This window comes from Myxocyprinus asiaticus, chromosome 39, assembly GCF_019703515.2.
Source record: "Myxocyprinus asiaticus isolate MX2 ecotype Aquarium Trade chromosome 39, UBuf_Myxa_2, whole genome shotgun sequence".
NCBI classification, from domain to species: domain Eukaryota; kingdom Metazoa; phylum Chordata; class Actinopteri; order Cypriniformes; family Catostomidae; genus Myxocyprinus; species Myxocyprinus asiaticus.
Window position 1 is genome coordinate 37,026,537 of NC_059382.1, and position 72,089 is coordinate 37,098,625.

At 38.7% G+C, this 72,089-nt stretch overlaps 1 protein-coding gene across 1 annotated transcript; it reads left to right on the forward strand.

The window, feature by feature from the left end:
- The first annotated feature begins 6,872 nt into the window (after positions 1-6,872).
- On the forward strand, positions 6,873-51,777 carry LOC127429510 (gap junction delta-2 protein). The gene is made up of 2 exons (XM_051678557.1): positions 6,873-7,799; positions 48,687-51,777. The coding sequence occupies exons 1-2, from the start codon at positions 7,729-7,731 to the stop codon at positions 49,528-49,530; spliced, it is 915 nt and encodes a 304-aa protein (XP_051534517.1). The 5' UTR covers positions 6,873-7,728; the 3' UTR covers positions 49,531-51,777.
- The last annotated feature ends 20,312 nt before the right edge of the window (positions 51,778-72,089 follow it).

Consider the following 72,089-nt stretch of genomic DNA (forward strand, 5'->3'; position numbering starts at 1 on the left):
ACAATGCAAATTTTGACTAGAAGGATAAAAATAACGGTGAACTTTATCTACAGGCCATTAGATCTAGATTTCTGCCCGTTCTAAATCAGACACAGAAATAAAGTGGTGTGACAAAAATTGGGGGGGGGGGGGGGTTTATAGCGTAACGACAGAGCCAACTTTAAAAGTCTCGTGAGTCCTACTAACTTTATGTTTGATCTTGCTTACCGTTTGATCTCGCTCATCCATGGGGGTGACTTGAAAGAACCGTGTTCAGGTGCCTGGCTGTTATAATTTACCAAAACGGGTGTGCTGGTGACAAATACTTTATATCCTGTTTGATAGTGTTGCTGAACTCTGCTAGCCAGTTCTGCCTTTTCTCCTGGTTCATGAAGCAACCAATTTGCATAACCCTTTGTGTAGCTTCAACTGTACTACAATTAAGGTGTTTGATCAAGTTGCTATCTAGGGCAGCCACTGTTTCTTCCCACCTTGAAATTTACTTCATGTGTATGTTGTACATGTATGTTATGCCAGTTTGTATAAACCTATAAACCTATGACCCTTTATGTAAAAGTGGGAGGTAAATATCCTGTGAGGTAGCCCCTCTGCGGTACAGGAGGTAAAATTGTGGAGTTTATCGGGGCATTGCACTGACTTTTCTTTTGTTTGTTTGGATAGTGTTAATTTTTCTTTTTGCAGTGAATTTTTTTTCTTTTTGTATGATTATTCACATGAATTGTGTTGCGGTTTGGATTTGATTATTGAACTAATGTGAATTTGTTTTGAAGCTGTCTTTGCCTCTGATATCAATTTAGAATATATCTCCCTATTTGACCCTGAACTAGCTCAGGGAGGTTAACAGCAATACCACTTGGTGGATCATTGGAGTGTCGAATGGTGTTTTATTATTATGTCAAATAAAATGTTTACTATTTTTGTACTCTGGCTTTAAGTCCATTCATCTGAGCTGCCTGTGTGGGATACATTTTAGATTTGGGCTCTCCTACCAATAAAACAGGTGTGGCGTAGTTGTACACGTTTGATGTGTTAAGTTTGTGGTAAACGAAAATATATATATATGACACCTAAAGGTAAATTGTATCTGACACAGGTCACAGTAGTGTGATAATATCACATTTGTTGGAATTAATTATATACTGTAAAAAGCTGTAGGCCCATGAATAACTGGAAAAATGGATGTGAGTTTGGGAACCAAACACTCTTTAAAAACTGTGAATTTATATCCAGAAGTAATGAAAGCCACATAATGTAAAAGGGTTGGCACTCCTCGGAACATGTAATATTTTATTTCTATTGCTTGTGATTTTCACATTAATGAGGAAAAACCAGTGTTGCTGATGTGACAGTTATAAAAGTGCCACTTTCTGTACATGATGAGAGGAAAACCAACCAAAACACTCTAAACCGACTTTGACCTCTGTGACATCCAAATGGTATCCATTAAGGCTGCTTGACTGATTGAATTAAGAATGAAATCATGAGTCTCGGAATGCTATGCGAAGGTTGGTCACTTAAAGGTGAGCTCCGCTTAAACTTTGCTATAATTATCCTTTTAAGCAATTTTAACCAGTGAGAACTGTTTTTTTTTTTTTTTTTTAATGTTAAACTGTGCTGGGATGGCAGGATGTCAAAAAATGTGAAATTGTCGGCCTGTGGGGACATTAAAAAGCACTTACGTTCTCAGGCGTTGGATGCCTCACAGGATCAAGTTGTCAGAGGTTCAGCCGATAGTGACAGCAGTGAGCTTCATGACATAGGTTGGGATATCTCGAACATTTATGCAGCGCTGACGAACATCTCGACCGAAATGGAGGGCCTCGCAGAAATACGCCGAACGATCACATCTATGGAGGCGAAACTTTCCACCCTGATCACGAGAATTGACAATATTGAAAAATTAATTTCTGGAGACCGCCGAAAGAGAGCTACAGGCTAACCTGCCTGCTTCCAAGGCTGATGTGGAATGGATGTGGGAAAAACTAGAGGATATGGAAAATCGGAGCAGGCATAATAATGTTTGTTTCGTTGGAATCCCAGAGGGAAAGGAAGGTCAGGATATGGTGAAGTTTTTGGACGGGCTTATTCCGAATTTGATCGATACAGTGGGCCACCGGCTTGAGATAGAGCAAGCGCACAGAATTTACGGTCAGCTTTCCGGGGCGGGTGACAGACCCCGATCTATCCTGGCAATATTCTTGCAGTCGGCTGACAGAGACTTTGTTCTACAAGCAGCGAGGAATAAAGACAAGTTGTGCTGAGAGGACCACAACATCATGGTTTTCCAGACTTTGCTAGATCGACTCATACGAAGCGGAATGGATTCAAAGAGTGTAAAAAATTGCTATACCAACAGAAGTTAAGCTTTGCACTGCTAGACGGCAAGGATGGGCGTACGATTTTTACATACCTACGACAAGCTATGACCTTCATTAAATCAATGGAGTGAGTGGGTAACTTTGCCTGCACTCGATCAACAATACAGACTACACATTGTGCATTTTACTGATGCAGCCTGAGAACTTGCTGTAGAACTTATTTGCTCTTGTTGTGGATTCAATGTTATTGTTTACTGGGGCCTATTTTATTTTTCATTTTATTGAACATATTTATGTACAATTTAATGGCACGGTTTATGTTAAGAAAAAAGGGGGAAAAACAAACAAACAAAAAAATTATACATATACATACAGTATATGTAAAAATCACCTGACTTGAGCAATCTGGTTGCAATAGTGTCGCGGAAAGTCTCTTGAGTGTGCATGGACTGTCGGATTTACGAGCAATGGACACCAATTAGGACTGTTATGCGTGAGGTTGAAGTGCATTTTCTTCTGTTCTGTGGGTTATTAAGGATGTTATGGTTAAATCAATGTTGGATAGTGGTCTATATAATTTAGACTTGGGTACAGTTTATCGTTACATGTCAATTTGTCAGACTTTATCACCATGTGGAATATTAATGGGCTGGGGCACCCTATAAAAAGAAGGAAGGCTGTAAATTTTCTTAAGCATAAAAACTTTGATTTAGTGTTCCTTCAAGAAACGCACCTTTCTTCACAGGAAGCTGAAAAACTTTGCAGGACATGGGGTGGGCATGTGTTTTGTAGTGCTGGTTCGAGCAAGAGCTGGGGAGTCATCACACTGATAAGTAAGCATTTACAATTTAAATGTCTCAAACAGATTAAAGATAATTTAGGAAGAATCATTATTGTTTTGGCTGAAATACAGGGGCAAAATCTGATTTTGGCTAATGTTTATGCACCCAACGCTGATGATCAGAACTTTTTTATAGATCTTGAGGGTAAGCTACAAGCTGCTGGGATCCTTCATGATATGGTTTTGGGAGGAGACTTCAATCTTTTAATGGATCTGGTCCTTGATCATAGTGATGCAAAGGTGTGTACACCTGTCACGATTACCCTGGTGACCACTAGGGGTCACCATGTATGTTTATTGTTTCCCTGCCTGTCTTGTGTGTTGATTATGGGTTTTGTAGTTCTTGTCATTGTCTTTTCTTTCCTTGGTTCTTGTGATTATTAGTACCAGGTGTTCCTTGTTTCCTCGTTTGCCCCTTGTGTATTTAATCCCTTGGTTTTCCTGTGTTCTTTGTCAGTTGTTAACCTTCATGGATGTAACAGTTTGTTCTGTTTTCATCTTTTAGTTTCCTGTATTTATTTTTCTGAGTTTCTATTAAATAAATCTGCATTTAGATCCTTTTTCTCTCGACTCCTTCCTGTAAACTTTACAACACCCTTTAAAGCAGCATTGACTACAGAAAATATGTAAAAATGTCTTACAGACATTTGGAGACATCAGAACCCATCTGGGAGGGACTACACCTTTTTAATCAGTTCATAAGATTCACTTATTCCATCTGCCACTGACTGCTCAATTCAGAACATTTTAGCTTCAGATCATGCAGAAGGTAGAATTTTGGTTATTCTGGGCTAGACAGACATATTTGGAGTCGGGAGCAAGGCAGGGAGAATTCTTGCCAGATACATAAAACACAGGGAGTTTTTTTTTCACCATTCCAGACAATATATTTACTTCTCCTACAGATGTTAATAAAGCCTTTAAAGAATTCTATTTCGATCTTTATAGTTCCATGTCCACATCTTCCGATAAGGATATTAACAACTTTGTAGAACCATTAGAACTTCCTAAATTGACGAATTATCAAAAAGACTTTCTTGACTCAGATATTACTTTGGAGGAACTTGTTGAGGTTATTAAAGCCTTGCCAACAACAGGTAAGGCACTGGGGCCAGATGGTTTTGCCACAGAATTTTTTAGATCTTATGTCACAGAACTGGTTCCACTTACGTTAGAAGTTTACACAGAGTCATTTAAGAAAGGTGAACTACTGCCAACCATGGCGCAAGCCCTGATCAGTCTCATTCTTAAAAAAGATAAAGACCCAAATTAATGTAAAAGTTATCATCCAATTTCCCTGATCCAGTTAGATGTAAAATATATTGTCTAACAATCTGGCTTATTGATTAAGCAGAGTAATTACATCGATTATACATATAGATCAAGTGGGGTTTATACATGGTCGTAGTTCTTCTGATAATATTAGACGTTTTATAAATATTATGCGGACAGTAGCGAATGATCAGATCCTGATCGCTGCAATCTCATTTGAAGCCGAGAAGGTGTTTGATAGGGTGGAATGGGACTATCTTTTTTAAGATTTGGGAAATTTACGGGTTTGGGAACACTTTTATTGGGTGGATTAAGTTACTTTATAAACAACTGGCAATGGCAGTGCAAACTAATAGATTAATTTCACATTATTTTTCTCTTGGTAGGGGAACCCTGCAAGGCTGTCCTCTCTCCCCTTCATTGTTCTGTCTTGCCCTGGAACCATTAGAGATAAGAAAAAAGGCAGATTTTCCTGGCATTGTAGCAGGAGGTGTGGTGCATATAATTCTACTCTTTGCAGATGATATATTATTATTTGTCTCCGACCCTAAAAGATCTATGACTAACCTCCATAGAATTATTAATTCTTTCTCCAAACTTTCATGATATAGGGTGAATTTGTCTAAACCGTAAGCTCTTGCTCTTACAGCATATTGCCCTGCCATGGCTTTCCAACCTGGCGCCTTTCAATGGTCCAAGCAAGGCATTAGGTATTTAGGCATTCTATTTCCAGCAAATTTGAGAGATTTAGTTAGAGTTAATTTTGACCCATTAATGAAAAGATTCTCGTGTGATGTGGATAGGTGGGCTTCACTACATTTGTCTATGGCAGGGAAGGTCAATGTTATAAAAATGAATTGTATACCCAAATTCATTTATCTACTACAGTCTCTCCCTCTAGAAGTTCCTCTTTCTTATTTTAAACAATTTAAACGAATATCTAAGTCTTTTATTTGGAATGGTAAATGACCTCGGTTGCATTTCAGTAAGTTACATAGACCAATTGACAAAAGAGGCTTAGGCCTCCTTTTTTTAGTCCCACTTTTGCTGGAAAGAATGGATTGAGGTGTTGCTACACTTGGTGACCTTTATGAAAACAGAGCTTTGAGAAAATTTGAAAATATAACCCAGCAATTTGGAATTTCTAGGTCTTAATTTTTCAGGTATTTACAGTTGCGCCATCTACTTTGTACTATTTTTGGTGGTAGTGCATAGCCCCCTGTAGCTGCAGACACCCTCTGTATGGTGCTCACAAACTTTGGAAAGGGTCATTAAGCATCAGTGTATTATTTCTTGTTGATTCAGAGTCTTGGTGACAGGGACTTTACTATTCTTATGAGGTTATGGTAAAGAGATATGAATTTGGTATTGGAGGATGGGGCGTGGGAAAGGATTTTATAAAATATTAAAACTATGTCTAGGGATGCAAGGGTACTTCTTATTCAGTTTAAGATTTTGCATTGTTTCTACTAGACACCCTCTAGATTTAGACTTGGTCAAAAAGACACACCTACCTGCTGGCAATGTCATGGAGACATGGCCCATGATCTGTGGTTCTGTGCTAAGATTCAAGAATTCTGGGTAAGAGTCCAGAATTTTATCTGTGAGGTTTTAGATACTCAAAATTAATTCTTCTTTTCTATGTATATTGGGTGATGGGTTGGTTATTAAAGTAGGTGACAAATGTACAAAAAACTAGTGTAATGATCGGCAGACAGATAATTCTTAGAGGATGGAAGTCAATAGGCACTCCCTCCCTCCCTCCCTCCCAGCATTTGAAAAGATGTCATATAAACAGCTTGGCAAAATAGACATGTATGGTAAGAAATGGGACAGGTATTTGGCCTTTCTGGAGGGCTTTCAGTGAGGACCATGTGGAGAGAAACAGAATTGTGATGGTAATTATAAATTCTATTATTTGTGGAATTTTTTCTTTTCTCTATGTTTGTTGATTTTTATATTTTATATGTTCTTAAATATTTTCTTTTGTTTGTTTTCTTATATGTGTGCATGGTGTAATTTAGGCTCTGACCACAGGGATATTTGTTGAGGGACAGGGTGGGGTTAGGGAGGGGGATATTCTGTTAATTCCATATTTCACATAGAATCAAAAATGTTAATAGCAAGGAATGAAATCATGATGTGGCCTTGCATGATTACTAACCACAAAAGTATAATTTTTTGTTCATTTCCTTTGATTAGGGGGTGAAATATGACATGGGTATGTTCTTGGCTTCGTGAGATTCATCTTTTTGCAGCAACTCGTGTGTATATCTATTATGGCACACTTGTATGTGTGTGTGTGTGTGTGTGTGTGAGAGAGAGAGAGAGAGAGAGAGAGAGCGAGAGAGTGGGAGGAAGTGAGGGAGGGAGATGGGGCAAAGCTACACTCACCAAGAGTGACAGAGAGAGTGTGAGGCGAGGAGAGAAGAGGAGGGAGTGCAGAAAACGAGAGTACAGAGAGATAGCCGCTCATAGTGACAGGAGGGTCAGAGAGAGGCAATGCAAGAAAGAGCTGGGGAAGAGAGTGGAACTGAGAGTGGAAAAAAATTTAGGAATGACACTAAAGCTGGGATGGTGATGGAGAAATCAGGGCTGCAAAGACCGCTGTCTGCTTGCCAAGGCTAGATAGAAACATCAGGAAGCAACAGTAAGGGAAACAAGCAGAGAGTAAGGGTGAAAATTGTGTGATTTGTGCAGATGATGTCAAGTGGTGCTGGCTTAGATCAGTATGTAGATTGTGTTTATGTGTGTGTGAGTGAAGCTGATAGTCTACACTACGAGTACTGCCAGGAAAACGCGCCTAGTGTATTATGAGAGATCAAGAAGACGGTTTTGTGTGTGTATGTGTGTGTGTGCAGGGCAGAGTGTTTTTTTTTAATGGTGAACAAAAGGGCTAGGTGTTGTGTGTCTGTGAGTCTGTGTGTATTTAGATGCTAAACCAATAAAAGATATCACTTTTGTATGCCAGAGCCATCCAGAGACAAGACACAAGTAAAGATCTCCAATTTTGCACCATTAACCTAGTTGCTCCCACCTAGTAACTGCCACCTGAGAACTTCAGACCCAACAAAGAAAAGCACAAATAAATTTAGACTAAAGCAGATGAGGAGGAACCATGGGTGCACGTGTCTTCTTGAGCCACCAAAGGGACTACTTCTAGGAGCGGAGCATCTCTGTTGCTGTTGACTACCTCAAAGAGAGGTCGTGCGGACTGTTGGGTATCTTCAGAGGTCGACGTGAAGGATTCTTGGGTGTCCGAGTACAGTGAACCCTGCATGCATTCAGCACCCAACCATGGGAGAGTGGACCATTCTAGAGCGCCTCCTAGAGGCTGCTGTGCAGCAGCACTCTACAATGATCGGAAGGTAAGGAATGCAAAATCAATGTGATGTTCTAGACAATTTTGTGATCTGTGCAATTTTTTTATGTAAGCTTCATATTGGGGTCCTGATCACCCTGTCTGGGTTTATTTTGCAATAACAACCAACCAACTTTACATTATCCTGCTTATTACACAGCTACTTACCAAATAAATAAATAAGTGGACATAAAGTATTGATTTGCATTGAAATTCTGTAATTATGTGAGAAGAAAGAAATCGCTGAACATCTGAATTCCACCTTTGGTTTGCGTCAGAGTTCTGTTGTTGTTTTTTTTTTTTTTTGTGTGTGAAAAAGACCATCTGACTGCTCAATATCCAGCTTATTATTACAAAACTTCTTGCCAAATAAATAAATAATGGACATGAAACATTGATTTGAGTTGAAATTATTTTATTATCTTACTTGTAGAGATTGCACAGTGATCCGAGAAATAGGAAAGTTGACTCGCAATACCTGGATGACTGTCTGATTTGTCTTAATCCCTAGATGTCTGGTTGTTACTCAGAAATATCAGATGCTAGATGACGCCATTGACCAATCAGAATCGAGTGTTCCAGAGACCCGTGTAATAAGTACATGCAAGGGTGTGCATAGTTTTTTTTTTCGTGTGCTGTTCTGTCAAGCACTCAGCCTTTCAAAGTATACTCTTTTGACCATGAGCCCATTCAAACATATTCGACACTAGGGTTCTCCACGGGCATTAAGTTGAAGCCTGAACACGGTCCGTACCCGAGACCGTTTGTAATCAGACTTTAAGGGTGCTTACACACTAGCACTTTTGGTGCGCACCCGAGTTCGAATGACGTCAAAGTTCGGTTCGTTTGGGTGGTGTGAACGCTGTTTTCCGAACTCTGTGAAAGGTGGTCTGGGGTATGGTTCATGTGAACTCCGGTGCGGTTTGCTGCTAATATGAACGCAAATGTACCAAATCGTGGAAGTGAACTGCTATTGATAACGCATAATTTGTGTCTTTGCAAGCTCCTGATCGCAATTATTATGGTTTAAAACATTTCTCATAGCAGCGTGTGTCCAAATAAATCACCTTTAGAGAGCAGCTCACATTCTTCACATCTCTTACAATGCATCCGTTGGCTCGTGGCAGACAAACGCTAATATTCTTCATATCATTGCACATTCATTGCATTCGTGGCAGACAAACATATTTGTCATTTTGTGCATTTAAAGTTTTGGTGGTAAATACAATGAGATGAATACTTCAATAACACAGCAAAGCTGATGTCTTCTTGAGTTGTTGCCTAGTTACAGTGGTAAACAGCTGCCACTTGTCCTCACGTTGATGACGTAATCGGACCGTGGTTCGGACCCAAAAAATATGATGTGAACAGAGACCAATGGGGGCAGTGGGGAGGAAACAAACTTTGGTTCGGTCCAAGTAATTGAACAAAGTTTTAAAGCACCATAAATCAGGAGATCCATATCTAGGCTCCAGAATATCATAGAGACTTGAGGGTGCACTGTTTTGACTTGACTAGCAACAACTAAAACACCAGAACAGAGTTTTTCACAGGTAAGCACCACTCACATTTTCTTAATTTTGCAATTCCATTTGGTGCTGTTAGTGTCACAGAAATTACACAATTATCCATGAACATAACTCTGAAACTTTGGGGCAGAAATATGTCCATGGAATATTCCTAATAGTGCCATTCATGTTTGAGTTTAACCATAAAACAAAAGCAACAGTTTAAATCTACTCTAGGTATCTTATACTGTATATGAATACAGTATATATATATATATATATATATATATATATATATATATATATATATATATATATATATATGTAACTGCAAACTGAAATACAGAAAACTGCATGTATTGTGTGGATAAGGATAAGGTATTTTCATCTCCCAGTATTATAGTATGGTGTTATCTGCTCATAATGGTGGCTTATGGTGGAGAGAAAGTGACCTCGAGCTTTGAGCTTTGAGTTAATCCTGCACACAGCTTGAGCTCCTATTGGCTGATCTCAAGCTTCAGCAGTTCCAATGTTTGAACCACTGAAGCTCGTGAGACCTCAAGTGACATCAAATGCTCATGTGATACTATTTTCTTTTCTCGTTTAGCCCCTCTCATTCTCCTCTCCTCTTCTAATTTGGACAAAAACGTGCTTCCGGATTTAGCTCAAGCAACATTGCATCTTTTTAAAGACATTTTTCAATGCTTGTTTGTGCTACTTGGGGTTTTAGCTCATATGAGCTGCACATCTGACATTAGACTTTAGCTGTGCTGTGCTTTGTGTGCATTGCCTTGTACTTAAAACTCTGATGAAATTTTCTGAAAAATACACTAATTTGTCTCAGCCTGTCATCTGAATTTATGTTTAAGGCAGTCACTGTCAAGCAGGGTGCATGAAGGCAGTCAGCCAGCAGACAAGGAGTGTGAAATTGAGAATAAACATCCAAACAGCCCTCCACTGAGCAACATGAGGTTGAGTTTCAGTTAGGGATGCACCGATGCATCAGCCCCCGATATTAATGACCAAATTAAAACCATCGGTATATCGGTTATAAGCATGAAAATGCAGATGAAAAATCAATGGTTTATTTATAATTAATTATCAACACACTTTGTTAAAACTCTGTCAATTCAAATGCACAATCCAGAAATAATGATAGCCATGTAGAAGTGTTGGCACTCCTAAAAACATGTAATATTATTATTTTTTTCTTTCTTGTTCTCACATTAATGAGGACAAACCGGCTTTACAGACGTGACAGTTGTGAAAGTGGAAATGATCTATACATGATGAGGGAAACCATCCTAAATGCTTTGACTCACTTTGACTTCTGAGACATTGGTATGGTATCCATTAAGGCTGCACGACTGATTGAGTTAAGATTAAAAATCGCAACCATTAAAATGTAGTCTGGATGTAGTCTGCATTTTGCGCTTCAGTCAGTGCTTTAGTCAGTGCTGTGTGAGCAGCCGGCGCCCTCTACCAGCCTGGACATTACACCTGATAGAATTTAAAAGGTCGTTTTGTTCCTTTGATTATACATTTTTATTTTTCCATGATGTGGTTGATATTTTTGTGGAATTACCCAGCATATGTAAAATATGAATTTGTAATGTTCTATCAAATACAATACATACTGAGCAGTTGTCTTTCTGTACTCTCGTTTTCTGCGCTCCCTCCTCTTCTCTCCTTGCCTCACGCTCTCTCTGTCACTCTTGGTGAGTGTAGCTTTGCCCCATCTCCCTCCATCTCTTCCTCCCTCTCTCTCTCTCTCTCTCTCTCTCTCTCTAAAAATACACTTGGCTCAAAAATTCAAACTGGTCTCATAGAACCCATTACTATACCTACATTTTTGCAAAATTATTTTTACGTGTTTCGTTGTATCGCAGCAGCTTCCTGGTGAAATGAACACTAAAGGTGCTACAATAACAATCACTTTTATTCCCTTTAATACAAGTTACAATATCAATATCGTGAGTAAAATGGCAGATGATCAGTTCACAATATATAGAAAACTGCTAAATACTTCTTAGCCAATGTAGGTATTATTTTTTATCTAAACAAAGTCTATCTAGAAAATAATCTAGATATCAATTTCTAGAAATTATCGAGTTTGTCTGGTGGTGGGGGGGGGGGGTACTCTTTAAAACCTGCAGACTTTGACCCCTAAAACAATGGTATGGTATCCATGAAGGCTGCACGATTTAATTAAGATACACAATATGGCCTTGAGCGATTACTAAACAGCAAAAGGCTGTGTTTTATAATCTGATCATCTGCATTCGCCACTTCAATCAGCACTGTGTGAGCATGTGGCACCCTCTAGTGGTACACACTAAGCAGTGCAGCAATGTGAAATGATTTATCATTACCGTTCAACTTGCAATGTTTGTCAAAATGATCACTTCCCAAATGTTGGCTATGGATTAGGGCTGGGTGATTAATCAAATTTTATTTTCAATTATGACTCACACACGTTTCCTGCAGCTAGATTATAATGTGATGGCTCACAACATAGTGAATCATAATATATGTGTCACGTTCATTGTGTGTATCTTATCATGAAGAAAATCAGGGATACGCAGCTCTATTAGGAAGAGAAAGTTTGTTTTTTGTGAGTTATTTTGTTGATGGATCGAAGTGAACATAAAGGTGAGAGAGTGTAGTCTTAGCCCATTATACACTGGAACAAAATACCTTTTTGATTAGTCTTTTTTGGCTTGTTTTCCAAAATAATATCTAAAACTCCTTTAGCGTACACATTTACTTAAGTAGTTACACTGCAGAAGAAAAAATTGTTATCGGAGAATGTTGAATGCAATATTTAATCAGGGCTCAACATTAACGCTTGTCTGGGACAAGTGAATTTTTGAAGGGGCAAGTGAAAGAGAATTTTACTTAAGCAGACTGATTAAAATGTCAATAACGCAAAAATAACTGGCTATATTTGTGATTGCCTAGGCCTGTGTCACTTATTAGAAATATCATATTCTTATTCTGCTGTTGAAAGTAATCCAGAGCACATCATTTTATAATTCACTAGTGATCTAGTAACAGCTGCACCCTGGTTGATTGACAGGAGGCGTATGTGTGTGTGCTGAACATGCTCGTGCTAATGCGCACCTGAACTGTCAAATACATTTAAAAATTCCGCCAAAATCCCTGTCTTGGTGAGGTACCTATGTAACCACAGAGTGATGTCTAAAGTAAATGTAAACAGTGGAGAAAAAAGCGGATTTGTATTAAAATGTCAGACTTGTAAGCATAAATGTAAGCTAATAGACCTGCTGCTGTCTAGTGTGTCATTATAATAATTAAACAACCATAACAAGAAAATGAGAAAACACTCACTGCTCTTGACTGGGTAACTTTAGTAGCTTTAAAAAGTATTAATGGATCATAATCATACAGTAAAGACCAGTAGTAGTTTTATGTTGCATTTCATTCTGAATGTTTACATGAATACTTGAAACTGCTGTTAAAAACTTTTAAAGCTCTTAAAAAAGCACTGAATTTTCTTAATTTGTTTTTTTTGTTCTATTATTTTTAATCTACTTCTATTCATTGCTTTTTTATTGTTATTTTATTACTGACTGTTTACTAGTCTTGAATAATTACTTAATAACTTGAAACCATTCTTCCATAATTAACATATTATTTAGTGTTATTATTTGTTGTGTTTTTGAAGCTGGTATTGAGAATCGTCAAATTTCACTACCGACTACTGAAATTTTGGTATTGTGATAATGTATAGCCTTGGTAGATCTTGCTGCAATAACATGATGAAAAAATAGATCTGATTCCATAGAAGTGTGAGCACCCCTGCTGTAAATGATGGCAATGAAGGCTTTCCTTTATTTGACCACCATACATAATTGTAACAGGTAAAGGTGGGCAAGGAGGAGGCGGGAACCGGCTGAACAGTCAACATAAAGTTTAATGAGAAACTCAACATAAAACAAACATCTCCTTCTCTCGAACTGGCTTTTCTGGCCCCCCTTTATCTCACTCTCCCGCTGATCATCTGATTCAGCGCCGGCCATACACCCTCACGGCCCGGCCACGCCCTCCTCCTCGTCACAATCCTCCCCCGCCCGATTCAGGCCGGGGCACCACCGGACTGACTTATTCCCCCCCATCTCTGGAGGGAGATGCTGCCCTTCCGATCGTTCTGTCAGCCAGTGGTCCACCCCGTCTCCTGGCAACCTGTGGGAGAGATGAGGGGAGAGGGAAAGGGCGAGTGGGAGACACAGAGAGAGAGAGAGAGAGAGAGAGAGAGAGAGAGAGGAGAGAGAGAGAGAGAGAAAATCTTGCTCGCCGGTTCCCTGACATGCTGTCGCCCGCTCATCAACCACTCCTCTACCCTTGGCGGACGACAGCTCACTCCTCCCCCGCAGACGGCAGCGAGCCCTCCGACCTTGGTGGACAGAACCACTCCTCCCCTTCTTTGCGGACGGCAGTGGTTCCTCCGACTCTCGGCGGCCGGCAGCGACCCCTCCGTCCCCAGGCAGACAGCCGCGGCTGCTCCCCTGGTGGATGGCAGTGGCGAGAACTCCGCGACAGCGCATCCCTCCTCCTTCCTGGGTTTCGGCACCACTGTAACAGGTAAAGGTGGGCAAGGAGGAGGCGGGAACTGGCTGAACAGTCAACATAAAGTTTAATGAGAAACTCAACATTAAACAAGCATAAACCAACACACGCATATACAGCGCGGCCACGTGCATCTCTCTCTCTCTCAAACTGCAGTATCTGGCCCCCCTTTATCTCGCTCTCCTGCTGATCATCTGATTCAGTGCCGCCCGACCTGGCCACACCCTCCTCATCACAATAACATAAAATAATTGTCATTTGACAATAGCCTCCTCCCCTACCCAGTGCAGTTTACATTTCAAGTTCAAGGAAATCCACTGTTAAAAAGACAAGATTTTTTTTTTTAAGTTTATTAAATGCATGATGTTTCCAAAGTCAACAAGTAATCGTGTAAAATAATCGTGATCACAATATTGACCAAAATAATCGTGATTATGATTTTTGCCATAACAGAGCAGCCCTACTATAGATGCAGTACTATAATTAGCAATCAATCTGAATCATCGTGGTAAAAGGAGGAGCAGAGGATGTTTGATTCTCCCATTTATAACCTATCCAAATGATTTGATATGAAGTGCCCATAACTATCACATAACTAAAGCTTTGTTATGGGTATTATAAGAAAACAAAGGAGACCATTCATCAACATGCACAGAAAGCCGAGGCCAGTTCTGATTAAGCCGGTGTATATATGCATAATGGACAAAGCAGTCTTTCCTTATTTAGTCTTTGGTAGATTGATAACATATCCAACTATAGCATTTGCTTATATTTTTATGTAAATTCTTTGATTTAAAAAATTAAAATTAAAAATTGTGTTATTAATCAATAAAATTGTCCAGCCAAACACTTGTAGTATAATGCATGACTTGTAAAGCAATAGATTTTAACATTTGAATTACATAAACACATAAACTTCATTTACAAGCTTGTTCAGACACAATCAAATCCCACAGTAGTTCAACAGATGGAGCATTGCACTTGCAATGCAAAAGAACCGGGGTGCAAGACATGAAGAGCATGCATCGTCGTGTGAGCTGAATGTGTCATAGAAGCACCACAAAATGACAGGGTTGCTTCAGTGTTTGTGTTTTTCATCCCATATCAGTTTTTACTATTGGTTAGGTTTAGGTTTAAGGTTTAGGGTAGGGAGGAAGGTTTTGTTGATCTGTTTGGGAGAACATTTAATACTTTAATACTCTTTAGTGCCACACAGTGGACATTTCACCTCAGAACTGCCATAATACGTGTAAGGAACCGTGTAATATGTAAAAATGTTGCCACAGTTACTTCATTTTTATGAGATCAGGCTGCAAAAAAGCTTTCAGTCTCATGATATTTACTGTTATACCACCCAATCCTAAAACCTATGATGTAATGGATGACTATAGGATGACTTATCTCATTCAGCAAAGTGTGGCATATATTAATAGGCTGAAATGACTTATTCTGCTGAACTCGCAGTTAATTGCTGTGCTAGGACCCAAGATATGCCTTGATTCCATGGCAAAATATGCTTGAATCTTTCTCCATTCCATTCACGAGACTGAGTCTCGGCAGAGTGGCATTTGCTATGTAATTCTGTCATTGTCAAGCCTGGCACAGATTTGGCTGGCCAGCAACAGAGCAACACTTCTGTGGAGGTGCCATCGGGCTGAAAATGAATGATTGCCGGATCATATCTCATTCATTATTCACTGCCCCCACACTCACACTTCACTGAGCACAGGCTGCTTAGCAGCCAATGGTGAATTACTCTGCATTTGACAGGATATGCCTAAGTCTCAAGGGACTGCTTTATTCATTATGTTTGGCATTAGTGAGCTGTGTGGGTAGTTTATTTTTCTCTAATGTGATCTGTTATGAGGAGGTTAATGAATTTGTGTCATTATCAAAGGGGGTGTAGAAGAATTTTCTTGACATTTCACCTGAGCATTTCAAGAAAAACTCTGTAAAATTTTTGCCTGCTGGATAACAATTACATTTTAGGAGGCACTCAATCTAGAGACTAAAATATCATAGAGACTTGGGCCATTAAGCAACCACTTAGCGACCACTGAGAACATTCTAGCGACCGCATAGCAACATCTTGGCAACGAGTTTTGCACAGGCAAGCACCACTCACATTTTTCAGAGAATGTAAAATGTTTGTTTGAACAGAGTTTTTAATCATGATTGATTGATTGACTGATGTGGGCAGTTTTTTTTTTATCATGGATATTTGATTGATGTTTAATGCTCTAATAATGCTTTAATAATAAGCCTTCATGTTCTTTTGTTAATTTAAGTTAATGTGCCTTCCAGTACTTTGGAACTGGTTTATAGCATGATTAACAGATAATTGACTTGGTTGTACTTTGAGGTTTATGAGAGGCAAAAATATCTGTTAACACTTTACAGTAACGTTCCCTTTGTTAAGAGTTTATAAAGGGGGTTATTAATGCATTACAAATCACTTTTACGCAATTATACCAACATGAATAAAAGGGTGACTGCAATACATGCCATTTTACATCACATATTATAAATGCTTAATAAGACATATTTAAGTGGGGCCTGGGTATCTCAGCGAGTATTGACGCTGACTACCACCCCTGGAGTCATGAGTTTGAATCCAGGGTGTGCTGAGTGACTCCAGCCAGGTCTCTTAAGCAACCAAATTGGCCCAGTTGCTAGGGAGGGTAGAGTCTCATGGGGTAACCTCCTCGTAGTCGTGATTAGTGGTTCTCGCTCTCAGTGGGGCGTGTGGTAAGTTGTGCGTGGATCGCGGAGAGTAGCATGAGCCTCCACATGCTGTGAGTCTACGCGGTGTCATGCACAACAAGCCACGTGATAAGATGCGCGGATTGACGGTCTCAGAAGTGGAGGCAACTGAGACTTGTCCTCCGCCATCTAGATTGAGGTAAGAAGTGGGAATTGGGCATTCCAAAATTTGGGAGAAAGGGGGATAAAAAAAAAAAGACATATTATATTTTACATAGACACATTAGTAAACTTAAAAAATTTACTGTAATGTAAGATGGACACATATGAAGCATTTATGAATTGAAACGTGAACATTTGAAATGTGAACATAAAGTTCAGTATAGTTTAAAGTATGTCTGAGTTTGCTGGGAGGATTCACAGAGTAAGAATTTCATTGTACTGTGTAACACTGTTTCTTGAACATATGACAATAAACTCTTAACTTAACTTAACTTTAGTGGCCATCAGGCTTACATGATAAATGCTGTGAATGAGCATGAAGATCTGAAAAGAGTTTTTAGAGGAATTAAGGTATCTAGAACTAGATAAATTGGGACATAACTCACAGTAGTACCATTCTTTTGACATCAGCATGAAAATGAAAGTGCAACACAAGTGAGTTTAGACATTACAGTAATGAGTATTAACACAAAGCGGTCTGTAGCAAAATGACATAATCCCTCCTTTTAATCTCTCTATAATAGTCTATTTTTGCTGCATGGTGGCACAAATCATGAACACTTAATCAAAACTTTTATGTTTTTGATTAATATAAGTATAAACAAGTGTATTTATTTAGCATTTATAACATGTAAGGTAAAATGCTCACTATTTAGCAAGTATTGCAAGAAAGTGGCTATTTTTATTCATGTTGTTATAACTGTATATATATGATTTATTATGCATTTGTTAATGACATATTAGTCATTGATGAACCCAACATTTTTGCAACAATTAATTTTGTAGTCTTAACTATTTTTATAGTCTAATTGTAATTTTGTAGTTCAGCTACAGCTGTGATAAATTAGTAAGTTAATCACATGCTACTAATACAAAGTACCTAATTTGAAACTTATTAAGGGGGCACTGTCTTTTTAAATGAATCTGAAATATAACAGATGATAAAATTTAGGAAAAATAATAACAGGAAACAATGAGGGTTTTTGAATGAACAATTTAAAATAGGGTGACCGGATTAGACATAAATGTAGGGATGTCAATTTTCAGACATTTTCATAATCGATCGTTGTGGAAATTAACGATCAATTAATCGATTAATCGTTAATGTTAATATTGCAAAACACACATGGAGGACTCCAAATAATAATGCGCATGTAGCCTATTGTTTAAATATAATTTAAATTAATACACTTAAGAAATGCATGTATTGGCATTTTCCTCTTAAAACATTCTTAGTTCAGTGTATTTAAATATATTTAGGCTTTGTTTAGGTCGAATTTGACAATTGTTTAATTACTGTTAATGAAATACTGTTAGTTGTAACTTCTATCTTTAGATATTTAAGATATACAGTATAATTTGTATACATATTTGAGTTCATTAAAACTTCAAGTCAAATCATAATATGCTGGGTAAACAGACTAAACAATATAGGCTTCCACTTCTCTGGTGATAGTGTGATGTCTGCTGAATGTACCTTTGTGCTTTCCTGGCGATCGCTGACGTAACTGTAGGTTGGGATTAAACAAGGAGTTCAACAGTGCTTGTAGTCATGTTGTACTTTAACACACTATCATGGTGTATGCAGAAAATATTAAAGAGTCCATATTATGCTCATTTACAGGTTCATAATTTTATTTTGGGGGTCTACTAGTACAGGTTTACATGCTTTAATGTTCAAAAACACATTGTACATTACTGCAGCACCTCTTTTCACCCTCTGTCTGAAACGCTCTGTTGTAGCTCCTGTCTCTTTAAAGTCCCCCTTTCCGAAAAGCCCAGTCTGCTCTGATTGGTAAGCTGGCCCAGTCTGTTGTGATTGGTCAACCGCATTGAGCGTGTGTCGGAAATGTAACGCCTCTTACCATGCATAATAGGGCCTCTTTAATGTTCATTTATTGTATAGAGAAACACTCCAATATTGTTTACATTGGGCCTACTTCATTTCTCTGATCTGTGGGTCAGCTCTTCTTCTGAACTAGATAATGACATGCAGAGTGCAAGCGTCCTCTAGCGGCGGGTGACTGCATAGACGGCCTTATCAGCGTCTGCTGTGATGATTACTGCGCATTTGTCCTGAAATTAATTAATCGACGATTGATAAGCTTAATCGATCAGCTTACTAACGACAATTAATCGATTTTTGATTAATCATTAACATCCCTACCTAAATAGATAATGAAATGATAGAACACATAGAATAGATAATACACCCTGATTTCTATAAACAATCCAAAAACATCAGCAGCATTTAACTAAATATTCCTCTATAAAAAAATTACTAAAAGACAGCACAGAACAGCGCAGGGACTCAGGATTCAGGTAAACAACAAAAACATGTAGTTAAGTTAGAAGCATTGCTACTAGTTGTAGTTCCTCCATAACACTGCTGCAGATAGCTGCATATACTTTGGAGGGTATTTATAGCTGCACAGGCTTATGTGTGATTCTCGATGTGTGTCTTTGTGTACTGTAGTGAGTGACACCTTGATCACAGTGGATTTGATTTTCCATCTATTTGTTTGTTTTTAAGCCTGACATTTGACTGTTCAATCATTCATTCCCATCATGTAATTTGGATACATATTTAAATATGCATTTACATATTCATGACAGCTCACACACTTGTGCGTGACTCGCACTGTGACTTCCTGAACCACAAGCTGTTGGCTGTTGTCTGTCCCCTCTCTCTACCCTCCATAAAAAAAAAAAATGTCATCCCTTCTTCCCTGTATGGAGGTCTTAGCCCTTGGATTATATAGGTTCTGCATTGGACTGTGTGCAGTGTAATAACATGAAGCCTCAGCGGAGATGTGTTATGACACACATTTCCAAATCATCAATCCGTTTGCCACTCAACATCAACACAGATTTCATCCAGATTATAGAGCAGAAATACAGTATATATATATATTGTAAACACAATAGTTTTCAATCTCTATTACAGCAAGATTAGTGGTGTAAAAAAATCATTGATTCAGAAACACTTTTCACCCTGTTTCTCACACAATGCTATCTTACAACATGTAAACACTTACTAGTACATGACTTGTTGTTGATTTAGAACTCAATAGCGCATTAACCTCAATTACATCAACTGTTTGGAAGAACATTTAACTTGTTTTTAGTGCCACACAGTGGACATTTCACATCAGAACTGCTGTGATACATGTAACCACGTAATATAATTTTGCAAAAATGTTACCACGTAATTTTCATGAGATCAGGCTGATGTGAATGCAGGTTAGATGCAAGCTTCGGTGGATGGGAAGATAAACAGTCACTTAAATAGTCACAAAACCTTTTGTATGGCTTCATAAGACTTGGAATATAGCACATGTCGTATAGACCATTTCAAGAATATTCATCGGTTTAAGGAAGTGATGTCTTTATTCCTTGAAAATGTTCTACTAGTTGTCAAACTCATTCAAAACATCAGCGGGAGGTGCTTCTTTCATAATGACTTTAACACGATTACTGTTAATAATGTTAACACGATTGTCATAAAATTCCATTACTAAAATGTGGACCATGTTGTTTGGTGGCTGGATGCTTTCTGGATGCCTGGAACTAATGGAAATTAAAGTGTTTAGATCTCCAAAAATGCAAACCACAAATGGACGCATGAACCGCAACAGTGAAGTGAGATGGCTGGATACGTGCAGTACTAACAACTGTAGCACACAATACATCTTATCTCTGGTAGGTGAATTAAATTTATACCAACTAATTGTATGTTTGCGAAGTAGAGCTCTAAATGTGACTATAGATCGCTCCCATTATAATGAATGAAGCTGCGCAAGTCATTTACTTTTACATTAAGTCATTTAGCAAACACTTTTATCCAAAACGACTTACAAATTAGGAACACACACACACACAAAAGAAATCCTTACCTTGTCCGCAGGTCTTGCAGACAGCTTCATAGAATGGCTTCATTGATTATAAGAGGAGTGATCCAATATTCCCGATCTCTCCACTGGGGAAATAATTGTGAGCATCTGAACTATAATACTTTCAAGGACATTTCAAGGACTGTTCTTTGGTGATGTCAAGTGACATCATTGTTCCATGAACATTTCCTGCTTGTCAAAACAGAGAATATTTAGTAGAGATGGGCCATTTCTATTAAAATGAATGAGAGAAATTGAAACGGCAAACGGTCAACAGATGTAGAAAAGTAGTCCCGTCTTACAGGTAAAACAGCCAATCACCTTTTAGATACAGAAATCGCCTGTCAATCAACTAAAAAACGCACATGTGCATTAGCTATACAAGACGGTAAAATGTAATTTTTTAGTGTAATCTGAGTTAAAGATTCACAATCTATTATTCCAGTTGTGATGGAACGACACGCCCCTCCCATTGATCATCGTCGCCAGTGGTGACTTTTCCCTGTTTTCCCTGTTACCCTGCAAGTTAGATGCGACGCAGGGGATTGGAGCACACATCGCGGCCGACGGGCCAGGATGCCGGGTGGCTATTCCCCTCAAGTGCCAAGGCCAGGGAAGCCGGGCTGCTCGAGTTAAGCGCATTGTGACTGCCGGGACCCCACCCATTACAACCTGGACCTTCCCCTGTCTTTACTACTCTTCCTTCACATAGCCCTTTCCACTGCGAAGGCCCCAGATTCACCTTTGATTTGGACATTTTAAATGAATGCCTCTCCGAGGCCTAATGCCACAACCACTGTATCTATCCATCTCTTGCTCACCCCGCCACACAGTGTTGTCAGATTTTACTGCTTATTTGAAATATGTTATTTTATCGTAATCTTGACCAACCGTTTTGGAGATTTCGGTCTTTCCCCATTTAAGTAGATAGGAGCTGCACTTTCATGACACTTGTTTACATAAAATAGCTGCCCAAACTGCACAAGAGTGTTCGAAAGACGGCTGCCGAGTGGACTGACTTCCCTTGAAAAAGAGACTTTGTTCAAAAGGATCCGGAAATACGTTTGGACCTTTCTAATTCCTTTGTTTTTGTTTACATTCTTGAAATGATCTGTAAGCCCACTTTTTTGTCTTTTTTCGGAGCTTGACAGCCCTTGGTCACTATAAGCTGTCGTTGTATGGAAAGAGCAGCATGATGATTCTTCTACTTTTGTGTTCAGCTGAAAAAAATAACAGAATACGGATTTGAAATGACATTAGGGTGAGAAAATAATGACAGAATTTTTGTTTTTGGTTGATCTTTTCCTTTAAAGAGCCAATATTATGCTCATTTACAGGTTCATAATTTTATTTTGGGGGATCTACTAGAATAGGTTTACATGCTTTAATATTCAAAAAACACATACTGTATATTGCTGCAGCACCTCTTTTCACTCTCTGTCTGAAACGCTCTGTTGTAGCTCCTGTCTCTTTAAAGTCCCCCTTTCTGAAAATCCCAGTGTGCTCTGATTGGTCAGCTGGCCCAATCTTTGTGATTGGTCAATCGCTTAGTGCGTGTGTCGGAAATGAAACACCCCTTACCATAACCGAGTTTTAGCTCTCGAGGATTCCTGAGCAGCACATTCCTGAGGCGGGCATTATGCAAATATGTTACATAGTGACTTAGCTATGTCACGGAAGTAATGGCTGGACTGCAAACCAGATGTTTCAGGCAGTTCAGGAGCAGTGACTCTCATAATTAAATTTTTTTTCTTCTCCAAAACAGCTTTGCCACAATTATTGGCACCCCTACAAATTCTTATGAGTAAAATATATGAGACGAATATTCCCATTCATATTTTACATTTTTTAGGACACCTGGGTGAGTAGGAACATGAAATTGTTCAGCCATGACTTCCTTCACATGGGTATAAATATGAGGTAACACACAGACCAAATTCCCTTAGTCATCCACCACAATGGGTAAGACCAAAGAATATAGTTATGATGTGCGGCAAAATGTTGTTGAGCTTCACAAAATGGGAAGTGGCTATAAGAATATAGCTAAAGCACTGAAAATGCATATTTCCACCATCAGGGCAATAATTAAGAAGTTCCAGTCAACTGGAGATGTTACGAATTGGCCTAGAAAAGGACGTGTGATGGTTCAAGTGGCCAAAAATTCTCCAAGGATCACAGCTGGATAATTGCAGAATTTAGTTGGGTCTTGGGGTCAGAAAGTCTCCAAAACTACAATCAGACATCACCTACATCACAACAAGTTGTTTAGGAGGGTTTCAAGAAAAAAGCCTCTGCTCTCATCCAACAACAAACTCAAGCATCTTCAGTTTGCCAGACACTACAGGAACTTCAAATGTGACTGGGTTCTATGGTCTGATAAAACAAAAATAGAGCTTTTTGGCAGTAAACACCAGAAATGAGTTTGGCGCACACAGAGAGGTAGCCATATGGAAAAGTACCCCATGCCCACGGTTAAATATGGTGGTGGATTTTTAAAGTTGTGGGGCTGTTTTTATACCAGAGGTTCTGGACATCTTGTTCAGATACATGACATCATGGACTCTATCAAATACCAACAGATAAAAATCAAAATCTGACAGCCTCTGCCAGAAAGCTTACAATGGGCCTTGGATGGATCTTCCAGCAGGAGAATGATACAAAACAAACATCGAAATTTACATAAAAAATGGTTCACTGACCACAAAATCAAGGTTCTGCCATGGCTATCCCAGTCCCCTGACCTGAACCCCATAGAAAACATGTGGAGTGAACTGAAGAGGAGATTCCACCAGTGTGGACCTCAAAATCTGAAGGATCTGGAGAGATTCTGTATTGAGGAATGGTCTCAGATCCCTTGCCATGTGTTCTCCAACCTCATTAGGCATTATAGGAGAAGACTTAGAGCTGTCATCTTGGCAAAGGGAGGTTGCACAAAGTATTGAATAAAAGGGTGAAAATAATTGTGCCACACATATATTTGACAAAAATATTTGTTTTTTGTTTGTTGTGTTTGCAATTGTTTGATGTCCATTAGAGGATAGATTTTTGTGAATATTTTGAATGAAAAAGCTAAAGGATAAACAAAGACTTATTTTTCACAGCCTTCTTTGCTCATATTTATCAAGGGTGCCAATATTTTTGGCCACAACTGTATGTCTAGCTTGCTCCTAAAGACCAAACATCTGCTGTATGGAGAAAACCTGTAAATGGAACTCTACAGACCACTAACAATCACATATTTTCATGTCCCTATCATCATACTGTATATGTCTAAATATAGGCTACTGGATGAAATATTAAACTCAGAATTTTTTAAAAACGGAAATCATATTACTTAGTTTTCCTCAATCACAATTTAACAATGAAGTAAATATACAGATGAATTTGAAATACAGCTGAAGTCAGAAGTTTACATACACCTTAGCCAAATTCATTTAAATTCAGTATTTCACAATTCCTGACTAATCGTGGTAAACATTCCCTGTCTTAGGTCAGTTAGGATCACTACTTTATTTTAAGAATGTGAAATGTCAGAATAATAGTAGAGAGAATTATTTCTTTCAGCTTTTATTTCTTTCATCACATTCCCAGTGGGTCAGAATTTTACATACACTTTGTTAGTATTTGGTAGCACTGCCTTTAAATTGTTTAAATTTGGTCAAACGTTTTGGGTAGCCTTCCACAAGCTTCTCAAAATAAGTTGCTGGAATTTTGGCCCATTCCTCAAGACAGAACTGGTGTAACTGAGTCAGGTTTGTAGGCCTCTTTGCTCGCAAAGTTCTCAGTTCTGCCCACAAATTTTCTATCGGATTGAGGTCAGGGCTTTATGACGGCCACTCCAATACCTTGACTTTGTTGTCCTTAAGCCATTTTGCCACAACTTTGGAGGTATGCTTGGGGTCATTGTCCATTTGGAAGACCCATTTGTGACCGAGCTTTAACTTCCTGGCTGATATCTCGAGATGTTGCTTCAATATATCCACATAATTTTCCTTCCTTATAATGCCATCTATTTTGTGAAGTGCACCAGTCCCACCTGCAGCAAAGCACCCCCACAACATGATGCAGCCACCCCCATGCTTCACGGTTGGGATGGTGTTCTTCGGCTTGCAAGCCTCACCCTTTTTCCTCCAAACATAACAATGGTCATTATGGCCAAACAGTTAAATTTTTGTTTCATCAGACCAGAGGACATTTCTCCAAAAAGTAAGATCTTTGTCCCCATGTGCACTTGCAAACTAGTTTTAGAGCAGTGGCTTCCTTCTTGCTGAGCAGCCTTTCAGGTTATGTCGATATAGGACCCGTTTTACTGTGGATATAGATACTTGTCTACCTGTTTCCTCCAGCATCTTCACAAGGTCCTTTGCTGTTGTTCTGGGATTGATTTTCACTTTTCGCACCAAACTACATTCATCTCTAGGAGACAGAATGCATCTCCTTCCTGAGCGGCATGATGGCTGCGTGGTCCCATGACGTTTGTACTTGTGTACTATTGTTTGTACAGATGAATGTGGTACCTTCAGGCATTTGGAAATTGCTCCTAAGAATGAACCAGACTTGTGGAAGTCTACAACTTTTTTTCAAAGGGCTTGGCTGATTTCTTTTGATTTTCCCATGATGTCAAGCAAAGAGGCACTGAGTTTCAAGGTAGGCCTTAAAATACATCCACAGGTACACCTCCAGTTCAGTACACCTCCTATCAGAAGCTAACTGGCTAATTGTCTGAAGGCTTGACATCATTTTCTGTAATTTTCCAAGCTGCTTAAAGGCACAGTTAACTTAGTGTATGTAAACTTCTGACCCATTGGAATTGTGATATAGTCAATTAAATATGAAACAATCTGTCTGTAAACAATTGTTGGAAAATTACACGTCATGCACAAAGTAGATGTCCTAAAAGACTTGCCAAAACTATAGTTTGCTAATATTAAATCTGTGGAGTGTTTAAAAAATTAGTTTTAAAACTTCAACCTAAGTGTATGTAAACTTCAACTGTAGTTTTACTACTTTGGTTTTGCCATGTCCCCGGGTGCTATGCAACTTCTAATATGAAAAACTGGCAATTTATGATTTTTTTTAATTTTATTTATTTATTTATTTTTGTATTGTTTTTAATAAAAATGTTCCAAATAAAACACATTTTCTTGGGAATATTGTTTTAATCGGTAATATTTACTTAATAATTATATTTTAAAACAACTAAAGTTTTTTTTATTTGCCTGGTAATTTTATAAATGAATTTCATCCCATTTGTGTATGTAAATTACTTTTCAATAAAAAAAGCCAGTGCTGTAGAAACAATTATAATCTGGGGTGAGGGTATATGTCCCCCTTACCTCTAGAAATATTTTTATTCTGTTTATTTTCTATTTATTGTTTACATTCTGTTTATATTTCTAGGAAATTATACATAATATTGTAAGAGTTTCATCTGTTGTGTGACGTTTGAAATGACCCCTCAATGTTTAAAAAAAATCTGTAAATGATGGAAATATTTTTGTATGCAACATCTTCACAATCTGCTGAACCCCCATGGTTCGTGAACCCTAGTTTGGGAACCCCTAGAGTGAATAAAACTCAAAATGTATTTTTTGGGTCAAAGTTACTCAAAATGATGGAACAGGTCACATATTCATTTTGTAAAATTTACAGTGTTCAAAAGGTACTGCAAAACAGGAATTACCCACAAAATGAAAACAAACATTACACACACACACACACACACACACACACACACAGACAGACAGCCGTCATCCACCATGAGTCATTCACAGAAGCATTCACAAACACGCACACGCACAGCCATAGTGAGCATGCCAATAGTATGTCACCATTTACTAACATATCACTTTAGGGAGCCAAGCAGTCTTTCTGTGACAAGTTAGCTTCCTGTTGTGCTATGCGTTATTTAACACATTCATATTTAAGACATTCACATATATGGCAAACATGTAGGAGGACTGGCACGTGTTGTTTTTGCATAGCAGCAATCCCAAACACCCATCATACCACAAATGACTTCCTTTCAGACATACATTAAAAGTATTCACATAAATGTGAATCTCAAGAAAATGTGTTGTTATATATTGCATCGGTAAAATAAAGCCTATTTCTGGACGTTTATTTATTTATTATTATTTTATTTATTTTTTGCATTGTGACATTAATTAAAGACAATTAACACACATTTCCCCCTTTAAATCGTCCTTACCTTAATGCATCCAGACATTTTATTTCTTTTAAAACTTAAAAACACCATGTGGATGAGAGTCATAAACATAGCAAAATCAATATGTATTTGAATGAAAACTAATTAGTGTGGATGTGGCCTTAATTAAAAATGGCTCTCAATATGAAACTTTATAAAATGGATAGTTCTTACTCTACATTCTGACTGGATGAGCTGCAATTGAAATTACCGTAAATGCACACACATTCTATATTAATGTGCAAAGGTTCCATTGTAGCTTGACAACAACCAGCAATTAGGATGAACTATATTACTTAGTGGAAGAATTGTTTATTCTGATAATTATCAATAATTTATTTAACCCTTTATTGAATATTGGTCTCTTTTATCATAATGCTGTTGCTGTCGTGCCTAAGAACACCCCTTACCTTTGACGAAGTCACTGTAATGTACAGCCTTTCATGGCTTTATTTGAACAACAATTAATTGTCTTCGCTCTCATCTTTTAATATATCTGTATTTAAATGCTTGGTATCTGAGTTAGGGTTGTTTTATGGTTTCTGTTGATGTGAGGTTTGATAGTTTAGATTAAGTAATGCGGTAAACATTGTGTGGGAAAGGATCTTAACAACAGGTAGAAGGATCAATCGGCTATGGAATTGAGTTTTCCATTCACATTGTAAACAATTGATCAAGCATCGGTTCCTTTCATGTGGCCAATACTGAGAGCCCTCTGTCCACCCGAACCTTCCCTACTGTTATCAAGATCAGTATTTGAATCCTGCTTCTGAAAAATCTCTGATGGGTGACGGTCTGGGGTGCATTTCCCAGAAGCATCGTTAGCCAACATAATTCAATGATTTGGTGTTTTCTGAAACCAGTTCCAATGAACATTTGCAAACAGCATTGCAAAGTTGTGTGGTTGGAAGTACAACTCTCCACCTGAGGTTAGAAGCATAGTTCCTTGTTAGACTGCAGTGTCGATGTATGTTAGATTGCAGTATATCTTTCATTCCATATACTGTACATCCAGGGTTGCGGAGTAACGGAACACATGTAACGGGATTATGTATTTAAAAATACAAAATATTAGTAACTGTATTCCACTACAGTGACTATTTAAATAGTTGGTGATCAGAATACAGTTACATTCAAAAAGTATTTTGATTACTGAATAGATTACTTTGCATTTTATTGTCATTTGTTTCATTTAATATTTTGTCTATTCAGTTGGAAAACATATACATCCATATAAATGATGCGATTCAAAGAGCCTTTGAACAGCGGTGAAACACTATCTTAAGATGTGTTACATTCACACGAGCAGACAGAGAAGTAAGTCTAAAGTATGTTTGGAGCAGCAGAAATAAAAATAAACATTGTATAAATTGTCATGTGAATATTTAGCTTTATGCTAAGCAAAAATGCTATTTCTAGTTCCCCCAAAAATGAAAATTCTCTCATCATAAACTCACCCTCATGATATCCCAGGTGTGTATGACTTTCTTTCTTCATCAGAACACATTTGAAGAAAAATAGAAAAATATCTCAGCTCAGTAGGTCTTTAAAATGCAAGTGAATGGTGATCAAACTTTTGAAGCTCCAAAAATCACAGACAGTCAGCATAAACGTATCCATACGACTCCAGCGGTTAAATTAATGTCTTCTAAAGCGATACGATCGCTTTTGGTGTGAACAATATCAATATTTAACTACTTTTTTAACTCTAAATCATTAATCATTAAAACATTTTCATTTTTGGGTGCACTATCCCTTTAAGCAGCTTTATAGCAATAAACGGCTTTCTGGAGTCCACGTAAATAAGATATTATAATCTGACAGCCATCCAATCTTCACAGAAGTTTTACTCCACCCCCTGGATAACGTAATTAAACAACAGCTCTATATACTGTTGAACCATGTGGTTCAAAAAATGGATGTGCGGCATAGTTCCCATGATTTTTGGGAAACAGTCACGACTAGCTAGTTAATTTCTCCAATGATGTATCATACTTTGGTGGTTAAGAAGTGAGTTACGCCGTTGTACGGGAAAGAAAGCCACTTGAACTTGGACTTGCAACTTGTAAACTTGTGCGAAACAATATACAAACCACTAAGGTGCGCGTGTGTGATATTGAAAGGTGCTATATAGATAAAATTATTATTACCTGCAAATCAAATGTTAGCATTGTATAGCATTGTTTATCCTCCACAATTTGGTTGCTAGGAGATTTTGATTCATTCTACATCATGTTCTGAGCATTGGGTAATGGAACGCCTTAATGCTTGGAAGTGTAATATGAAGTATGAAAATCCCGACTTTGAATGGCATTTGAGTAGTCAAGGCAGGATGTGACATCACAATGTGAGATGAGTGCATAAGATGGCTTTAACTTGTGTGTAATTCCACTCAGTGACACAAAGTAACCAATACATCATAACTGTGGTGTAATCCTGAAGGAATGCTATGTTTTAACCATTAGAATTAAAACAATAAAAAGACAGAAAGAGAAAGACAATGCAAACCTTAATGGCAGGTTATGCAATGTACTCTAACTCTAGCACCACCAAAGATGCACATTTAGACTAAAAGATCCACTAACGCACCACACAAATACACATAAATAGCAAAAAGACCCTTAAAAGCTTTATGACAGTGCTCAAGTAAAGTAAAATCACAAATTTAGGATAAAAACAACCAAAAACACTCTAGCACAGTGCTCGCTTCCTGTTGCTGACTTGGGGCTGTTTGTCAGTGTGTTCATGTGTGTGTCAGGTTGAATTTTGGAAGTTAGTGAGGGTAAACGGATGGTCATCCTGGCACAGAACCATGCGTGGGGCCCTTCCTCTCCTCTTTTACCCCTCTGTCCTTCTGCTAAGGGCAGAGTTAGAGGCCAGCACTCTGCTGGGTTTGTAGAAGGGAAAGGAAAACATGGGGTACACTTCTCAAAAAGCACTGTGGTGATAGCATGATACAGTGATGGTATAAATAGTGAACATATATGCATTTATACACAACTTGTGCTGTCAAAGTTTATGAAAACAAAGTAATTTTCTTATATTCTTGTTCATGTTTTGCTGACCGACACAATGGAGGTCTTTGACTCTATATCGACACCTATCGGTGTGGATGCAGTATCATGCAAATATTTGGTTACCAACATCATTGTAGAAATACCTTATTAGTAGGCATATTTGTAGATGTGTGATTGATTCATTAATTTCTAAAATTAAGTTCAAAAAATCATTTTCACACAATAAATATTGAAATGGTTTGTTTATTTCACTCTTTGTTTAGATTATATTAGTTATAAAAATGTAATAATTTGTATTTTTATAATGGATTTTCATAGTTTAATATTGAAAGTCTGGGTCATGTTGTTATTTGAAAAGAACCAAAAATAAAATGATGAAGGCACGATAAAAAGTTTCAAACTCTGTTTAAATGTGACCTCCAAGGTACTTAATGAAAACATTGAAATATGTTGGTTTTAGGGTGGTTTCACATAGTACGTTTAAGTGAACCAAACCCAGTTCGGTGAAAGTAAAGCAGAAAGGGAACCAGCAGCAAATGACCTCAGTGCTTTTGGTGTTCACAATGTAAGTGGACTTAAAATAGGACCCAGTTTCTTTTTTGGTCCTCTTCTCATTAATGTAGTCTCAGACCCCTTGTTGTTCACACCACAGCTCCTTAAGAACTCAGACCCCATTGCAACTAGGGCTGTCACGATTATGAAATTTGGCTGACAATAATTTTTCATAAATAATTGCGATTATTATGATAAACAATTGTCATACAAATTGTCATACTTCTTCAGGTGTATGTATGCTTATGACAGATAGGCCTATACCTTAAGTAGTAATTTATTTATATTTAACTTGAAATCATATAATAAAATGGGGCTATATGATTACTTTTAAGGCAATTTTCGGGAAACAGTCATGACTAGCTAGTTAATTTCTCCAATGATGCATCATACTTTGGTGGTTAAGAAGTGAGTTACGCCATTGTAAGGAAACCTCACCCCTGATGAAAGAAAGCCACTTGCCACAAAGCCACCCTGATGAAAGAAAGCTAGAGTGTTTTTGGTTGTTTTTATCCTAAATTTGTGATTTTACTTTACTTGAGCACTGTCATAAAGCTTTTAAGGGTCTTTTTGCTATTTATGTGTATTTGTGTGCTGCGTTAGTGGATCTTTTGTCTAAATGTGCATCTTTGGTGGTGCCAGATTTAGAGTACATTGCATAACCTGCCATTAAGGTTTGCATTGTCTTTCTCTTTCTGTCTTTTTATTGTTTTAATTCTAATGGTTAAAACATAGCATTCCTTCAGGATTACACCACAGTTATGATGTATTTGTTACTTTGTTTGTGTCACTGAGTGGAATTAAAAAATTTACAAATTGCTAAGGTGTGCATGTGTGATATTGAAAGGCGCTATATAGATAACAAATTATTATTACCTGCAAATCAAATGTTAGGATTGTATAGCATTGTTTATCCTCCACAATTTGGTTGCTAGAAAATTTTGATTCCTTCTACATCATGTTCTGAGCACTGGGTAATGGAACGCCTTAATGCTTGGAAGTGTCATATGAAGTATGAAAATCCCGACTTTGAATGGTATTTGAGAAGTCAAGGCAGGATGTGACATCAAAATGAAACATGAGTGCATAAGATGGCTTTAACTTGTGTGTAATTCCACTCAGTGACACAAACAAAGTATCCAGTACATTAGAACTGTGGTGTAATCCAGAAGGTATGAGTTGTTTAGACCATTAGAATTAAAACAATAAAAAGACAGAAAGAGAAAGACAATGCAAACCTTAATGGCAGGTTATGCAATGTACTCTAACTCTAGCACCACCAAAGATGCACATTTAGACTAAAAGATCCACTAACGCACCACACATATACACATAAATAGCAACAAAGACCCTTAAAAGCTTTATGATAGTGCTCAAGTAAAGTAAAAACACAAATTTTGTACAAGATAAAATAAATAAATAATAATAAAAAAAACACTCTAGCACAGTGGTCACTTCCTGTTGCTGACTTGGGGCTGTGTATCAGTGTGTTAATGTGTATGTCAGGTTGAATTTTGGAAGTCAGTGAGGGTAAACGGATGGTCATCCTGGCACAGAACCATGCGTGGGGCCCTTCTTCTCCTCTTTTACCCCTCTGTCCTTCTGCTAAGAGCAGAGATAGAGGCCAGCATTCTGCTGGGTTTGTAGAAGGGAAAGGAAAACATGGGGTGCACTTCTCAAAAAGCACTGTGGTGATAGCATGATACAGTGATGGTATCAAATAGTGAACATATATGCATTTATACACAATGTGCTGTCAAAGTTTATGAAAACAAAGTAATTTTCTTATATTCTTGTTCATGTTTTGCTGACCGATACAATGGAGGTCTTTGACTCTATATCGACACCTATCGGTGTGGATGCTGTATCATGCAAGTATTTGGTTACCAACATCATTGTAGAAATACCTTATTAGTAGGCATATTTGTAGATGTGTGATTGATTCATTAATTTCTCAATCAGAAGTGTCCAAAAACAGAAGTATTACCTAGATTAAGTGATCGTATTCGGCTGGCCATGTGACCTATGAGAATAGAAGAATAAAACAGCTTTTCTGAAGGACTGATATGGTTGGAGTTTTGTACATAATGTACATCGTTACATATTTTACATAAATATTATTAATTTAACCTAGGAAAAGTTTACCCAAAATGAAAAATATGTCATGATTTATTCACCCTCATGTCATTCAAAACCTGTATGATTGTCTCTCTTATGTGGAACACAATAGGAGATGTTTTAATAAATATCTCAATCCATCTTTTTAACACAATTGCAGTGGATAGTGCCACACTGTTAAAGCTCAAAAAGGACCCCAAAGTATCTGAAAAGAAGTCCATGCAGCTACATAAGATGAAGTTTTGTCAAACGTTTGTTGTCTTGGTTAACAAGATAAAACCTTATTAGGGGCTAAATTGTTTGGTGTGGTGGAAATGACAGCACAACTGTGGGACAGCTGTCAGTTTTGAAAATTGGATAGTAATCATTTTCACACAATAAATATTGAAATGGTTTGTTTATTTCACTCTTTGTTTAGATTATAATAGTTATAAAAATGTAATAATTTGTATTTTTATAATGGATTTTCATAGTTTAATATTGAAAGTCTGGGTCATGTTGTTATTTGAAAAGTACCAAAAATAAAATGATGAAGGCACGATAAAAAGTTTCAAACTCTGTTTGGTGTATGAGCCAAGAACATTTGCCATTGCACAAATAAAATTAAAGTGAAACTATAAAAATCCTTGCTTGCATTTTCATGGGAGTTTGGCATGAACCTCCGTAGACGGTACACCAATTCGAGCACTTTAAAGCGGTTCATAGTTTAATATTGAAAGTGTTGCTCTGCTCTGAATACGGCCGGTCCGTTCATTTTAGGTGCTCAAATAATACAAGAACGGATTATGAGACACAAAAACACGTCATGGTAATCATGGTATATCTATATTCGCTTAAAATTCCCTTATGTGGACAGTAAATTGTGACTGGATTATGAAGTATGTAATGCAGCTATGTATGGCAAGCCACGAGGTACTTATGTCATAAAACACAAAGCGGACTGGTACCTCTCGCTTTTTCACTCCTGAGGTGGTCTGAGTACACAGCAGCTCATTTGTTTTTGCAGTATTGACCGCTACCACGTTGTGTTATATTCTTACTCTGTCTTTTTTTTATGCTCCATTCGACTCTGTTTGTCAACTTCTAACATAAATATCACGATCGTTCTCCCTTCAAAGTGCCCTTCGGAGTGCAATTTATTCCATTCGGAACACAGGGGCAATCATGCAACAGCGAACTCATTCTAATCAACCGATACTCTAATTACAACTTCTTTTCAAACCAACGCAGACATTTTAATGCCGCGCAGCACTCGCTCTGACCATTACACGGCACACTGCAGTTATACACAGCCTCTGTGCGAACATACACAAGCCGAATTCAGCTTCGCAAGAGGCGGATCATGCGGCACGTTCAACTCATTCATAATCATACCGCAAACTCGTCTCGCCTCTCAGCATTCGAGCTCGCCTTGCCATGCAGCCCCGATAACATGAAGCAAGCGCTGCTACAAACTTCCACTCATCTCTAACTATAACATCACTTTCCCTCCTCCCGTCAGGACAGATGCTTTATGCAGGTAAAATCAATCTATCATTTTATTTTAATAGACAGTCTTCTCTACTTTTGCCCAAATCATTGGATTACAAACTTTTAATTACAAGCTTGACCATACAACTTAATCGCTGCATGATTTTAAAAGCATTCAACAATCTGTCATAATTTTACGCTCTACCCAAGTTTAAAGTAACCGGTTTAAATCGATGCCGAATGATTCAGCTTGCGCCTTGCTTTATACTCCAATATTTCAGTTTTTCTGTAGAATTTATTAAAAGTCATCAATATAAACAATTTGTTTTATTCACCACACTACTGCAAACGGTGCTCTTATAGTATCTATTCAATCCAACTCTCAGGCACAAACTCCTACGATTTCATACGTCCTCGTCAAATGAGATGAGTTACCCCGTGCCAATAATATAGAGTTATGAAATGACTTGCATTACATTGGAAAACAATCTACAAAGCTCCAAACCATACACTTAAGTTAATAGACATCAGACTATGGTATTCATCTGGGCACTCAGTTTCAGGTGCCTTCTAATTTCATGACAAACCAACTTTAAATGATTTTGTTTGGATGCACACACAAGCATGTTTCCTGACATTTAATCTAGCAAACTATTATGTTCAGACATCCGCAGACACTACGTTTACCAAGTTACCATGTTTTCTATTGGCTCAACACATCCCTAAGCAGCATAAATGTGCTGTCCAGGTGCCGCAACTGCGGCGTCTTTCGGGCTGTGCAACTAAACCTCCCACTACACCACAAACAGTGCAATGTGTCATCTTTAGGGCCATACGACAAACTCCCACTACACAGCAAACAGCGCAAATGTGCTGTCCAAGCACCGCAACTGTACACGTGCCACAACCGAAGCACGTCTTTCAGACCATGCGTCTCAGCCTCCATGGCTCCGTAACCCATATTATGCCACTCATATCAAATGAACCATCACCCACCTAGCAACTGACAACTATCTGACTATTTCAGGTCTTCCCTAAACATTTCACCATAAGCCTGCCTCTCCATCAATCAATTTCATTAGAACACAGCCTACCATACGTACCGCAGAGTGAGTTCTTGTTTATTTGCAGCGTAAACTTTTCACATGAAAACATGGGCTCTTCCTGTTCAACTCCATGTGAGTCCATGCTTGAGGATTCATCCCATTCATCCTACCATCGAATGCTGTACAGGCCCATGCCTGTGGATCATCATAAACATTCTCACACAAATCGTATTCTCTCCTATTGAACGCATGCGGTCCTGTGCCTGAGGATTCAGCCCATTCATATCACAAATGCCCATGCAAGCACGTATCCTGACATTGCCTCACATATGTTCCAGACACCTTAGTTTTTCCATGCAACCTATTCTCTCAGCCAACATCCATCTCTCTACCCCTTCCTATCCATGGGCCTCTAGAGTGGATTCCCATGTGAGGCTGCCTCTGCTGCAGAACCCTGCTCCAGACCCATTCCCCTCTTCACTTTGTCCCCCTCCCTTCTACCATTTGAATCTCTCCTACTCTGGAACCATTCCCTGCACGAGGCTGCCTCCACAAACGAACTTCGTCCCGAATCCCTCCTCAAGATAATTTCCATCCCTCTCTCCCCCTCTATCTACAGGCTACAGGAGCGGATTCCCACGTGAGGGTGCCTCCGCTGGAGAACTCTGCCCCAAACCCATTCCCTCCCCAGATTTACCCCTCTTCCTTCTATCATCCTAATCTCCCTCACTCTGGAGCCATTCCTTGCGCGAGGCTGCCTCAGCAAGTGAATCCGGTTCCGAATCCTTTTTCAGCCAATCCAGACTTTTCAGCTCGCCTTCCCAACTTCACTCTACAAACAGCTATGCCTCTCGCCATTCCCTTAAACGCTACAGTCTCAGAACCTCCGCCAGTCTCCAACCACCTCCGCTCTCAAATCCTTGCAGAGATTCAGAGTTTTGGCCCCAGAAGCGAACCCAACAACAACCCCAGTCCCTCCCTGTTCAGAACTGAAATTTCTATAAACCACCCTCTCAAACTCCTCCACCAAGCTTCCTTAGACTCCATCCTTCATGCCGTTTCCCCTCAAACTCTTTAAACTTACTGGACGGCATGGAAATGCTTTAAAAAATTTCACCATATCTACAACCTACCATTCCCAGTTTTTTGCTTGCTTATACCTGTCAACCAGGCAGGCCCCATGCTGCTGGGGTCTCTCTGGCCAGTCCGGGCCCCCCCCCCGTCTCAAAATGCTGGATGGGCCGGCACTATGCTCAAGGGCCCTCCCATTCGAATTGCAGCAGGGGGTTCTCCCATTCGAAAGTGTGTGAGCTAACTCATGTTTATTTGTATCGTGGGCTCCCCATTTGAAATGCTAGGAGGACTCCCCTGTCTGAAGGGGGAGCCAGGTCAGTCTCGAGTGGCTAGGATTCACACCTCCCTTACACGGGCACGTTAGGGCGTAAAGATCCCTCCTGCGCACAACAGCTCTCCATGAGCTAATTTCTCTGTGGCCGATACCGCCACTGTCCCTTCAGTGTTTCAGCTTGCATGCCTTCTCCTATCCTACATCTCTCAGTTTCCTATCCCCCGACATGGACACTAGCGCAAGGCTGCCTCCGCTAGCGGCCCAGCTTTTTTCTATATTCTTTGGCAAACCTGCCCATCACTCACAGGATGGGCAAGCGATCCCTTTACTGAACAATTTTTGGAAATTCCAAGGGATAACATTTATGTCAAAAATACTTCTGGAACCAAGACTTCTAAAATTAAAAAAGAAAAGTGGAGCAAAATAGAATATCAGTTAGTTAGGTCATTGATTAATGCAGTAATTAAAGTGTGAGCTATGCATGTACAAAAAAAAAAATAATTCTCAGACCTCAGTCACACTTGATAGTCCACGGCTCAGCTGAAAATGCCACGAGCTAAAACTGCAATGGAATCCAGCATGAGCATTCAGCTTTCATTGATTCACACACCACAAGATTTTTATCTGCTTTCCCCCCATTTGGTTTTTCTTCCTTATATCCTAAAGCAGTAGGAAGACAAACAACTGTATAAAACTGAACTGTTTATTGCCTGGAGAAATTTTGTTTTCAAAACAACAACTTCCCTCTTTTCTCTCAGCTCTTTTGTGTTTTCTTGATCAGAGTTGTCAGCATGCCTGTGTAATTGCTGCTATCAAAGGCAGTGAAATTGTGCACTGCTAGAAAATAGAAAAATAGAGGCTGAATAGACAGTGGTGTCTCAATATAGCAGGTTCTTATCTCATAACTGAGAACAAACACAAAAATCTCTCCCTCTCTCTCCTTTCCCATGTTCTCTCCAGTTTTCTACCCCACTTTGTTGTCATGGTAACTGGCAGAGGGAGGTAAAGTGATGCTGCGAGGGGGGGTCTTGAGGAGCCCATATCTTCTCTCCCTCCTGGAGTGAACATCTTCATGCCTCCATACACCTAACACACACACAAACACACACTTTCAGTCAGTGTCATTAAAGGCTAGTGTTAGACACACTTGATGTCAAGAGGCATGTCCTGGCTTCATGTAGGCTACTGATGCAACAGAGATTTTTATACTGTATAATCAGAGATCATGGTCACAGAAATAAGACTCATTGTATTACCATGTTGATAGTGTTACAGAATTTCACACATTTCATGGTATACTGCCATGGTTTGCAAACATTTGGACAATGCCCACACTGCTGGGGCTAGCGTTTGGGGATCATTTAGATACGAGACACATGCTTTCCTGTGTCCATAAGATCAGTAAAAAAAAGCTGTTTTAAGCACTCAATGATGATTGAAGGTCAGATATGCACTTTCAATATAGATAATGTGTAATTTGCCATGTTTACATTGTGCATTCGCTAATACTAACGATAACACACTATACATGCAGTTGTCATAATATGCACCAGTTACCATCTGTTATTGTATTTTATGATGAATTTTGTGAAAACGTTTTTTTATCCTTTTTTTTTTTTCCTTTTTTTTTTTTAAGGAATCGATAGAGATGGTGGGTGTTTAAATGGGTGGCAACTCTACACTCATGTTGCCTCAACTGAGTGAAGAAATTAACTGGAAAAAGATGTTGGCATCAAAGTAGGCAGAGCACTGGGTCACACCCGCTGATTATGTAGACCAATGGCAGTAAGGTGTTTAACAGCCGACATGAAGTTTTCCTGAAAGTTTGCAAAACCACCGTAATGAACTCAAAAATACGTTTTGGCCAGATTTTGATTGAAATAACGTCACACCCATTCTTTCTTTGATTTCTCTAGAAGTGTATTGGCCCATTAAGTGTTAAACTTCTGAGCATAGCTTGTCCTGCACCACTTGTACTACAGACATGAATGAAACCTCAAATCGTTTGGTTGGTCTAGGAGAGGTGTACTACATTTAAGGCTCTTTTGACCTTAGTCAGTGAGTACGTTTACATGGGCAGTTATAATCGAACTACCGCAGGTTTTGCATTGTCAAGTTACAGTCTTCATCTCTCTGTCAAAGTATACGACACTATGCACAATCAGTGAAGAAAGGATGGCAGCTGAGGAAGTGACATAGATGTTTTCAAGTTGACCTTTTGCCTCATAGTAGCACGTCGAAAAAGTCAGCAACAGCAGACCCACACAACAGTCACAACAACAACATGGAAAACTTTACAGCCACATGCATTTCTTACATCCTTTACGTGTTGATTTTGGTGCAGATCAGACAAATGCTATCGGTTGTGCTTACAGTGATTTCCGGGGGCAGAAGACGGCACAATTTGCTCCTGGATTGTTCAAACTATACAAGCTCTGCTTTGCTTCACTTTCATCCTTGTAATCTCTGTGTAAAGCATAATAATAATGTTTAGACTGAGGACAGTTTTTGTGAGTAAATAGAAAAGTAAATATATGGTATGTCTATATTTCCTGGTGTCTCTTGTCTGAATCTAAACCATACTGAATCTGTAGCTGTCATTTGCTTCAGGCTGCATATTAAAAATAAAATCATGTTTTCTGCCTATGGAATCATGCTTTCTATGAATGGAATCCACATGAAATCTGTAAAAGATGCTTTTATAACCACTTGATGATAATTAAAAGATACTGCATGTGCAGTAAATAATGTGCTATTTGTAATGTTTAGCCTACATCCTGAATTCCTAGCACTAACGCTAGCATGCTAACCTTGGACATAGTATGCATCTGTTACCCTCTTTTATTGTATTGTATGATGCAATGTGTGAAAATAGTCCATGTAAGATCATGAAAAAGTTTTCATACTTGTTTTATTAAAGAAAGACATTTATCGCTGCTACAAAGATATGATGTGATATGAGTGTTACTATGGAAGACAGACAGGAGAATTAGTCAATGGACAGAACAATAGTAATTAGAGGCACATCAATGTGTCACATTGTGAACGGTTTACAGACTGCTGATCCGTCCAAAAAAGAACATTTCTAGAGTTTGCCATGTGTCATTGTGTTACAAACGAAATAAATCAGCCTCCGAAAGGGCACTTTAAAGGGAGAACAATCAAAGTAGCTATGCTGTACGATTGTTTCAGACAGAATTTCCAATAAAAATGACTTAAAAGATGAGTTCAGAATAAATATAATTTTTTAGCCCCACACCTTTCAGCAATCCAAAGCTGTCACAGTGGATGGTAAAGTCTGCGAAGGGAATAGGGCACAGGAGTGACCATTTCTGAATGAAACTAACCCACTGTGTTTATTTGTTGTTGCTGCTCTTTATCTTTGCTTTGTATTGCGTTCGACTTCCAGGTAAAATACACGTTGGGCGGCACCTCTGTTTTTATGAGCATGTGCATAGCGGCGAGGCCTATATAGAGCGCAACAGTCTGATTCCAGAAGTATAATGATAACTAATAAACATTTGAAGACAGACCTACATTGGGCTCCGAGGTTGTTTATCAATGACATATGCCTCTGTTGAAGCCATTTAAGGGTTTAAAGGCAGAAATGTGAAACTTATCATTTTATAAAAGCACTTACATTAATTCTTCTGTTAAAACTCATGTATTATTTGAGCTGTAAAGTTGTTTAAATTGTCATTTTTACAGTCATTTTAGGGTTTGTTAACATTAAATCATCATGGCTATAACTGTACACAGAAAAGGTTATTAAGTGATTTTATCACAATAAAACTTAATTTTTACGTTAAAAAATTGGCCCCATTTACTTCCATTGTAAGTGCTCCACTGTAACCCAGATTTATGCTTTTTTTTAAAGCAAAATTAATTTTTGTGATAATCAATATTATACCACAAATGCTGTCAATTAAGCTTAACTTGTACTGAACCCGGAACATTCTGTCACGTATTCTGTTTTTTGCATTGACTTTTATGTTGAAATTCTTGTTTAGTTCCCATGTTTCTGTTTCCTGTTAGTTTGTAGTCCTTTTGTAGTTTCATTTTATGATTTATGATTGTTTCCACAGGTGTTCCTCATTCCCTTGTTTGCCCCTGTGTATTTAAGCCCTTGTTTTCCCTGTTTCCTTTGTCAGTCTTTTCATGTATTACTCTGTTTGTTCCCTGTGATTTGTTTCTTTATGTTCTGCATTACCTGGTTTACTTTTGTTTTATTAAAGACGCTGCATTTAGATCCTCCATTCTCTCCTGACTCGTTACACATGCGTGTTTGATAGCAGAATTCCTGGCAAACAACTTCATTACTCATGGTACAGCAGAGAACGGTTCACCAATCAGAGAACTGCGGCCAACGAAGCCTGCAAAATTTTGCCTCAGATTGACCGCCCACTCCCATGATGCACTGTGACGTAATCAAGTCGTTCTCCACCCTTCACCCTTAAACTACTTATCTAATTGTACATCTCCAAATATTTTGCAATAAACATAAAATATATTGTTTCTATACTCATAATCAACAACCTAAAATCAATAATTTGATATTTTCCCACCATTTTTATTCAATTACATTATTTGCAATGTTTCATGGGATTGTTGTTTGTACCCTCGTGAAAGATAAGTACACAGCCTTGTCCCTTTGTCTTTTTTTCCGAGTTTCGAATACTTTATTTCCTCAAAACAAAGTTTGCGATGTTGTGATTCACCTTGGAGCTGGATGGTTTGGTTTATGGCTTAGAACTCTTTTTATGGAGGATTTGATGAAAAGCCTATGCAAAAAAGGAATAAGGAAAATACTTCTGGAAACAAGATGTTGAATATCTGGGTGGGGCACTGTTGCCCTCTCTTGTGGATTGATTAAAGTGTTTACATGCTAGATGGAACTAGAGGTGCACAGATACTACTCAGTAGTACTTGTATCGGGCCGATACTGGGGGGTAAATACTTGTAGTCTGTATCATAGTCATAATTTCAATAACAAGCTATCAAACAGACGTCGAACTCAGTCAGGCTCAACGCAACAAAACCAGAACAATCAATCAATACTAAAGCTGCACTATCCTCTCTGTTAATGTACAGAACAATATGGATAAAATAACAACAAGCATGAATAACGTGTACGTGTTAGCTGGGATACTTTTAAAGGTAAGCTACACCCTATTAAAACAGTCCTGAATTGTCATTTTGAATTACTGAAAACACTAATATTGGCAATATCAAGATATCAAATGAATATGAAATGGCATAGGTTTACAAACACAAAACTAGTCGTATTGGTACTCAGTATTGGTCGATACCCAAATCTAGGTACTTGATACTTGTATCGGGCTTCAAAAATTGGTATCGGTGCACCTCTAGATGGAACCAGTCTATAACCGCATTATATAGGTCTGTTAGTTTGATTTGGAAAAAAACAGACAGGTACGATTTCAGTCGGACTAACGGTTTACATGACATTTTAAAAAGATGAATTATTGCTTTAGCCCAACTTTTAAAGTGCATGTAAATGCACTCAGTAAGCATGAGCAACCACTTAACCACACAGAACACATTAGCAATCACATAGCAATGTCCTGGTAACCACCCACAGACAAGCTCCGCTTACATTTTCTTCTGAAAATATAACAATCTAGTACTTTTTTTTATTTTATTTTTTCTCCCCTTTTGCTCCCCAGTTTGGCATGCCCAGTTCCCAATGCGCTCTAAGTCCTCGTGGTGGTGTAGTGACTCGCCTCAGTCCGGGTGGCGGAGGACGAATCTCAGTTGCCACCGCATCTGAGACAGTCAATCCGCACATTTTATCACGTGGCTTGTTGAGCGGCATCCACGCACAACTTACCACGCGACCCTCCGAGAGCGAGAACCACATTATAGCGACCACGAGGAGGTTGACCCTACGTGACTCTACCCACCCTAGCAACTGGGCCAATTAGTTGCTTAGGAAGCCTGACTGGATTCACTCAGCACACCCTGGATTTGAACTTGCGACTCCAGGTGTGGTAGTCAGCATCTTTCCTTGCTGAGCTACAAAGGCCCCCCACAATCTAGTATTATATACTAGGTAATGTAATTTCTTCACATTTAAATAGTCCCTAAAACACGTCTTTTCGGGGCACTCTGTTTTACGTTGATGGGTAAGAGAGAAAGATGTGAAGAGGAGTAGTAAAGGAGATGGAAAGGGACAGAGAGAGAAAGTGTGAGGAGAAAGGTGGTGGTGGAGGACAGATAATCTAAAGCTATTCGATGGCATTAAAGAACTCCTAATGCAAGAATCCATTTATTGACTCTAGTACAGATTAAAGGTTGTGGGTTTTGTGTGTTGAAGCTATTATATAATTCATCCTCTGATGGGTTTTTTCCACATTGGCAGTTTTTTTTATTCACGAAAATCTTGTATTATTTGTCACTGTTGTGTGTGTCTCTGCCTACATGTGCAATTCCCTTCACATTTTTTTCTTTCTCCATTTCCCTGCCTTTCATGGGCTTTCTTCAGTCTTTCTTCCCATGTTAATCACACAAAGACAGTGAACACTTCTTCACTGCACAGTGCTTTCAAGGCATACCTCCTCATTATGCACATTTCCAATGTCACCTGATAGATTTAATTTGAATCTAGAATTCATTTGAATCTTGGGTAGGCTCAAATTTCATGTCCAGGTAGAGTAAGGTTGCCAACTGTACTGTATTAGCCGGGACAACACATATTTTGCCGAAATGAAGACAATCCGTACAGAGCGCCAATTGTCCCGTATTTAAGCGGCGAAACGCTCGAGGCCACCCAACATCCCCACAAATTTGGCATGTTACTTGTCCTACACCATTTGTATGGACATAGTCAATGGTATATTGTACGTTGGTGCCAGTGATATAGACATATTATGGTTTACCTTCAACTGTCTGCTGTCTCACAAAACACCTGTTTCCATGCACGTTTTCCTCCTCTTTCCAGCCCTGAGCTCAGTGTGAGTCTTCCTCTGATTGGGTACAGATTAAAGCTGTCTTTGACCTCACAGCTGGAGCAGGAACAGAACTCATAAATCCATTCAGATTTGAACATCAGAACCGGTGACTCCAATCACATAAAACACTGTCATGACACCTTCACCAGAGCCTGAGAGCACCTAGAGAACACAATTAGTCAAACTTTAAAAAAATTTAAAACATGCAATGAAATATACTGTAGCTTTACAGCACTTCAGGTGTTTAAAATAAATCTGAATACTACAGAGGGAGTATGCAAAATACAATATTCAGTCTTAGTACAGATTCTGAATGTACTCTTTATATGTTAGGGAGAGTGGGGTAAGATGCGTAAGTGGGTTCACTCAAAAAAATGATTTTTGGAGGCCGTTCACTTTATTTAAATTATTAATTTGGATTTAACACCATTGTATCAGGTTTTTTGTTCAAACATGAGTGCATCATGTTAAACAGACTTGAATAGGTGACTTTTTGGCATAACTCGATGTGTTCATTTTGAAAGAGCTTGTTTCAATCAAGCTTGTTCAAATAGTGCTACTTTTTCTTTCCTTTTTTTTCGATTGAGGTGTTTTTCCAGATTTTACATTGGACATCAAATAGCGACCAAACCAAAACTGTTTATCATACAAAAGTAAACAAAATTATCCTCAAAATCAAAGAATGAACCGCATAGGACCAACAATATGTAACATTATTAACATCACATCAGCTGAATAGGACAATTGACCATTTTGGTTTCTAAATTCATTTTGGTGATTTTTTGCTCTTAACTGCATAACACACATTGTGGTCGGTACAAACCATGTTTACCATTTTTTTACTATAATGTTTTGCCTAGATCATGGTTTTCAAGGATGAGGGGGTGTCAAGCAGTACAACAAGCAAAAACAAGAGTTTGGTTGTGACTGTCGCTTGTATTTGTGTGTGTGTGAGCTGAGGTCTGAGCAGTCTAGCGTGCTCAAGTGCTGTCTTTGTTTCTGATTTAAAAATGAATGAGACTGTAAAAGCGACTACATTCCTGGGAAGGATGATAAGGAAGGATGAGAACAGAGAACAAGAAGAGATATCTAGTCCTGATAAAGAAGAGTTTTTGATTAAAGAACACAATGTTCCACATTATATTTTAATGCTGTACATAAATAAACCGTGTTATGATGCTTGTCAGCTGTTCGGCAGAATGTGGTTTATTTCAGAGTACATGAACTTTCGAAAACAACGTGTGATCACGTTGGTGAAATGTGGTCTCTATATGACAGATCGTTCTGGGGGAGGATTTAAAAAATAAGAGGGCTTGGTAACATCAGCAAACCTCTACAGTGCGAGTAAATCATTTGGAAATGCAACCTAATTAAAAATGTACTATGTAATAAATTTTCAGTGTAACACCAAGATCCTTTCACTGTGTTTTGTGTTGCATTACTGCTTACTCTGATGGAAATTTACATTATGGATTGAATGTCTGGAGTTGTCACGTATGTGGCACCATCACCTTAGTTTTGCCGTGATATTTAGTCGAGATGTGATATTTTGGTGAAACTTTTCCACTGACCTTTTTTTTTTTTAACAACTTCTCTGTTTTACTGCATATGGCACTATAGGCTATAACACATCTATGCAGGGGTTTGGTGAAACCTGTGAAAACCCCTGCCCTAGAAACCTAATGTTAACATATGAATAGTATTAGTATAAAACAGTAATAATTACAGCTATGAGACATCAAGGTTTGCCCAGGACAGTTCTGGTTCCATGATTTGTGTCCTGGAGTCCCAACAATAAAACTATAAGAAAATTGAAATATATATAAATGTAAAAATTAACACTGTTAATTTAGATTGAATTTCATTGCCGTTTCGCAATTAATCGCAAATATCAATATATGCTGAAAAAGGCCTCCCAATAAAGATAATTAGATATGAATAATACAAATAATTCAAGTTATTAAATAATATATATATATAATTGATTCTATTTTTTTACATTTAATAACTTGAATTATGATACAAAAATTTGAATTACAAAAAATAAATTGAATTATGTATACATTAATTCAGATAATCAGATGTTGAGGCGTGCTGACTGCCCCCTGCTGACGCAGCTCTTAAAAACGCAAAGTTACATGTTCTTCAAGCTTGAATTGCTCCAAAGATAGGAAAATATGAACTTTTATTAAATAATTTACATACGGGTCAGGAGGCATGATAAATTGGGTTAAATAGTTTTAACATGTAAAAAAAAAAAAAAAAACTTTATCGGACTGAAACACTGCACTTCTTTAAAATAATGCAAGCACTTAAATGTTATATGTGGAATTCTATTTCATTATATATATATTTTTCTGTTAAATATGTGTAGCTGACATGAAATTTCAAACAGTGACAGCTTGTATTATTATTCTACAGGCATTAAGAAGACATTATAATTGATAAATACTGCTAAAATGTGATTAAAAAATGAAAAACTAATGGTAAAATATACAGGTTCACATACTAAATAGTGTACATCATATATACACTACCGGTCAAAAGTTTTAAAACACTTACTCATTCTTTATATTTTTTTTTTCTTCACATTTTATGGAATAACATAAATAGAACTAAGGGAATTATGTTGTGACTAAACAAAATCCAAAATAAATCAAAACTGTGTTATATTTTATCATCTTCAAAGTAGTCACCCTTTGCCTAGAATTTGCAGACATGTACTCTTGACATTTACTCAACCAACTTCTTGAGGTATCACCCTGGGATGCTTTTTAAACAGTATTGAAGGAGTTCCCATCTATGTTGGGCACTTATTGGCTGCTTTTCTTTATTATTTGGTCCAAGTCATCAATTTTTTTTTTTTTTAATTACATTTTAGTTTTATAATGAAATAAATTAATATGGTGGCACAATTATATTTTTGTCTACAAAAGTCATTTCAAACATTTAAGCATACGCTTTCAGATCAAAAGATTTTTAAGATCATGAGAAACATTTCAGTCAAGTGTTTCAAAACTTTTGACCGGTAGTGTATATATAAATTAATGCTATATTTACCTAAATATTTTCTTAATAAAACATTTTGGTACATAATAAATGTATATACACTGGTGGGCAAAAGTTTGGAATAATGTACAGATTTTGCTCTTATGGAAAGAAATTGGTACTTTTATTCACCAAAGTGGCATTCAGCTGATCACAATGAATAGTCAGGACATTAATAACGTGAAAAATTACTATTACAATTTGATTTTTTTTTAACTACTTCAGAGAATTCTCATCAAAAATCCTCCACGTGCAGAAATGACAGCTTTGCAGATCCTTGGCATTGTAGCTGTCAGTTTGTCCAGATACTCAGGTGACATTTCACCCCACACTTCCTGTAGCACTTGCCATAGATGTGGCTTGTCTTGTCGGACACTTCTCACACACCTTACAGTCTAGCTGATCCCACAAAAGCTCAATGGGGTTGAGATCCATAACACTCTTTTCCAATTATCTGTTGTCCAATGTCTGTGTTTCTTTGCCCACTCTAACCTTTTCTTTTTGTTTTTCTGTTTCAAAAGTCACTTTTTCTTTGCAATTCTTCCCATAAGGCCTGCACCCCTGAGTCTTCTCTTTACTGTTGTACATGAAACTGGTGTTGAGCGGGTAGAATTCAATGAAGCTGTCAGCTGAGGACATGTGAGGTGTCTATTTCTCAAACTAGAGACTCTGATGTACTTATCCTCTTGTTTAGTTGTACATCTGGGCTTCCTCTTTCTGTCCTTGTTAGAGCCAGTTGTCCTTTGTCTTTGAAGACTGTAGTGTACACCTTCATTCCTCAAAACAATGATTTACTGATGAGTTTCTAGAGAAAGCCATTTTTGACCTAATATCGACCTTAAGACATGCCAGTCGATTGCATACTGTGGCAACTAAAAAACAAACACAAAGACAATGTTAAGCTTCATTTAACGAACCAAATAGCTTTCAGCTGTGTTTGATATAATGGCAAGTGATTTTCTAGTACCAAATTAGCAATTTAGCATGATTAATCAAGGATAAGGTGTTGGAGTGATGGCTGCTGGAAATGGGGCCTGTCTAGATTTGATCAAAAATGACTTTTTTCAAATTCTGGTTTGATTCAAGTGATGGTGCTGTTTTTTACATCAGTAATGTCCTCACTATACTTTGTTATCAGTTGAATACCACTTTGGTGAATAAAAGTACCAATTTCCTTCCGAAACAGCGAAATATGTACATTATTCCAGACTTTTGGCCACCAGTATATATATAGTAAAATGTCACACAGAGACTTCAGTGAAAATTTTCAAGTGATGACACAAACAATTTTTTGAATCAGAGTTTTGAGTTAATTCAGTGAAGTGGAGAGTTTTAATTGATTCATGGCTGCTCAATGACTTGAACTTACCAACTCTTACCAAGTTTTGCTGCTGAAGTTTAAATCATAAATGCTATTAAAATATATCTGTCTTAATACTTTCATACTAAAACATTTTAACACATGTAACATCTTGTCTTAATGCTCTTATACTTATGAGTCACAAGACAAGGAAGGATCATAAAACTAGTCTAAAGGCACCCTATTTAGAAAACATAATGGCCAAAATGCACATTAAAGTCATTGCAATACTCACTATACATGTTGCCCAGCACTATAAAAAGAGCCTTCTTTGAGAGCCAACCAGCTTAAATGCCATAAAAGATTGTAGAGTGTTTTCTGTTTTGCAGTGCCTCACAAACATATGTAATCAATCTCTCTCTCTCTCTCTCTCTCTCTCTCTCTCTCTCTCTCTCTCTCTCTCTCTCTTGTGTGTGTGTGTGTGTGTGTGTGTGTGTGTGTGTCTCTCACTCTTTCAGTCAAACTCTGGTACAGAAATAGCCCTAATGGCACACAGTAACTGAGGTGTACAATCTAAACTGTTGCTATGGGGAAAGAGAAGAGAATGGGTTGACTGCGATTAGCTGCTACCAAATTAATAAGCAGGATGTACGACCCAGGTTACTGTTTCAAAGGTACAAGTTACCATGTAGCCTAAATAAGGGACAAATTATGTCAATGGAAGAAATGGCCCCATTGAAAACAACCTAAGGTGGTTAGCTGGTCTCCCAGCCTGGTCAAGCTGAGTCAGATTTGTTAGTTATGGAAGGGATTTGGGCACTTTTTGAGCACTTCAACAGGGAGAGGAAGTGTTTTTTCTGCTGCTGCCCAGTTGTCATATTCTCCCTTTCTCTCTTTCAGGATTCTGCTGACGGTGGTGGTGATATTCCGTATCCTAATTGTCGCCATTGTAGGCGAGACAGTGTACGAGGACGAGCAGACCATGTTTATCTGCAACACCCTCCAACCGGGATGCAACCAGGCCTGCTACGACAAGGCCTTTCCCATCTCTCACATCCGATACTGGGTCTTCCAGATCATTCTTGTTTGCACACCCAGCCTTTGCTTCATCACCTATTCAGTGCACCAGTCAGCCAAACAGCGGGACCGCCGCTACTCTTTCCTCTACCCAATTATGGAGAGGGACTACAGCCGTGAGGGAGCTCGCAAACTGCGCAACATCAACGGCATCTTGGTGCAGCACCCTGACAGTGGCGGGGGAAAGGATGAACCTGATTGCTTAGAGGTGAAGGAGATCCCAAATGCACCAAGAGGCCTCCTTCATGGCAAGAGCTCCAAGGTACGCCGACAAGAGGGCATCTCTCGCTTCTATATAATCCAGGTAGTTTTCCGCAATGCACTGGAAATAGGCTTTTTGGCAGGGCAGTACTTTCTTTACGGCTTCAGTGTTCCAGGCATCTTCGAGTGTGACCGCTACCCTTGCCTGAAGGAAGTGGAGTGCTATGTATCACGACCCACTGAGAAGACCGTGTTCCTGGTGTTTATGTTTGCGGTGAGTGGCATCTGTGTTGTGCTTAACCTCGCCGAGCTCAACCACCTGGGCTGGAGGAAAATCAAGGCGGCCATTCGAGGAGTGCAAGCCCGCAGGAAGTCCATCTGTGAGATCCGCAAAAAGGACATGGCCCACCTGTCACAGCCCCCAAACCTGGGCAGGACCCAGTCTAGTGAGTCTGCGTATGTCTGATGTCCATTTATCCAAATATGGTATGTGGAGTGGAATGGAGGGTGGAATGCTGGAATGACTTACCTTGCTTGTAATAATTGATGAGGATGGGCTCTACATAGGCACATCTCTTTCCCACAAGCCACTCCCTCCCTCTTTATGCCATGTTACAATGTGTAAGGAAGTTTGCACAGTGTTGGGGTTCTGCAAGAGCATGTGGAGGCGAAGCTGAGAAGAGGAATTTTTCAGTTCCACTCTGGAAATTCTCAAACTGGATACAAGAATCGGTGGAAGGGCGAGGAGTGGAAGGGACAACTCTGGGAGGTGATGTAAGTTTAATGCAGAATGTTAAGGAAATGACAACATCTGGGATTGTTTTCCTTCTGTTCTTACTCTCAGATCCTGAGAAAAGAGGATAGCATCACAAGAACCTTTAACTATTCTGAATCGTTGTTGCTGAGTGGGTGCTAGAAGAAGCATACTGTTTTGGTTTGCTCTCCTGGCAGCGAATCAGTCTAAAGCAAACAAAAGGGGGATATAAACATTGTAACAGCAGTGGCACCTTCACTTTGTACACATGATTGAACAAACTAATCTCTCTCTCCTTATAGTAGAATTTGAAATGACATGAAAGACTATTACTAAACCTCTGGAGAAAGCCTGCCCTTCCACAAAGACCCCCACTGTTACGTGTTCCAGTCGAGCATTCCTCCCTCTTGTGGTGTATGAAAGTGTTTATATGTATGTATGTGACCAAATTTGAAAGAATTTCCAGATCCCAGATTCCTTTTTGTTCATTTTATGATTACATGTCTTTCGCAAATGTTGGTGCCATCCATTTAAATGAATTATTTGTTTCAGATTGTTGTATATAACTTGACATGTAGTTAAAAGATTATTACAAAGTTAGATGATTTATCTTTACTGGGAAAAGGAGCCAGAATAAAGGGTTTTTCAAAGGTTGAAAAGATTTTCCATGCATCAAGATTGTTTATTTAAGATATTTTGTATAAGATGACATTGAATTTTTATCAGCACAAAAGGTTGGTGTGAAGGTATCTTTTAAAAGGCATGTTTACAAAGCTCTACCTATCGAATGAATGAAATGTGGTGTTCAGCGTGCGTTTACATAAAAAGGAACAATTCAGTTTTTATTAGCTTTTTTCTTCTCGTCACGTATTTATGGGCATGCCATTATAATAAAAGAAGAAGCTTCGAAAAAATACATGTATACGTTGCACTTTGTGAGACGGGAAGTGTGGATAAGAGAAGGAACTCACTCTGGGAAGGACTTTAGTGGTTAGAAAGGGAGCCTTTTGGATTATTCCACCCTAAATCAGATCTATGACAAGTATATATAGGGTCGTATACATATGTGTGCCGCTGTGATCCCCTGTGTGCCTTTGTTTACACAGTGTGGGATAAAGCAGTGTGTAACTTCTCTCACAAACACACAAAACACTAAGTTGTTCATTCAGACAATATTAGCACTAGCTTATTAGCTTAAACCCACTTAATAAAGTACTTGTGCCTAAACTGCCCTGACTCCACTCTGCACATGCACATAAAACAACAGTATAGACAAAACACAGCACAACTAATGCGGACAGGCTCGCTGATATACCGCAGTACCTGTCAGGGAATATACAGAGAGGGGTGACGTGGTAAGGAACATTTCAAAACCCAGCAACACAATGTGTCCTGACTACACAAAGAGTTTTGCAGGAAAGTGTTTGTTTAGGTTTAGTCTGACATGAACTGCAGTTTCTGAATCAAACCAGAAGTCAGTGTAAGGAAGGATATTGTCATTCACACCTACATTGAAACATTATGATAGATGGTAAATGAGGCCTCCCTAGCATGTTGCATTTGTTTTATTGCAATTTAAAACAAGTCATAAAGAAACCGTAAAACCACCTAAACACTTCGTCAAAATTAACACTCGGCAAGCAGCAAATGCAAGTATAAACTGGATTTGGCTAATCTATAAAAAAGCTAATCACCAATTGGTGGGTAACTTTATTAGGAACTGCAAAAATACTGCAATTAAATGACCATAATCTGACCCTAGCTGATGTATGTGATGTGAGCGATAAAAGTCACACAAATCGTAAGCCACCAAAGAGAAAATATGAGGAACAAAATTATATGTTTTTGTGAAAGATGCAGTTTCACCAAGAAATGGAGGCTGTCTCATCTCATATACAGTATGATGTGGTGAAATACACAAAATGCAAGGAAAAAATAGCAAAGTATTTCCATTGTCATAAGGATGAAAACGTATATATATATATATATATATATATATATATATATAGTGTAGTATAGAGTGCAGTAGTGCAGAGATTGCACACTTCACCTTTCCTGTATAAATGATATGTTAGGAATATAGCCATCAAAATGTAGGGTAATAGGGACAACTTTTGGGACCAATCACATGCTGTATTTGTCTCTCACTCTCACTGTACCTTCTCTTGTTTTTGTATTCCACTTTTTTTATGCTGGTCCATGAAAAATTTGATTCTACCAAAATCATAATCTCTGTAACTATGCAACATAAATGTGCATCTTTTACAGACAGATGATTTTAAAGTGCAGTTCAGAGATAATGGATATTGCTTCCCCAAGTGAGATCTTCCTCATGTGCTTTAATCCACTCTTCTCCTCAGTTTTTTTTATATAATCTATATCAAGGTTTGAGTAGTAGAAAAAAAAAAATGGAATTTTATGCAAAGTTTTCCTTTTTATTTGTTTTAGCTTGTGAATTATGTTTTTGTGTGTCAGTCTTTTTATACATTGTTGTAATATGAGGGTAACAGGGATATTTAAGAGCAGAACTGTTTTTATTATTATAATTGAAATCACCCGTGAGGCTGAAAATGTGGCTTTTCTTGCCAAAGTACTGTAATATGCAACTTCATAACGAACTGGGTTTCAGTGATGAGCTGTTCAATTACGGTAAATGCGTGTTTAATTGATATGAAAAAGCATGTTCTTTGTTTTGTTTTGGTTTACTTTTCATTTTTATGAAACAGAAAAGCAGGAAAAAGTAAGTAAAAGGAATGGTTAATGCTTCATTATGTAATACCGGGTAAAATGGCATACATTTTTCAGCCTTTAGTGGGCCAAAATTAAATCGAAAAACTGCACTAGATTTTTTTAACCAGCCTACCTGACTAGGCAAACTGCAATCTTGCGGAAATGTATGCAACAATTGATGTTTAGCACAAACATTTGATACAAGGGAACTAGTTTAAGACTACATGTATACACACCCTTACCACTGCCAGTCAAACTGTTTCTCCTACAAAAAAGTGTCTCCCCCAATCAATTACTGTAAAATTTGGAAACAATGTGCAAGTAATCAAATCTGAGTGTTTAACTGATGGTATGACCTTCATCCACTGCCACTGTCTCAAATACGAGGATTTTCTGCTGATATTACGAAAGTCATAATGACAATTAAACACCCAGGCTAATAGTGGACCATTGCACCTGCAAAAATGTTCTCAGGTGATGATTTTGTATTTTTTTTTAATCATTCTTTTCAAATTACATTGTTTCAACAATTTGTATTCAATGTACAGTATCTTTGCAAAAGCCATTTAAAAAAAGTATGCCCACATTTTCTGGACTATTACTGTATGGACACATTTTTAATTACAGTATATGAGACCCATGTTTCGGGGAATTAAATAAACACATTTTCATGATCTAAATGTGCTACCATAAAATCAGAACATTCTCAAACCATAGTCTCATCTTTTTTTGGCAGTGCCAAAAAAGGATTTGACAGCAATTATTGTTACCCAGATATACTTATTAAGTAATGAATAGAACGGAGTGAAGTTCATGCCCTGTTATTTCAGGCAAAAGAATAATTCTAATCACAGTTTAATCCCTTTTGAATGATTGTCACATGTCCCAGGCTCCTCTCTGAGTGTCTGGTAGATATCACACCGCCCATAGTCAACACAGTCCGTGTCCCAACCGCACCTCCCCCTTGGAAACCTATAGGTTCTCCTCTAAAGCTCTGGCCCGAGACCAAACACTCGTTTCGGCACAGAGAGTTAAATCAGGTGCATTTTTAATCTGTTGTCCTTTGCTTTGTGGACATGGTTAGATTCACAAACTGTGCAATTAAGCCTTGTACTGTAAAGGAATAGTTCATAAATGAAAATTCTGTCATAATTTCCTTACCGTCATGTTTTTCCGAACCCATGTTACTATCTTTCTTTTATGGAGCCCCTTAGAGGACAGGACAATTGATTTTCTGAAATAGTTTTACATTCCCTTGCAGCTTTATCCATCCCTCACGAAAATTAACCATGGTATACGGTAACCATAGTACTATATTTGGTAGGAACTGTAGGTTTCAAAAATCATGGTACATGTACCACAAATTAATCATGGTATATAGTAAAACTGTATTAACCATGTTTTTTTTTGGCAGTTTTTTTTCTGTATTATTTCTTTAATTTTACTACAAATATCATGGTTAAAATATGGTTGTTGTAGTAAAACTTATTACATAACATACTGTATATAACTGGTCTGGGATCAGATTGACAGGTGAACGTCAACCAGTTACAACTCCACGTGTGTTGCCAAGGTTGTTTGACACCCGCCACACAAGCCGCACTAATCTCTCAGGAATAAGACGAGCCGCCACGCCTAATCACAGCTGCTTACACGGCCGTATAAACACAGGACTAGCGTTTGGCAAAGGCAATAGGGCAGGCGAGCCATTCATTCCCCGTGCCTGCACCATCGCAGAGCAAATAACATCAACACATGCGGCTATAACTCATGATCTGTGCGAAGGCATCAATCCTAAAAACCAATGTTTATACACAGAGATCAACATACGAAATCAGGATGTGTTCTGCTAACTTCTATCACAATAGAAATGCAGGCAACTTTTTGATCTAAAACAGGGTGTAATACTTATTTAGTTAGCCATATGAAACATGACACACCAGTGACTGTTTAAAAAAAGTTTTTATTAAACAACCTGCTATAAATGACCCTTTGCTAAGCTCCGCCCTCTCTGCGTCGCTCATTCAGACGAGCTTTAAAAACGTCCCATAGTAATGAATTGGAGATTTTTGTGAACAGTACAATTTCCAGCAAAATGTGCTCATAAAGTGGTACAAATTTTTTTTTTTTTTTTGTAAAAGCCATTGCATCAATGCATCAGCCATTGTTTTTAAAGAAATTATTAAATTACACAGTAATATGATTAAAAATAGCTAAGAGTGTGGACCAGAATTGATGAAAACGCTTATCCAGAGATGGGTAAATTACTCCAAAAATGTACACACTACAAGTTACTAATTACCTCTTAATTTTTTTTATCAGATTACTTATTAGTCCATAAAAAGTAATCAGATTACTGATTAAATTACTTTTAAAATACTTTCTTAAAAAAGTTTTTCCACTTGATGAATTCAAAATAAGGTTTTGAATTTAATTCTCGTTATGGGGTCCACACTCTACAGCTATCACAGAAATGCAAAAACAAATAAATAAATAAAACAAAAAATGAATTGATAATTGATGTTTTATATATTCTACATAAATAATATTTGATAAATTTGTGTAATCCAAAGTAATGTACTTACATTTACTTAAAAGTAATCAATTCAATTTAATATCAGTAACAGTAATCTGATTACATGAATTTAAATTGTAATGTTACAGTAATCAGATTACAGTAATTAATTACTTTTTAATCAGATTACGTCCAATACTGCACTTTTCACAGTCAACTGAAAAGAGAAAATACTCACTTGACAATGATTACAATTGTGTCACTATTCTAAGTGCCCCATCAACATTTTTGCTGTATTTTTGGATAATTTCTGTAAAATAACTAAATACACAGGACTTCCATAGACATTAAAAAAGATTTTAAAATCATGTCTGATAATAGAGTGAACAGCTACTAAGGTAGAATTGGTCAGTAACGTTTTTAAGGTGGAATTTAGCGAAGGGTCAACTCGGAGTTGTTCTTGCCTAGCCCTCAAAAATATCAACTTTTCTCATTCCATAGCTACAAAACAACAGTTTTCAAGGATCAAGAAAGCCAAATGTCAATATAAAAGACACATTTAGCAGTTAGACATTCCACTGCATTATTGCGACATCCCATCTATGCTGTCACTGCCAGGTTGTACAGGGTAACACCGCTACCTGAGGTGGGATGTTGCAGCCACGGCCTCTAGATATTATGCATATTAATCAGGGCAGTCTGTTACCCTTTAATCCGTCATGATATCAATGGTCTGATTAAATGTGCTAGATTGAGTGCACTAAATAGGATTTATTAATTCATCATCTTTTAAATCATATTTCCTTTTTTTTTTTTTTTATCACAGCATCTTTTTTGTGTGTGTGGACATAATACGTAAAGGTCAACACACACATTTGTTCAACTCGATGTGCAGTGTGTAAAATGTGACACTACTGAAATATCAAAGGGTGCAGCTAAAATGCAAAGTCATCGGTATATAGATTTTACTGATAGTTGTACAACAATTGTTAAATTGACAAACGCCACCATTTCTTGTAGCCCTGTTATGGCCTCTTTCATAGTCTTTGCTGATTTTTTTTTCCAAATGATCGATTCTTACTTGTTTCTAATTTCCAAAAGGAAATATGTTGTTTGGAATGCAGATTTCTATTTTGTATCCAACTGACCTTATTTGAAGGTTTTGCTTTCTATATGTTTCTGACTTGTGGATTGTGTATGATGACTGAATTAAACACCTTGAATGAATTCACGCTGACTTGTCTGTCTTTTAGTGTGTGTGTGTTAAAGGTATAAACATAAGGGCAAGTGTGAGCTCTAGTTTCCTTTCAAATCAGTTCACTAGACACTGCATTCAAGCACTATGGGGAATTGTCCTTCACACGACCTTGTTGAAACCCTTTTACAATCACACCAATCTTCTGATTGGCAATGGTGTCTGAGCCCTGCCCCTTTAGGCATGCAATAGGCCTATATAAGCGGGCGCTCAGTCACCATTTCTTCAGAATTTTCTTCCTTCAAGACTGCAAACTTATTCTTCGTCTTGGAACCCTGCTTTGCCATTGATATACACTTATAGCGGATGGAACTTCTCAGCAAGACATGATCAAGATGACTTGTCGCCTGTGCTCAGCACTTGCATCGAGAGGCTTTCCACTCCCCTGTGTGTTCCAATGAAGTGTTCTCCACACTGCCGTTAAAGACGTTCTCGGTGAATGGGTTCTTCGCTTCAGACGCTCGTCGTTGATCAATGAGGTGCTTAAGCGAAACTTCTACCTGCTTCCCACAGTGCTCCGGCTGGAGTTACTGTCTCCTATATATACAGGGTTGGGGAGTAACGAAATACATGTAACGGGAATAATCATATCAAAATCAAATCACTTTTATTGTCACACAGCCATATACACAAGTGCAATAGTGTGTGAAATTCTTGGGTGCAGTTCCGATCAACATAGCAGTCGTGACAGTGATGAGACATATACCAATTTACAATAACATCAAATTAACACAGCACAATTTAAAGTCTAATATACACATAATTACACACAACACAGTATACAAATAATAACATACACTGTACAGTATACAATACACACATTATAGATACACATTATTCAATAAAAAAAAAAGTATATATAGTAGTATACATAGAATGTACAGTAGGTTGTATTGTACTGTATTGACATTCAGGCTGTCGGTTGATAGTAAGTTGTTAAGAGAGAATATAATATAATAATAATATAATTTATGACAGTCCGGTGTGAGATATAAGAGTAAGAGTAATAAAGTGCAGTGCTGATGTATTTTGATCGTGGGAGATCAAGAGTTCAAAAGTCTGATTGCTTGGGGGAAGAAGCTATCATGGAGTCAGCTGGTGCGGGTCCTGATGCTGCGATACCGCCTGCCTGATTGTAGCAGTGAGAACAGCCCATGGCTCGGGTGGCTGGAGTCTCTGATGATCCTCCAAGCTATTTTCATACACCGCCTGGTATATATGTCCTGGAGGGAGGGAAGCTCACCTCCGATGATGTGTCTGGCAGTTCGCACCACCCTTTGCAGTGCTTTGCAGTTGTGGGCTGTGCTATTGCCGTACCAATACGGCAATACGTATTTAAAATACAAAATATATTTAACTGTATTCCACTACAGTTACAATTTAAATCATTGGTATTTAGAATACAGTTACATTCAAAAAGTATTTTGATTACTGAAGAGATTACTTTGCATTTTATTGTCATTTGTTTCATTTAATATTTAGTCCTTTCAGATGGAAAAATGTAAACATATAAATTATGTGATCCAAAGTGCATTTGAACAGCGGTGAAACACTTTCTTATGATGTGTTAAATTCATACGAGCAGAAAGAGAAGTAAATTTGAAGTAAGTTTGGAGCAGAAGAAATAGAAATAAAACTTGTGTAAATTGTCAGCTTTATGCTAAGCTAAAATGCTATTTCTAGCCATTTTTCATGCACTTGTTACAAGGCACGATCATATTTTGTTATCAAGAAAATTCACATTATTTCACATAATTTCTTTTTTTCTAATAAGACCTTTGATATTAGGTCAAAAATTGTATTCTTGATAATAATTTGTGTATTGTTTTCCTGTAAATATCCTTAAAGATCCTTGCAATATGTAACTTTTTTGTGTAATATTCGCCTTTTTTTGCCAATGTGTGAACGGCTTGTAACGCAACTTAAAAAATGAGCCCTTCCCGGACTTCCTAGGTTGCCTATTAAAGCCTGTAGACTGATTTTCATGCGAAGGGAGCGGGTCGCTTTTGCCGGGAAAATCCAAAGGATGTGACGATTATGTGTGCTCCTGAGAGCCTTGCCTCAGTAATAGCTTCTCTTCTGCTATTCAACAGCATCAACAAACAGTCTCCTACACAAAATCCGAGTAAGTCAAAAATAAATAAATAAATAAATAAATAAAATCTACTGAATCCCGTCTGGCTAAGAGGGAACGTGATCGTGGTCGAGCGAAAACTAGAGTGAACATCGGCAGGGCATTTGATTCCTGGAGGGACCTTTGTTCAGTTTTGGGGATCAGAACCGACCCTGAATTGGCGTTCTTTTTATTGGACAGGTAAGCTTACATAACTGCAAAGCATGTGAAATATAGTGCCATAAGGATTGATCTGTGTAATTTTAGCTAACTTGATCTTGCCTGCTAATGCTGACTCAAAGTTTGTAGTAAAGCAATCATAACTTTGTAATTTTAATTATGCTACCTCATCTGTCAGCATGATGCTGGTGAATCACGTTCAGCTTCTTTGTACGTTGCGTCATTGTTTTGGTCGATGCTCGCTCACTCGTGTTCCTATGGAGTGTGTGCACGAGCGTGAGCATGAGCAACAGGTAGCTGGCTGCAGTTCACTTAATGGCCACAGGTGTCATTAAAAACAAGGGTTTCTGAATCTTACATACTGCACCTTTAAAACAAGATCAATTAGATTTATTTTGCTTTAGAAACAACACTGCATAAGATATTTAGGTTTTTCAGAGAATGTATTTTTAACATGTATTTTGTCTTACTGTACTGGCAGAGTTTTTATAGTCAAAACAAGTGAAAAAAATCTACCAGTGCTGAAGAAGTAATCCAAAGTATTTAGAATACATTACTGACCTTGAGTAATCTAACGGAATACATTACAAATTACATTTTACAGCATGTATTCTGTAATCTGTAGTGGAATACATTTCAAAAGTAACCCTCCCAACCCTGTATATATCTATCTATCTATCTATCTATCTATCTATCTATCTATCTATCTATCTATATATATATATATATATATATATATATATATATATATACACATATATAAAAATATATATCGTCCTTCGCGTCCTCACAAGGGCGGTTGAAGAGAGGTCCCCTCCAGAAGATCCAGAAAAGTCTCGCCTGGATGAATGGTTTTTGCAAACCGGCCGTCATCAACAGAGGACGGAGTGTGCACCATTCTTCCCTGAGGTCCACGCAGAGCTCACAAAGACATGGCGTGCGCCCTACTTTTCGCTCACTCAGGTCAGAGATGCAGCCATCCTCACTAAAGTGGACCACGCCAAGGGAAAATGCTACTCAAAGCTTCCCTTGATGGAACAGGTGGTCACAGCTCACCTCTGCCATAATACTGCCATGGGATGGAAATCCCCCGATCCAGAGCTATTCAAAGAACTCTGCACCTTTACAGATTTGGTGCTATGAGCCTCAAAAGCTACCGCTCAGGCCATAGTTCTGGACCAGCATATTTGGCTAACTCTCATGGAGATGCATGATGCAGAGAAGGCGTGGAAGGCTTTTTAGAGTGCTTCATCGTGGAGCAAAAGCAGTCTCAAGTGATGAAACATTTTCTGCCAAAGAGAAGTAGCACTTTCCCTTTCCTGGCATGCTCCCGATCTAATTTTGGTCAGTACCCAGCAAAGAATCCATTTCTCACTATCTCAGCGCAGCCGAAAGCTACTATTGAGCCATCTGTGAAGCCATGCAAACAGTGGCTCAAGCATAAGTACCTTCCATCTCTAAGCGAAAAACGCACCAACAAAAAACCCTGGCCGGGCAGCAGAAACATTCCTGACATGCCCAGCCCCATGAAGAGGAGCCCAGAGCTCACCATTATTCATGGCCCAGAGCCGAAGAAGGCTCAATTTGAGGCAAACAGTGTTTCTCCCCTTGTCCCCAATACTGTTCATCGGGAACGGGACATTGTTCAAAATGTTACTTCTGTGTGTATTACACAAACAGATGTTGTTCTCACAAAAGAGAAAAAAGTGCCCGTTGTACAAACACAGGACACTAACACAATCTCAGAAAAAGGGCCATTTTCCTCTTCACGTATCATACACCCCACACACTATGCTCAACCGCTTCCCTATGGTGAGCAGTGCTCTATTTCCTATAGCGAGCGAATCAATAAACCCGCTGTCCCGCTGCACGAATGCGTGGCGAGCCCTCATAGGCGTGTCAGACTGGGTGTTAAAAACGATCAAGCACGGTTATACGATTCAGTTTGTACGCCAGCCACCTCGCTTCACCGGTGTTTTGCAATCCATCCGACCACAGGATGTGCCGGTGTTGCACGTAGAGATTCACAGTCTCCTCACAAAAACGCGATATAGACTGTCCCAGACTGTGACACATACAGCGGGGTTTAAAGCCATTAATTTCTCGTTCCGAAGAAAGACAGTGTGCTTCGGTCCATTTTATATCTGAGACACTTGTATCGCATGCTCACGAAGCACCCATTCAAAATGATGACTCAGAAACAAATCTTATCGCACATCTGTCATCAGGACTGGTTTGCGTCAAAAGATCCAAAGGACGCGTACTTTCATGTACAAATTGCTTCGCTTCACAGCCGGTTTTTTAAATTTGCGTTCGAGGGAACTGCGTACCAATTCAAAGTACTTCCTTTCGGTCTGTCTCTGGCTCCCGGCACATTCATGAAATGCATCGATGCGGCACTCGCCCCATTGAAAATGAATTGAAAATTTAATTGAAAATGAAAGTGTGTGTTTTTTGAATTACCTCGATGATTGGCTATTACTAGCCGAATCAGAGGCACTATTGAGTGAACACTGAGACTTGCTGCTTTGCCATCTGGATAAATCTGGGTCTGAATGTCAACTGGACGAAAAGCACACTTTTCCCCAGCCAGCAAATCTCCTTCTTAGGGGTTTGTCTTTTTAGGGCTTTGTCTTGACTCGTCGCACCTCACGAACGAGCGTGTACAGACCATTCTTCAGTGTCTGTCTCAGTTCAAACTGGGGAAAACATTGCCTCTGAAGTCATTTCAGAGAATGCTGGGTTTTATAGCAGCAGCATCCGCCATCATACCGTTAGGTCTGTTACAAATGAGACCTCTCCAGTATTGGCTCAAGCGGCACATTCCACATCACACCTACAGCCTCAGGCGCATGCGCATCGCGGTGACTCGCTGCTGTCAGGCTGCTCACAGCATCGGCCTTCTACCAAAAGTGTGTTATGCTTGGTCAAATTTTCAGAAGAAAAGTGGTGACCACAGATGCATCCAACACAGGTTGGGGCCTGGTGTGTGATGGATGTCTGACTTTCAGCACCTGGACAGCACCCTCCAGAGAATTTGAATCGGGTGGTGAAGGAGTGTGATGAGGAGGAGGGTGTGGCCGGGCCATGAGGATACATGCCCGGTGCTGAGTTGCCTAATCAGCAGGCGGGAGATAAGGGAGCAGCCGGGGATGCCAGAGAGAGAGAGAGAGAGAGAGAGAGATAGAGAGAGAGCTGTGTGTGTGTTTATGTTGCTGTGTTTTGCGGCTTGCTCACTGGGGTTATAAATACAATTATTATTTAATTACTTATTTTTAAACACAAATTCACAATCGTATTTTATCAAACTACACAATGATGACACTAAGACATTATAGATATTACAGTTTTATCTTCTATTAATGCCTGATCTTCTGTAAAGCTGCTTTGGAATTATGTGTGTTGTGAAAGTTGCTATACAAATAAAAATGACGACTTGTTTACAGTTTGATGTTCTGTTTGATTAAAGTTTTGTTGTTTGTTACTCCGGTTCCCGCATCCTCCTTTCCCGAATTGTTACAGATGCAAAAACGTCTTATGGAAGATGCCGCTTGTCAGTGTCTCTGCATAAATGGCCCCGATTTCAGGATACTGGAACATTCGGAAGCAGCATGCCGACTTCCTGTGTGATTATTTCGAAAAGTTAGCCATTTGTAGGTTGACTCCAAAAAGTGGCTCTACAGCACTTTCAAAACATTACTATTAGTTTGAGTGACCCTACATGTCAACTTTTGGCTCAACAAATGGTGCGAGTTTGGGACGGGGCTATCTGTTTTTCCAAACAATAGGTGTGTTCGACGTAAACTGTGCCTTGACTTACCGATTGGTGAGATTTGCCAGATGCAGTCGGTGGAGGAGTTGAAAAGAGAGCCGTCAAGCTGGACACTTTTGTGCTTGCTGTAGTGTGCTGAATCTACATTAGTCAATGCAGTTCACATGATGTTTGTTTTCTTTATTGCAAAAAAAGTGGAATTCAGATAGACAGAGGTTTGAATTTTATATAAAATAAGCAGAAACATTATTTATTTAAAAATGTTATATGCTGCTTAATACAGTGCCTGCTGTGTGTACAAGAAGAAAGTCCAATACAAACCTGTATTATTTTAATACCAATAAAAGTGTCAGTATTTTTAATAAGCTGTGTCGTCATTCAGAGCTCGCGCAGCTGCTTTGAACAACTGCAGTGGCTGAGCCAAGCAGCTGCTCTCGAATCGATCTCACGTTAGGATGGCATGTGTCACGGTGACGCGGTGGTGGCTCCGTCTCAAGTCGGACAAAATTTCTAACCGCCATACACTGCACCTAATGGTGGATGGGGTGGGGTGAAATGGCTGTTAGGGTGTTTGGGAAATCTTTTTGGAAACTATCATTATTTTTGCTCTTTGGTTTGGTGCCGCTAGTGACGCAGAAATTCCACACTTCAACTTTGACTAAATGTCAGTGAGTCATGGAATCATCAGAAGAGGTTGAATATTCAAACAGCTAAAAATAGAAAACAAGATTTAAGGTTCAATTTATTGTCATTCAGCACTTATACACATGTACAAGATAGAACGAAGTATAATTTGATGCAAAACACTTAGGAAAAAGGGAAGAAATTGTCAGATGTTGTGGTAGAGTTGGTATGTGGAAAATTAATAATAACAGATTAGAGAAAGAAAGGTCAGAAGTAAGGCCTGTTCACACCAAATCTGTGATGATTTTGTGAGACAAACCACTGAAGGAAGTTCTATTCACACAGATTCCTTAAAAAATGAAACTAAAAACTAACTTCAGAATTTACAAAAATGTACATTAAGAATAACAGGTATATTATAAAAAATGATGCATAATATTAAAAGAATATAAAAGAATACCCTGGTTCTCTGTCTTTATTAAAATTATTGCAATACTTTGTTAGATTACACTTGCAATAAAAATAGCAGTGTGGTTCTGCAATTCGTTTGTCTACAGTAAAATATAGCTTGTAAAGAGTCTTTTTCTGAGATTTTCTAAGAGCTCAGTGCAAACGAATTGTTGAACCTCACTGCTATTTTGAATGCCATGAGAATATAACAGGAACAGTGATATACATATTAAATAATGTGCATTAAGACAAAAAAACATAAGCAGACTTTCAAAAACAGAACAGGTTTATGTTTGCAGTACAAAGGGTTCATGAACTGCAACTATTTATTTCTAATTAGATAATTTTCAGGGGTGTGTATCAGCTACATGTATGCTGGTGTTTGGCAGTTGATTAGTGCCACCAACATGCTGGATTGAGCAGCTACAGTGACTGACAAAAAGCTCTTATCTCAATGGTCATCAGATTTCATCGCAATCTGAAAAAAAAAAAAAAATCTGAACACTCTCCGTAAAAAAAACCTTTGGATTGTCACAGGACAATTTGTCAGACCCAATGTGCATAGCACCATAGGAATACATTGTTACCGTTCAAAAGCTTGTTCAGAACAAACATTCATACCAAAAAACTGACTTGATGTGAACAGGCCTGTAGGCCCAACCATTGGAAACAAGGACTTTTTCACAGGGTATCCACGAGTCCTTAAAAAGTCTTAAATTCACCTTTTAATATTTAAGGCCTTCAAAAATGGTTAAATATCTTAAAGTACAAGAAGTCTTAAATTGTTTGCAGAGGTTTTTGGGGCTTGAAAAGAGGAGACGCAAAAAGCAGCAAACGAGCTGTTAGAGTGGACGGGATGCGCTGGGGTGGATTATGAGGTGAAGTCATCAAATACCAAACAATGGGGAAATGTAAGTTTAACAACAAGTGTCTTGTAAATAATGAGTTCTACACATTAAAATAAAGTAAACATTAGGTAATCAGGACCTGAAATTTGGTGCAGGATTGCTGGTATTGCGCACAATTGTAACAATTCCTACATGTTCCATGTTCATTATGCGGGCAATTTCTGCACACTTTTATTCACTTAAAGGAATAGTTCACCCAAAAATGAAAATTCTCTAATGGTTTACTCACCCTCATGACATCCCAGATGTGTATGACTATCTTTCTTCTGCAGAACACAAATTAAGATATTTAGAAGATTATTTTAGCTCTGTAGGTCCTCACAATGCAAGTGAATGGGTGCCAAAATTTTGAAACTCCAAAATCCACTTAAAGGTCAAGTCAAGACATTTTTATTTGGATAGCACTTTTTAAAATACACATCGTTTCAAAGCAGCTTTATAGAAAAGGGAGCATAAAAGTAATCCATATGACTCCAGTGTTTAAATCCATGTGTTCTGATGCAATATGATAGGTGTGGGTGAGAAACAGATCAGTATTTAAGTCATATTTTTGCCATAAATTCTCCTCCCTGCCCATTAGGGGGGCGATATGCATTAAGACTGTGAATCACCAAAAACAGAAGAAGAAGAATGAGAAAGTGAAAGTGGAAATTGACTGAGCAAGGAGGAGAATTTATAGTAAAAAAAAAAAAAAGGATTTAATCTTTTTCTCACCCTCTGTAACGTTGTTGGCTGCGGCAATGATGAAGACGAAGACGATGATGAAGATGAGAACCCAAGTGCAGTTTATTTACAAAAGTGAATCCAAAACCCTAACTATAAACGTGATTTAACAAAACATGAACATGAACTTGACATAAACTAGACTTGACTATGGCTTGGCTTGACTTGACAACAAAACAACATTCACATCCAATACTTGACAACTACACAATGGAAAACATGAGGCTTAAATACATGACATGGGAGAACATAAACCAATGAACAAACAGAACTGATAACAAGATAATTAAACAATAAACCAATGAAAACATGACACATTAACATGGAGGGAAAACAAGACATCACATGACTAGGGAACAGGAAATAAACTTTTCAAAATAAAAGACATGAATCAACAAAATACACCTGACATATCCCCCCCACTAAGGGGTGGCTCCTGACACCCCAACACATAAATGAAACACGTAAAGCATGATATAAATTCAAAGTTCTGTAGGGAGCTGGGGGGGGGGAGCTGGGGGGGGTGTCTTGAGGTGTGGGGCGTGGCATGGCGAGAAAGGGCGAGGGGCATGGGACCAAGGCAAAGTCCATAGGGGGTGGAGCCATGAGAGGCTCGAGGGGCGGAGCCATGGAAGGCGGAGCCGTGAGAGGCTCGAGGGGCGGAGCCATGGAAGGCGGAGCCGTGAGAGGCTCGAGGGGCGGAGCCATGGAACTTGGTGCCCGGAGAGTAGCCGAAGACTCGAAGGGCCAGTGTGGAGCCGATGGCAGGGAGGACCAAGGTGGTGCTGGAGGCTCGGAGGAGCAAGGCGGAGCTGAGGGATCGGAAGACTGAGGTGGAGCTGGTGGGACTGAGGACCAAGGTGGTGCCGTAGGGAAGGAGGTCCCCGGTGAAGCTGACAGATCGGAGGGATGAGGCGCAGCCAGAGGATCGAGAGCCAAAGCGGAGCCAGGTGACCGACAGACCAAGGAGGAGCCGGAGGGACAAGGGACCCCGGCAAAGCCGACAGGCTGAAGGACCGTAGTGGAGCCGAGGGAACGCCGAGCTGAGGCAATGTCGAGGGACTGACAGGCCAAGGCGAAGTCCAGGGCTATGAGGGTCCAGGCAGGGTCGGAGGGCCGAAAGTTCCCCTTGCCTGCTCAGGAGAACTAAGGGTGTGTTTAAGGGTGGGAACCATCTCCAGGTCCCACTGCTCAGGTGTGGCTGTGACGTGGCATGGAGCAGGCTGAGGCATTGCTGTGACTTGGCATGGAGCAGGCTGAGGCGTTGCTGTGACGTGGCATGGAGCAGGCTGAGGCGTTGCTGTGACGTGGCATGGAGCAGGCTGAGGCGTTGCCGTGATGTGGAACTCTGGCTCGGTGGCGGCCATGACGTGGACCTCTGGCTCGGCGGCGGCCATGACGTGGACATCTGGCTCGGCGGCGGCCATGACGTGGACCTCTGGCTCGGCGGCGGCCATGACGTGGACCTCTAGCTCAGTGGCCATGACGTGGAACTCTGGCTCGGCATCCGCCTCCCCCACAGTGAACGGGGAACCAATGAACCGTAGGGTGAGGTCGATATATTGAGCCAGGCTGAGGGAACTGCGACCGCCAGGCATCAAAAAAGAAATGGACTCATTCAATCCAAATCTGAAACAGTCTTTGAGGGCAACCTCATTAAAGTCCACCTGGCAGGCTAGACCGCAGAAGTCCTCGACATAGTCCTCCAGGGGATGATTGCCCTGACGAAGGCGCAGAAGTAAAACTGCTGGATTCATGGGGGGTCAAGTATTCTGTAACGTTGTTGGCTGCGGCAATGATGAAGACGAAGACGATGATGAAGATGAGAACCCAAGTGCAATTTATTTACAAAAGTGAATCCAAAACCCTAACTATATACGTGATTTAACAAAAACATGAACTTGACATAAACTAGACTTGACTTGACTTGACTTGACTTGACTTGACTTGACTTGACTTGACAACAAAACAACATTCACATCCAATACTTGACAACTACACAATGGAAAACATGAGGCTTAAATACATGACATGGGAGAACATAAACCAATGAACAAACAGAACTGATAACAAGATAATTAAACAATAAACCAATGCATGGCACATGAACATGGAGGGAAAACAAGACATCACATGACTAGGGAACAGGAACTAAACTTTTCAAAATAAAAGACATGAATCAACAAAATACACCTGACACCCACACCTATCACATCACTTCAGAATATATGGATTTAACAACCAGAGTCATCTAGAGTACTTTTATTTTGCCCTTATGTGGATTTTAGAGCTTCAAATTTTTTGGCACCCATTCACTTACATTGTATGGACCTACAGAGCTGAGATATTCTTCAAAAATCTTCAATTGTGTTCTGCTGAAGAAAAAAAGTCATACACATCTGGGATGGCATGAGGGTGAGAAAATGGTGAGAGAATTTTCATTTTTGGGTGAACTATCCCTTTAAACATGTGGCTGAGAATTAGTAAACAAACCCATACAGATGAACAAATCAAATCAATGGTCAATAATTTGTTTCATTCTGCTATTCCAGAATCTGCGCAAATAAATCAGCTCTTCCTTGTCTCTTCCTCTAGTGCAGCCAGGAGTGAGCGTGCACAGAGAGGAAGCCCGTTGTTGTCCCAAATTTACTGAATTTAGATGTTACAGGTGTATAAATCTTCATAAACCTGTTAATCCAACATGCAACTCGTCTCTGTAAGCAAGCGATGTGATAAAACTATTGCGCCTGTTCATAATCAACAAAGCTTTCAACATTGCAACTTGCTAGCACGCGAGGTTGGAGCAGTCTAGTTTTGTTGTCTTTCACATTGTGATGCTCCCATATAAAACAGCACCTTTAACAAGAAAGGAAGAAATTGCAAAAATGCTTTGTTTACATTTACTAGAATTACTCAGCTGTAGGGTAAAGAAAAACCATTTAAACACCTGTTACATCTCAATTCTCCACCTCTCTGGAGTTCAATCTGACGGATACAGGTATTGTCTCTGCCATATATATCAGTCTTTTTTTTTTTTTTACAGAAAAGAGAAATTCATACAGGCCTGAGGTTGAGTAATGAACTGCCCTTTAACTACCTGCTAAAGTTTGTTAACGGTATCTACCAACAACAAACATCCAAGAGGCCTCATTGGTTTTATATTGACCTGCTATATAATAATTTAATGTGTTTTTACACCATTTGTGTCATTGCGAAAGTGGTCTTAAATTTTTCTTAAATAGTTCAGTTAGGACAACTCTCGGAGCCCATGCACTGCTTCAGCTGACAGAGAAGAGTGCTGCTTCTATTGAACAAACATAAAATCCCCCCTGTAGAGCAGATCTAGACAGGTGATGCTGGGGAGGTGGAGCGAGAAATGTTGCGTTACCATGCTGGTGCCGCTACGATGCGTAGGCGGGTTATATATGTTCGATGAGGAAAAAAGGGGTTCTGATTGGTTAACGTAGCAAGGTGTGCCGGGGTGACCTATCAGCTTGTGCCACAGAGTTTCCTAACTGAACTTATTTTGTCATTTTAGTTAGGACAACTCTTGGAGTATTATAACATATATTTTTATTCTATATATATATATATATATATATATATATATATATATATATATATATATATGGCATGGTATGGGCTTGGTCTTGGCGGACTAGATCTGCTCTACGCATGCAGCTGCTGCTGCTGCTACTTGACATGAGTAAATATGCTGCTGCTGTTGCACGGAACCGTGCGCTGCTGCTGCTGACAGAGAAGTGTGCTGTTTCTACTGAACAAACATAAAATCTCCAAAACCTTGTTAAAAGAAAATAAATAGACAAGACAAGAAAATAAGGTGATCCCTCCCCCAACGAGCAGATCTGACCGCCAGACATGTGGGCTGCAGTGAGGTGGATTTCAGTCACGTGTTGCTAGCAGTGTATCCCTAGCATGTGTTAAAAATGTGTTCCCACTGGGGTTTATCTAGTTTATCTTGTTATTGTTATTATTTTTTTTTTTGACAGCACTTTTGTGCTATTGCAGTGTTGACCCATAGATGCTGCAGTTGCAGCACCTGGACAGCACATTTGCGCTGCTTGCAGTTTTTCTTTTTCCTTGGCTTGAGCCAAGTTAAACAAGAATAGCATGGCACAAGCAGACAGCACACCCTAGCCAGTTTAGGCATCGACTAGCATGGCACTGCTGACAGCATACCCCAGCAACCACCTGAGCAATTGTATGATCAACTGAATCCAGAATATGTCGCTTGAGTATTCAGAATAAATTGGACTGGTATAAGATACATGCTGCTGAAAACCAACATTCCATTCTATTAGATAGCCTACAAGGTACTGTAACTCTGGGTGCTGTAGTGATCTTGCTCCTGCTTTGAAGAGTGCTGGTGTATGCTTCTGCATACAGAGTCCCTTGAGTTGACATATTTGTTTCACTTCAGGTGAACCTTGACTCATCATAGGTTACCCGTCGTCCGTTAGGAGGAGAGACAGAGTTCTGGTCTCAGGTCCGGAGACATGTGGAGAGAGGACAGAACTGTGTTAGTTTGGGTTAGGAAATAGGTGATCCTTATTATGAATTAAGAAGTGTAAGCCACAGAGAGAATATTCTTCTATTTAATATCTTATACTGAACAGTAGGTGCGATCATGCGATAGTCTCAGACCCTGTTGGATATTGGTATGAATTTGTTGCTGCATTACACGAGCGGTATGTCTTTCAAAGCTAATAATGCCTGTTGTGTGTGAGTGACCCTAGATGATACATACCGATTTATTCAAATCGAATGTACGCCTAACTAAAATGACGGATAGGATATGCTGACTGTGCAAATAAAGTCATCATATCAACAGGATCTTATGACATAACTGGTTGTTTAAAATGCCAAAGCATGCAAAATACAACCTTTCGTCCAGTTACTGCATGCCTGCTGATTACATTTTAATGATAGACTGAAACCATTTGCGGAAGGAAGCTTCCTAGTGGGTCTGATATTACTGTGAGACACAGAACAGTATGTCTCTGGAAGATGCCTAGCAGCAAGGATTTCTGCAAGGGAAGACTCTAGACCGACACTGAAAAGGTGGAACAGAAGCTGCATCTAAAACAATGGTTCTCAACCGGGGGTGGGGACCCACTAAAGGGCCTCAGCACACTTCCAGGGGCCTCAAGATCTTGAAAATTATTTAGATAGGAAGATTATTATGATTTAAATATTTATTACACTATAAAACTTACTGAAAATGCTCATATTAAATTAAATATTCAGTTCTAGACATTCTGGAGTACAAATTATAATGATTAATAGATTTAATCTATTGTCGATAGTAGTTTCTTTAATTAAAACTGAAAACAGACTTGTCATTATTACAGTAGAAATAGAGGAAATATCTTATAATAATAAAATACCCTAAATGGAAGGCCTTCAAATATTTTCTCTGACAGTGGGGGGCCTTGAAGTCAAAGGGTGGAGAACCACTTATCAAAATACATTCAGGTAAATTTTCAAACATAAAGATATTTTTAAAAGCTTGAATTCTCTTCTAGAAAAACGAATATGAAATTGGTCTTGTTACCAAGGATGGTGGTATACTGCTGCAGAAGGAATCATACAGCTGTAGATAAAGGATTTTTTGCTGCCAAAAGAACGGTGTGACATCACATACTTGATCAACTCCCTGATCATCTAGGGAAAAGGTACTCTCTGGGTCTGAAGCTCCAGATGAGGCATGGAGGTGGGAAAACAAGTAGAAAATAGTGAAAATTATGACTGCAGAAGGCTTGAGAAATGCTGCATGTTACCATGCTGCTGCCGCTACGATGCGTAGGCGGGACGGGTTATATATGTTTGGTGAGGAAAAAAGGGGTTCTGGTTGGTTAACATAGCAAGGTGTGCTGGGGTGACATGTCAGCCTGCACCACAGTTTCCTTGCTGAACTTCATTTGTCATTACATTTAAAAAGTCTTAAATTTCATTCCTTAAAACCTGCAGATACCCTGTTTCAACTGTGATCTATATGTTATGATTGCTAAAATGTGATTTGTTTATAGTGCCGTTAATTGCAGGGTTTGATACTGATAAAGAACATATAATTTACATTTATTTTTACTTTTTCAGTTTCAGATACAGTACGGAGACTACAAAAAAAAAAAAAAAAAAAAAAAAAAGCATACAGTGAAAGTACATAGCAGCCTAATGAACAAGAAGAACAAAATTCTCTTCACATTCTCTTTACACCTTAAACAAAAATGTAATTGTTGCATAATTTCCATAGAAATTTAAAACAAATTAAAATTTAACACAGCAATCCTAGGATTTGCTTGGGGGTGCAGGATGGGCTGACCTGGGGTGCGCAAAAAGCATCGTTTTCCAACTATGGTCGTAAGTTCGAACGAAAGTTTGCAAACAGCATCGCAAAGCTGTGTGGTTAGAAGCATAGTTCCTTGTTAGTCTGCTTTGTGGACATCATTTGAATTTGCTGAGTCATCTATATCTTTTATTCCATATATATCTTTCATTCTGTCAAGACTTTGATAGCGTTTACATACATTAAAAAAAAAAAAATCTTGTTGCAGGAAGCAGTGTTCTGAAATGTAATTTAAACATGAATACAGCCTTTTAAGGGATTAAAGGCTGTTAAGAGAAAGCGCTTTAACTTAAGCGGTTTCTGTTGGAGAACACGGCTTCTGTGTCCATGTTAACACACAAGTAGCATTTGTGGCTGCATTCCAAACCGGATAAATCAGCCTGTGAAGGGAGGGAGAACAAACGTAATAGATAGCTTCTAACTGAATTTTCAATAAAATAAATGGTGAATTCCAAATGACTGTTATTTTGGAGCCCCACATCTTTCAGCCCTCTGCTGCTCTCACAGTGGATGGTAAAGACTAAGGACATGGAAAGACAGGGAATAGGGTATAAGGATGATCTCTTCTGAATAGAACGTGCCCATTTGAAAAATGCGCTTGTGCGTTTGTGCTCAAGCGTGTCGGGGAAACCTT

Coding starts and splice junctions, on each gene's coding strand:
- LOC127429510 (XM_051678557.1), top strand. CDS start 7,729: ATGGGAGAGTGGACCATTCTAGAGCGCCTCCTAGAGGCTGCTGTGCAG. Junction 7,800..48,686: donor CACTCTACAATGATCGGAAG/GTAAGGAATGCA, acceptor TCTCTCTTTCAG/GATTCTGCTGACGGTGGTGG.